Raw genomic sequence first — 72,089 nt, forward strand, 5'->3', positions numbered from 1 at the left:
CACCACATGTTGGTCCCTCAGTGTTGCACCTCGTGGTATTGCCGCGGCCATCTTTTTTTCCAGCCACGCTGCCCCTCGCTGCAGTAGGGATACCATCTTGCCTCTGTCCTCGAGGTCGACTGCCTTGATCCCTTCTCTCCCGCGATTCTGCCACAAAAGCTGGAAGCGTGCCTGTGAATTCGATCTTCCTCCCCAGGAGTCCTGCCACTGGAGCCGGGAAGGTACTTTTAGGTCACTCCGGTCGGATCATTGCCACGCAGTCGTGATGGACGGTCTGTGCCTCAGGTGCTGTGCTGGTCTGTTCTCTGGCGAAGGTGAGGTTTTGCTCTGCCCCTGAGCACGGGGTCATCTATTGCTGGAGTGAAGAGGTCTTCCCATTTCCACTGGATCTTCCCCATCCACCTTCTTCCGAGTAGCATTGGACCATTGTCTGCAACAATCCACAGAGGTAACTTGTGCAGCACACCATTATGGATTACACTTACATCTGCACTACCAAGGACTGGGATCAGGTGTAGGTGCGCAACTTTCCCTGTACTGGAACCAGCTTGGGTCGTTTTGCTTTCCATAGCCTCTCAAAGGCATCCTGGCTCATCACTGACTGGCTCGCTCCCGTGTCCACTTCCATGAAGACTGGAACGCCGTTTATCTCGACTTCCATCTTCACTGGAGGACAATCGGTGGTGCAGGTATACACTCCATACACTTCTTCTTGGGGCTGAGCTGCCTCTCTGGCCAAATCATCATACTCCCTGCTGGATTCAAAGTCATCTACCGACTCCTTTGCTAGTGTTTCTTTTACACATACGCTGGAGGTGGCCCTTCGTGTTACAGACTTTGCATACGTACTCAGCAAACCGACACTGGTGAGCCCTATGGTTTCCTCCGCAACGCCAGCATGGTGCTACTCGATTAGCACCCCTCGGCGGACTCTGAGTTCTGGAACCCTGAGGTCTGTGCTCTCTGCCCTGGGCAGAGCCATGTTCTACAGTCTTGCCTGTGAAAGGCACCATTCTGTGTACAGTCCTTGCCGGGTTTGAGTCCACAGGATGAATAATTTACTTAGTGCTGCAGGTCGAGGTCATGAACGCCCGACTGATGCTGATGGCCTTCTGCAGGTTGACTGTGGTGTTGGCAGATAATACCCTGTGAAGGAGGCCCCCGTGGCCAATTCCCATAACGAAGATGTCTTGCAATGCTTCGTTGAGGTGCATGCCAAAATCACACGGTGCCGCAAGTCTCCTGAGGTCGGTGGCATATTTTGCAATCTCCTGGCCCTCAGGTCTGCGGTGAGTGTAGAATCTGTGCCTGGCCGTGAGGATGCTCTCTTTTGGTTTTAGTTGGTCACGAATTAGTTCAGTCAGCTCATCGTATGTCTTATCCTTGGCCTTCGTGGGTCAAGTCCCTAACGAGGCGGTAGACCTCGGACTCACAACTAGTCAGCAGTATAGCCTTGCGCTTCTCCGCCAATGTGTCCATCTCCTCTGCCAGGTCGTTTGCCACGAAATATTGCTCGAGCCTTTCCGTGAAGGCATCCCAATCATCACCCTCTGTGAAGTCTTTTAACGAGCCAAAGGTAGCCATGATCGCGTGAAAGTTCGTATTCTCGTCACCAGTTGTTATGTCGGTAGTGCACTTACGAATGACTCCACGAGGCAATGTGTTGTACTCAAACTGTAGTGACCTTGGTCCTTTATTCGTAACTCCAGAGTGAGGCACAAGCATGGTGGGCAGCCTTTTATACTGGGCCTTGCACACCTATGCAGTGGACTCTCAGGTCTCCCACCGCAGTGCCCTCTGGTGGACAGCCTCTGCCACAGGGCCAGGAGACCCCGGTCTCCACCAGTTGCACCCTCCAGTGGTGCCAGTATAGTATATACACAGTGTAAACCTTATTGATAGTACATCAGGTAACAAGTCGCCATCTTATGCAACTATACAATGATTACACAGAGAGTATATTTATAGTCTGCATATGTAACAGTTTTCTTTGGAACAGAGGAGGCTGAAGGGAGACCTGATTGAGGTGTATAAAATTATGAGGGGCCTGGATAGAGTGGATAGGAAAGACCTGTTTCCCTTGGCAGATATAAATACAAGTTGTTGTTCTGGTTGGCTCTGGTTTTTTTCAATGTTCCTGTGCCGCTCCCAGGAGATTAAATGGCTGTGGGGTTGGGGGGGGGAGGGGATGGGAGGAGGCAGAGGGGCGAGGGTGGGGAGGTGGGAGGAGGCAGAGGAGCGAGGGAGGGGAGGCAGGAGGAGGCAGAGGGGCGAGGGTGGGGAGGTGGGAGGTGGCAGAGGGGCGGGGGTGGGGAGGCAGGAGGAGGCAGAGGGGCGGAGGAGGGTGAGAGGATGGGAGGAGGCAGAGGAGCGAGGGAGGGTGAGGGGGGGGAAGAGGCAGAGGGGCGAGGGTGAGGGGGTGGGAGGAGGCAGATGGGCGGGGTTGGGGAGCTTAGGTCGGGGAGATGTGTTGAGGTGTGGGGCAGGCTTGATGGGCCAGGTGCTCTTTTCCTGTCCAGCAATTTTGTATGTTTGTATGTTCAATTTTGTGTGTTAATTCGTGATCCTATTGTAGCCCACCAGCTTTGCACATTAGAAAGGTTAAAATCATGACATAGAAACATAGAAACATAGAAACATAGAAAATAGGTGCAGGAGTAGACCATTCGGCTCTTCGAGCCTGCACCGCCATTCAATAAGATCATGGCTGATCATTCCCTCAGTACCCCTTTTCTGTTTTCTCTCCATATCCCTTGATCCCCTTAGCCGTAAGGGCCATATCTAACTCCCTCTTGAATATATCCAATGAACTGGCACCAACAACTCTCTGCGGCAGGGGATTCATAGGTTAACAACTCTCTGAGTGAAGAAGTTTCTCCTCATCTCAGTCCTAAATGGCCTACACCTTATCCTAAGACTATGTCCCCTGCTTCTGGATTTCCCCAATATCGGGAACATTCTTCCTGCATCTAATCTGTCCAGTCCCGTTAGAATCTTATACGTTTCTATGAGATCCCCTCTCATCCTTCTTTACTCCAGTGAATAAAGGCCCAGTTGATCCAGTCTCTCCTCATATGACAATCCAGCCATCCCGGGAATCAGTCTGGTGAACCTTCGCTGCACTCCCTCAATAGCAAGAATGTCCTTCCTTAGATTAGGAGACCAAAACTGAACACAATATTCCAGGGGAAGCATCACTAAGGCCCTTTAGGGAGTGGGTGATGCCCTCCTTATTCATGACCCTCAACCTCTCTGCAGCCATTAGCACAGTTGACCATACCATCCTCCTCCAACGATTAAAGGCTCAAGTCTTTGGAGCGGGACTCAGACCCACAACCTTCTGACTTAATGATAAAAGTGCTGCCCACTGAGCCAAGGCTGACAACTTGACATTCCCTGCAAACTCCGTTCCCTCACCACTGATTCCAACCCCTTCCCCGGCCACTGTCTCAGCCTAAATCAGACTGTTCACCACCTTAGTGTCTTATTTGAGCCCGAGCTGAGCCTCTGACCCCATCTCCTCTCCATCCCGAAGACTGCCTACTTCCACCTCTGTACCATCGACCACTTCTGCCCCCGCCTCAGCCCAAATGCTGCTGAACTCCGCCCCCCCACCCCCCAACCTCAGTCTCGACTATTCCAATGCTCTGTTAAAGGTCCTGGGAGAGGAAGGACAAGCGATCAGAGGGAGGGCGCGATTAGGATAGAAGGGGGGGGGGGGTGGGTTGGGAAACAATTGTGAGGGAGGGAGGGGATCGGGAGAGGGGGTGAGCGATTGGGAGGAGGTAAGAGATTGGGAGGGAGTGGGGCGATGGGGAGAGGGGGGAAGCGATCGAGGGAGGGGAGGTGATCAGGAGCGGGCCGAGTGGGATTCGGCAACGATTTTTAGTAGGCGGCATCTAGTGATAAGGACCCCTATTTGCATACGGTGCGGAATGAATACGCGCCCCGTCCGCCATATTGGATCTGTAGGTTCTCGTTTCTCGCACCTGAAATACATTCTCGGCAACAATTTTTACGCTTAATGGCTTTATTACAACAGTACACCAGTGACTACACTCCAAAAGTACTTCATTGGCTGTAAAACACTTTGAGGGGCCCAGTGATCGAGAAAGGCGCTATATAAATGCAAGTCTTCTTTCTTTTATGACTTTCCCTCTCTGTCTTCGCGACCAGTGTCCGGGAAATTAATCTTCAATTCCTGGGCACTCCCGGACAATCCTGGCGGATTGGGAACTCTAATCCGTGTCCGAGTCGAGAGCCATTCTGGATGATTCCCGCCGAAAATGGGATTACGTCAAAACAACTGTTTCTTTTATCGGCTTTTATTTCCCGCTCTTGTACATTTGCACCCTAAACAGTTTCTGTTCATGCGCAAAACACACACAAACACACACACACACGTCACTAAATTAGCTGGCAAAACGCACAAAAACATTCAACGGTAAAAATATATGAATAAATCAGGAAGTTATTTGGTGGACGGTTTACGCTGGCAGCGTGACACTTTGTGGGTGAACTCCCACTGAAGAATCTCTCTCTTGTTGAGGGCTTATATCTGACTCCCAAGTTTGACTTCACTGAGGAAGTATCGCCTCGAGCAGCGGGTTACAAGATCAACAGGAAGCCACAGCTCTATTGAGCCTGTTTAAATACCAGGGTGCTACTCCCTCTGGGCTGATTATACTCTGCATCAAAGCAGCGCAGGGTGAAACATCTCGCTGAAAAGATTCTGTCAGAATGGTGGCAATTCAGGGAAAATGCATCAAATGTTGTCTCATCATACTCAATCTGTTATTCTCAGTAAGTCAGATTTTCCGTTTGTGTGCCCATTGTTTTGTGTGCGTGTCTGTTAAATTGTTTTTTTTAAACTATTTCAACAACTTCTGATCTGAGTATTGGCCACAATAAGGTCATTGTCGACCCCGGGTTGTATTCTAATTCGTTGGGGTTTATTTTTGGTTTTGTTCGTTGTACGGTTAATAAAGTGCCAATATCTTATTGCTTTATCAAGCTTCATTCCAACTGGAGTATTTTGTCCAATTCTGGGCACTGTACTTTAGGAAGGAGTAAAGGTCTTAGAGAGGGTGAAGAAAATATTTATGAGAATGGTTCCAGGGATGAGGGACTTCAGTTACGGGGATAGACTGGAGAAGCTGGGGTTGTTCTCCATAGAGCAGAGAAAGTTGAGAGGAGATTTGATCGAGGCGTTCAAAATTATGAGGGGTCGAGACAGAGTAGAGAGAGAGAAACTGTTGGCGGAAGGATCAAGAACCAGAGGACACAGATTTAAGGTGATTGGCAGAAGAACCAAAGGCGACATGAGGAAAAACGTTTTTACGCAGTGAGGGGTTAGGATCTGGAATGCACGGCCTGAGAGGGCGGTAGAGGCAGACGCAATCGTGTCTTTCAAAAGGGAATTGGATAAGTACCTGAAGAAATACATTTTGCCGGGCTACGGGGAAAGAGCGAGGGAGTGGGACTGGCTGAGGTGCTCTTGCAGAGAGCCGGCACGGGCTCGACGGGCCGAATGGCCTCCTGTGCTGTAACCGTTCTGTGATTCTATGATTTTGAAATAATCTAAACTGATCCTGCAAAAAGGATGTTTCTTAATGGCAATTTTTTTGTGTCTTAAAATGAAGATAAAAACAATGTGATTGCACTAGAGAGGGTACAGAGGAGATTTACGAGGATGCTGCCTGGACTGGAGAATTTTAGCTATGAGGAAAGATTGGATAGGTTGAGATTGTTTTATTTGGAACAGAGGAGGCTGAGGGGAGACGTAATTGAGGTGTATAAAATTATGAGGGGCCTAGATAGTGGATAGGAAGAACCTATTTCAGTGAGCAGAGAGGTCAATAACCAGGGGGCATTGATTTAAAGTAATTGGTTGAAGGCTTAGAGGGGATTTGAGGAGAACCTTTTTCACCCAGAGGGTGATGGGGATCTGGAACTCACTGCCTGAAAGGGTGGTAGAGGCAGAAACCCTCATCACATTTAAAAAGATACTTGGATGTGCACTTGAAGTGCCGTAACCTACAGAACTACGGACCGAGAGCTGGAAAGTGGGATTAGGCTGGATAGCTCTTTGTCGGCTGGCACGGATATGATGGGCTGAATGGCCTCCTTCTGTGCCCTAAATCTCTATGATTCTATCATTCTAATACAAAATAAGATGTAACAGAGAGAGAGAGAGAGTCAGATAGTCTAATCTCCGGAGGTTCCCTGGATGTGTTTCTGCATCAAAATACAGATATAAAGAAAGTCTCGCATTAATGTAGTACCTTTCACAACGTCCCAAAAGCCAATGAAGTACTTGGTGAAGTGTGGTCACATTTCTAACGTAGAAAATGTGCCAGCCAATTTGCACACAGCAAGATCCATCAAACAGCAATCTGATATTGACCAGATCATCTGTATATTAATGACATTGGTGGAGGGATAAATATTGGCCCCAGGACACTGGGGATAACTCCCCTGCTCTTCCTCAAAATAGTGCCGTGGGATATTTTACATCCACCTGAGAGGGCAAACGGGGCCTCGGTTTAAGGTGATTGGCAAAAAAAACAGAAGATGGGAGAAGAAGAGAACTTTTTAAGCTCCTTTTGTGTGAAGAAAGGTTTCCTGACATCACCTCTGGCTCTAAATTTAAGATTATGCCCCCTTGTTCTGCACCAGAGGAACTAGTTTCTCTCTGTCTACCAAATCAATTCCTTTAATCATCATAAACACCTCAATCAGGTCACCCTTTAATCTTCTGTGTACAAGCCTGGTCGGTGCTACCTGTCCTCATAATTTAACCCTTTTAGCCCCGGTATCATTCTGGTGAATGTGCGCTGCGCCCCCTCCGAGGCCGATATATCCTCCCTGAGGGGAGGGGCCCAGAGCTGGACGCAGTTACTCCGGAGCTTTATATAACTATCGCACAACTTCCTCATTTTTGTATTCCAGCCCCGAGATACAGACCAACATTATGTAACATCTTTTTAGATCATCATCTGCTTGATTGCACTATTCCTATCTAGATGTCCCGCTATTTCTTCCTTAATGATAGTTTCAAGCATTTTCCCCAATACAGATGTTAAACTAACCAACCTATAGTTACCTGCCTTTTGTCTGCCCCCTTTTTTTAAAACAGAGGCATTACATTAGCCGCTTTCCAATCCGCTGGTACCTCCCCAGAGTCCAGAGAATTTTGGTAGATTATAACGAATGCATCTGCTATAACTTCCGCCATCTCTTTTAATACCCTGGGATGCATTTCATCAGGACCAGGGGACTTGTCTACCTTGAGTCCCATTAGCCTGTCCAGCACTACCCGCCTAGTGATAGTAATTGTCTCAAGGTCCTCCCTTCCCACATTCCCGTGACCAGCAATTTTTGGCAGGGTTTTTGTGTCTTCCACTGTGAAGACCGAAGCAAAATAATTGTTTAAGGTCTCAGCCATTTCCACATTTCCCATTATTAAATCCCCCTTCTCATCTTCTAAGGGACCAACATTTACTTTAGTCACTCTTTTCCGTTTTATAAATCGGTAAAAGCTTTTACTATAGTTTACTTTTGTAATCTATCTTTCCTTTCTTTATTGCTTTCTTAGTCATTCTTTGCTGTCGTTTAAAATTTTCCCAATCTTCTAGTTTCCCACTAACCTTGGCCACCTTATATGCATTGGTCTTTGATTTGATACTCTCCTTTATTTCCTTGGTTATCCACGGCTGGTTATCCCTTCTTTTTCACTGGAATATATTTTTGTTGCGCACTATGAAAGAACTCCTTAAAAGTCCTCCACTGTTTCTCAATTGTGCCACCATTTAGTCTATGTTTCCAGTCTACTTTAGCCAACTCTGCCCTCATCCCACTGTAGTCCCCTTTGTTTAAGCATAGTACGCTCGTTTCTGACACAACTTCCTCATCCTCAATCTGTATTACAAATTCAACCATACTGTGATCACTCATTTTCCTGTCTCATTACACAGGACCAGATCTAAGATAGCTTGCTCCCTTGTAGGTTCTGTTACATACTGTTCTAAGAAACAATCCCGTATGCATTCTATGAATTCCTCCTCCAAGCTACCCCGTGCGATTTGAGTTGACCAATCGATATGTAGGTTAAAATCCCCCATGACTACTGACATTTCTTTTTCACATGCCTCCATTATTCCCTTGATTATTGCCCGCCCCACCGTTAAGTTATTATTTGGGGGCCTATAAACTCCGCCCACCAGTGACTTTTTCCCCTTACTATCTCTAATCTCCACCCACAATGATTCAACATTTTGTTCATTAGAGCCAATATCGTCTCTCACAACTGCCCTGATATCATCCTTTATTAACAGAGCTACCCCACCTCATTTCCCTTCTTGTCTATCTTTCCGAATTGTCAGATACCCCTGTATGTTTAATTCCCAGTCTTGGCCACCCTGCAACTATGTTTCTGTAATGGGCACCAAATCATACTCATTTGTAATGATTTGTGCCGTCAATTCATTTACTTTATTTCGAATGCTGCATACATTTAGGTTGAGTGTTTTAATCCTAGTTTTTAAACCATGATTTTTAGTTTTGACCCCTCCTGCAGCCCCTTTATATTCAGTGGCCCTTTTTGTTCTTTGCCTTGGGTTTCACTGCCCTCCACTTTTACTCATCTCCTTTCTGTCTTTTGCTTTTGTCTCCTTTTTGTTTCCCTCTGTCTCCCTGCATTGGTTCCCATCCCCCTGCCATATTAGTTTAACTCCTCCCCAACAGCACGAGCAAACACTCCCCCTAGGACATTGATTCCGGTCCTGCGCAGGTGCAGACCGTCTGGTTTGTACTGGTCCCACCTCCCCCAGAACCGGTTCCAATGCCCCAGGAATTTGAATCCCTCCCTGCTGCACCACTGCTCAAGCCACGTATTCATATGTGCTATCCTGCGATTCCTACTCTGACTAGCACGTGGCACTGGTAGCAATCCCGAGATTACTACTTTTGAGGTCCTACTTTTTAATTTAGCTCCTAGCTCCTTAAATTCGTCTCGTAGGACCTCATCCCTTTTTTTACCTATGTCGTTGGTACCAATGTGCACCACGACAACTGGCTGTTCTCCCTCCCTTTTCAGATTGTCCTGCACCCGCCCCGAGACATCCTTGACCCTTGCACCAGGGAGGCAACATACCATCCTGGAGTCTCGGTTGCGGCCGCAGAAACGCTTATCTATTCCCCTTACAATTGAATCCCCTATCACTATCGCTCTCCCACTCTTTTTCCTGCCCTCCTGTGCAACAGAGTCAGCCACGGTGCCATGAACTTGGCTGCTGCTGCCCTCCCCTGATGAGTCATCCCCCTCAACTGTACTCAAAGCAGTGTATCTGTTTTGCAGGGGGATGACCGCAGGGGACCCCTGCACTACCTTCCTTGCACTGCTCTTCCTGCTGGTCTTCCATTCCTAGCTGGCTGTGGACCCTTCACCTGCGATAAGACCAACTCGCTACACGTGCTACTCACGTCATTCTCAGCATCGTGGATGCTCCAGAGTGAATCCATCCTCAGCTCCAATTCCACAACGCGGTCTGTCATGAGCTGGAGGTGGATACACTTCCCGCACACGTAGTCGTCAGGGATACTGGAAGTGTCCCTGAGTTCCCACATGGTACAGGAGGAGCATATCACATGACCGAGCTCTCCTGCCATGACTTAACCCTTAGATACCCTTAACTTGACAACAACAATGTTAACAGGTTACTTACTGATATAAAAAAAGAAAAAGAAAAGCTACTCACCAATCACCAGCCAATCACTTACCCCCTTGGCTGTGACGTACAGAAGGGATTTACTAGAATGATACCAGGGATGAAAGACTTGAGTTATGTGGAGAGACTGGAGAAGCTGGGGTTGTTGTCCTTAGAGCAGAGAAGATTAAAGGGAGATTTAATAGGGGTGTTCAAAATTATAAATGCTTTTGATTGAGTAAAGAAGGAGAAACTGTTTCCACTGCCAGGAGGGTCGGTAACCAGAGGACACAAATTTAAGGTGATTGGCAAAAGGACCAGGGGAGATGAGAATTTTTTTTATGCAGCGAGTTGTGATCGGGAACATGCTGCCTGAAAGGGTGGTGGGAGCAGATTTAATCGTAACTTTCAAAAGGCAATTGGATAAATACTTGGAGGAAAATTTTGCATGGTTGCGGGGAAAGAGCAGGGGGGGTGGGATTAATTTGACAGCGCTACCAAAGAAACATAGAAACATAGAAACATGGGAAATAGGTGCAGGAGTAGGCCATTCGGCCCTTCGAGCCTGCACCACCATTCAATAAGATCATGGCTCATCATTCCCTCAGTACTACTTTCCTGCTTTCTCGCCCTTGATCGCTTTATCTAACTCCCTCTTGAATATATCCAATGAACTGGCATCAACAATTCTCTGCGGCAGGGAATTCCACAGGTTAACAACTCTCTGAGTGAAGAAGTTTCTCCTCATCTCGGTTCTAAATGGCCTACCCCTTATCCTAAGACTATGTCCCCTGTTTCTGGACTTCCCCAACATCGGGAACATTCTTCCCGCATTTAACCTGTCCAATCCCGTCAGAATCTTATATGTTTCTATGAGATCCCCTCTCATCCTTCTAAAGTCCAGTGACTAAAGGCCCAGTTGATCCAGTCTCTCCTCATATGTCAGTCCAGCCATCCCTGGAATCAGTCTGGTGAACCTTCGCTGCACTCCCTCAATAGCAAGAACATCCTTCCTCAGATTAGGAGACCAAAACTGAACAAAATATTCCAGGTGAGGTCTCACCAAGGCCCTGTACAACTGCAGTAAGACCTCCCTGCTCCTATATTCAAATCCCCTAGCTATGAAGGCCAACATATCATTTGCCTTCTTCACCGCCTGCTGAAACTGCATGCCAACTTTCAATGACTGATGAACCAAGACACCCAGGTCTCGTTGCACCTCCCCTTTTCCTAATCTGCCGCCATTCAGATAATATTCTGCCTTTGTGTTTTTGCCCCCAAAATGGATAACCTCACATTTATCCACATTATACTGCATCTGCCATGCATTTGCCCACTCACCTAACCTGTCCAAATCACCCTGCAGCCTCTTAGCGTCCTCCTCACAGCTCACACCACCACCCAGTTTAGTGTCATCTGCAAACTTGGAGATATTAACCTCAATTCCTTCATCTAAAGCATTAATGTATATTGTAAAGAGCTGGGGTCCCAGCACTGAGCCCTGCGGCACTCCACTAGTCACTGCCTGCCATTCCGAAAAGGACCCGTTTATCCCGACTCTCTGCTTCCTGTCTGCTAACCAGTTCTCTATCCACATCAGTACATTACCCCCAGTACCATGTGCTTTGATTTTGCACACCAATCTCTTGTGTAGGACCTTGTCAAAAGCCTTTTGAAAGTCCTAATACACCACATCCACTGGTTCTCCCTTGTCCACTCTGCTAGTTACATCCTCAAAAAATTCCAGAAGATTCGTCAAGCATGATTTCCCTTTCATAAATCCATGCTGACTTGGACCGATCCTGTCTCTGCTTTCCAAATGCGCTGCTATTTCATCCTTAATGATTGATTCCAACATTTTCCCCACTACTGATGACAGGCTAACCGGTCTATAATTGCCCGTTTTCTCTCTCCCTCCTTTTTAAAAAGCGGTGTTACATTAGCTACCCTCCAGTCCATAGGAACTGATCCAGAGTCCCTCCTTACTATTGCATTAATTTCCTCTTTAACCAGCAACGCCACCCTGCCTCCTTTTCCTCTCTGTCTATCCTTCCTAAATGTTGAATACCCCTGGATGTTGGTCACCCTGGAGCCATGTCTCCGTGATGCCGGCACAGGTGTGATAGGTCGAATGGCCTCCCTCTGTGCTGTATGATTCTATTCCATTCGGCTTTTGAATTATTTATTGTACCTATCCACCAGCTTTTGGTGAATTCTATACTTGCATTCCCATATCTCTCGGCTCCTCCAATTCCTAACAGCTCTCCAATTATAAAATGTTAATATGACCATTATTATTGTAACAATGCATATCTAAATGCTACATAAAGATGAAATGGCAGGGGTGGGGTGACGGGGGGTGGGGAGGCGCAGCGGGGGCAGGGAAGGGGAGGGTGAAGATTCACAAAGTTCCCCTGAACCTGCTGGCCTACATCCTTGGGTTCTAAAAGAAGTGGCTGCAGAGATAGTGGATGCATTGATTCATTGGCTGTGGGGAAGTGTGAAGTTATCCACTTTGGTCGGAAAAACAAAAAAGCAGAATATTGTTTGAATGGTGAGAGATTGGGAAATGTGGTGTTCAGGGACCTGGATGTCCTTGTACATGAATCACAGAAAGTTAATATGCAGGTACAGCAAGCAATTAGGAAAGCAAATGGTATGTTAGCTTTTGTTACAAAGGGATTAGAGTAAAGACATCTTACTACAATTATATAGGGCATTGGTGAGGCCACACCTGGAGTGCTGTGCACAGTTCTGGTCTCCTTACATAAGGAAAAACATACTTGCCTTCGAGGGAGTGCAACGAAGGTTCACTGAACTGAGGAGATTGCTCTATGAGGAGAGATTGAGTAGACTAAGCCTATGTTCCCTAGAGTTTAGAAGAATGAGAGGTGATCTAATTGAAACACATACAATTCTTAAGGGGCTTGAGAAGGTTAATGCTGAGAAAATGTTTCCCCTGGCTGGGGAATCTAGAACACAGGGTCACAGTCTCAGAATAAGGGGTCGGCCATTTAGGACTCAGGCGAGGAGAAATTTCTTGACTCAAAGGGTTGTAATCTTTGGTATTCTCTACCCCAGAGAGCTGTGGATGCTCAGTCGTTTAGTATATTCATAGATTAATAGAATGGTTACATCACAGAAGGAGGCCATTTGGCCCGTCGAGCCCGTGCCAGGTCTCTGCAAGAGCACCTCAGCCAGTCCCACTCCCCTGCCCTTCCCCCGTATCCCTGCAATTTTTTTTCCTTCAGGTACTTATCCAATTTGCTTTTGAAAGCCATGATTGAGTCTGCCTCCACCGCCCTCTCAGGGTGCATTCCAGATCCTAACCACTCGCTGCGTAAAAAAGGTTTTTCCTCATGTTGCCTTTGGTTCTTCTGCCAATCGCCTTAAATCTGTGTCCTCTGGTTCTCGACCCATCCGCCAATGGGAACAGTTTCTCTCTCTCTACTCTGTTCAGACCCCTCATGATTTTGAACACCTCTATCAAATCTCCTTTCAACCTTCTCTGCTCCAAGTAGAACAACCCCAGCTTCTCCAGTCTATCAATGTAAGGCCTTGACATCCTTCCTAAAGTGCCGTGCCCAGAATTGGACACAATACTCCAGTTAAGGCCGAACCAGTTTTTTTAATAAAGGTTCATCATAACTTCCTTGCTTTTGTACTCTATGCCTCTATTTATGAAGCCCAGGATCCCAAATGCTTTTTTAACCGCTTTCTCAAACTGCCCTGCCACCTTCAACGTGTTGTGCACATATACCCCCAGGTCTCTCTGTTCATGCACCCTCTTTAGAATTGTACTCTTTAGTTTACATATCTCAACTACTTCCTCTTTCACTATGACTCTTCTTCCTTGGTGAAGACAGATGTAAAGTACTCATTTAGTCCCTCTGCCTCATTTGGTCGGTAATTGGCCCCACTCGTCATCTTACTACCCATTTACTATTTATATGCCAAAAGAAGACTTTTGGATTCACTTTTATGTTAGCTGCCAATCTATTCTCATACTCACTCTTTGTTCCTCTTATTTCCTTTTTCATTTCCCCTCTGAACATTCTATATTCAAGACAGAGGCTAATAGGGCTCCTTGTGCATGCATCACTGAAAGTTAACATGCAGCTACAGCAAGCAATTAGGAAAGCAAATGGTATGTTGGTCTTCATTGCAAAAGGGTTGGAGTATAAGAGTAAAGACATCTTACTACAATTATACAGGGCTCTGGTGAGACCACACCTGAAGTACTGTGCACCGTTTTGGTCTCCTTACCTAAGGAAAGACATATTTGCTTTAGAGGGAGTGCAACAAAGGTTCACCAGACTGATTCCTGGAGTAGGGGGATTGTTCTATGATGAGAGATTGAGTAGACTAGTCCTATATCCTCTGGCAGAAGAGTCTAGAATATGGATATTCAGTCTTTGAGTATATTCAGGGCTGAGATCGATAGATTTTTGAACTCTAGGGGCATCAAGGGATATGGTGATCGGGCGGGAAAGTGGAGTTTAGGTCGAAGATCAGCCATGATCTTATTGAATGGCGGAGCATGCTGGAGAGTCCAAATGACCGACTCCTGCTTCTAACTCTTATGTTCTTGTGTCTTCAGTATGTTGTGTATGTATAATATAAGTATATACCCTGTGCACTCAATGTATAGTTACATAAGACCACTGAATGCATTTTCACACTGATACACTATGCCTGTACTACCAGAGGGTGCAACTGGTGGAGACCTAGGGGTCACCTGCACACCGCAGGTAACCAGGTATAAAAGGGAGCTCATCATGTTGTACCCTCACTCAGGAGCTGCAATAAATGGACTAAGGTCATCACAGTTCAAGTGCAATATCTTACCTGGTGGAGTCATTACTAGAGTGCTTACAGACACAATACAGTAACTTTGGGCAAGAATTATGGCAGCACTGAATGAACAGCGTATATGAACACGCGCCATTTTTCTGAGTTGTCCATAGCTCGTCCTCTGAATTTCTGGCTGACGATCAGAAGAACTGACGTGGAAACTCACGGCCAAAATTAATTTTCTTAGTGTCTTTTTCCTTTTCCTTGTTGTCTCTTTGTGTTTCCTTGATGATCTATTTTACCCTGTACTTTCTTGTTTACTTGGCTCTAAACGTACCCGTTTCCCACTGCTTTGGTCAACCTACCAATCACGTCGCTTAACGTGCACCTCTGATTGGCTCAAAACAAGCCTCATAGTCAATGTTTTCAGCCAAAGAGGAGACTGATTAGTACAGTCTGACATGAGCACGGCAACAGACAGCTTAGCCGACTGCAGGGCGTAAGGGATCGAAATTCAGTCCCATCGTTTTTGAGGTGGTAAAACCGCCTGAAGCATGATTTTACCACTTCAAGAAGTCAAATTCAGCTTTTCCGGCCATAGATGAGTGAGCAGCGCTAAAAGTGGAATTGCACACTCACCCTTGGGCACCAACAGAGCGGGAGCTCAGGAGCCAACGCAATTTCCCCACGAGAGACTGCCGGCGAGTTGAAAATAACGACAAAAAAAAAGTTTCCGAAAATTTCTCCGACTCACACGCACACTTCCTCACTGGTGCCATTAATGCTGAAAAGAATTAAAGTCACCAACTTACGTTGACCCCTGGATGCTCCCGCCCCGGGATCCCCGATGTCCCGCCACCTTTCCCAGGCTGTACAGATGCCTGCCGGTAAGGCCACTGTATTCACCAAATCTCGCGGCGGCAAAGGGGCATTGCACGCTCGATGATGTCACCGCGTAGGTGGCGGTAGAGCGTGCAGCGAGACCTCTTGGCGCTGCCCCCACCGCCCAACTACATTTCTCCGGAGGCCAGGAACCCGCTCCACGCCTACGGCCAGTCCTTTGCTTCCCGTTAGTCACCCCTCTCCGGAGCACTGTCGGAGGGTCAGTACTGAGGGAGCGCTGCACTGTTGGAGGGTAGTACTGAGGGAGTGCCGCAGTGTCAGAGGGGCAGTACTGAGGGAGTGCCGCAGTGTTGGAGGGTAGTACTGAGGGAGTGCCGCAGTGTCAGAGGGGCAGTACTGAGGGAGTGCCGCAGTGTCGGAGGGGAAGTACTGAGCGAACGCCGCACTGTCAGAGGGGCAGTACTGAGGGAGTGCTGCACTGTCGGAGGGGCAGTACTGAGGGAGCGCTGCACTGTCGAGGGGCAGTACTGAGGGAAAGTTGCACTGTCAGGGGGGCAGTACTGAGGGAGTACTGAACTGTCGGAGGGCAGTACTGAGGGAGTGCTGTACAGAGGGAGCGCCGCACTGTCGGAGGATCAGTACTGAGGGAGTGCTGCACTATCGGAGGGGCATTACAGAGGGTTAGCGGCACTGTCAGAGGGGCAGTACTGAGGGACTGCTGCACTGTCGGAGGAGCAGTACTGAGGGAGTGCTGCACTGTTGGAGGTGCCATCTTTTAGATGAGAGCTTATACCATGGTCCTATGATACTATTTTGAAGAAGAGATGGGGAACTCTCCCTGGTGTCCTGGGGCCAATATTTATCCCTCAACCAACATCGTTAAAAACAGATTATCTGGTTATTATCCCATTGCTGTTTGTGGGAGCTTGCTGTGTGCAAATTGGCTGCCACGTTTCTTACATTACAGCAGTGAAACTACACTTTAAAGCTACTTCATTGGCTGTGTAATGCTTTGGGGCGTCCTGAGATCATGAAAGGCGCTATATAAATGCAAGGTAGTTAGTTCTTGCTTTCTTGCTTCCTTCCTTCCTTCCTTCCTCCCTCCCTCCCTTCCTTCCTTCCTTCCTTCCTTCCCTCCCTCCCTCCCTCCCTCCCTTCCATCCCTCCATCCATCCCTGAGCAGGTAATTGAGCCTACACCTTGTGATGAAGATGCTCCCACAAATGGTGTTTGATAGGAAATACCACAATATTGACCCACTGATGATGAAGCAGAGGATAATTCATCTGTCAGAATAGCTTGGCCCATCATCGACTGTGGTTTAATAATTGTATTAATATCTGTCACTGCATCCCATAAAACGTTCAATGTTGACAATGTTGTGACCTCAACAATCATCCCTTTAATTGTTGCTTTCCAGTTGCTGGGGCTCATGATTTTGCTGCTGGCATTTTGGTTTCGTTTTGACCAGAGGACAAGGAGCCTTTTTGAAGTTGCTGAGCAAGCGGATAGTTTAAATTTAGGTGAGTTATCGAAGAGACGTTCTATGTTGTGAGCGGCAATTAAAGTCTGAACTCTGGTTACTTAAAACCTTTGTTTCTCCCAAACTTTATCTCTGCTCCCTGCTCAATCTCGGATCCCTCACTTCTATAATCCAAAACTCTGTTGCTCGTGTCCTAGCTCGCACCAAGTCCCACTCACTTTGTTATTGAATCCCTCCATGGCCCTCGCCCCTCCCTATCTCTGTAATCTCCTCCAGCCCCACAACCCTCCGAGATCTCTGCACTCCAATTCTGGCCTCTTGCGCATCCCCCATTTTAATCACTCCACCATTGGCAGCCGTGCCTTCCCTGGGCCTTAATTTCTGAAATTCCCTCCCTAAACCTCTCTGCCTCTCTCCCTCATCCTTTAAGATGCTCCTTAAAACTCTTCCACCAAGCTTTTGGCCAACTGTCCTAATGTCTCCTATTGTGGCTCGGTGTCAAATGTTATTTGATAATCGCTCCTGAAGCGCCTTGGGACATTTTACTACGTTAAAGGCGCTATATAAATGCAAGTTGTTGTTGTTATACACCTTTCCCCAGACAGGTAGACCCTGTCACCATGGGCCATTCATTGTCCATACCCGTACTTAAAGACAACAGACCACTTGAGTTGGCATGTGTGTGGGGAGGAGGGGGAAGATCAGGAGCTGTGCATAGGAAGGAATGTGTTATATATGCAGACTATAGATACACTCTCTGTGTAGCCACTGTATAGTTGCATAAGAGGGAGACTTGTTACCTGATGTACTGTCAATAAGATTTACACTGTGCATATACTATGCTGGCACCACTAGAGGGTGCAACTGGTGGAGACCAGGATTTCCTGCCCCTGTGGCAGAGGCTGTCCACCAGAGGGCGCTGCGGTGGGAGACCTGAGGGTCACCTGCATAGATGTGCAGGGCCCAGTATAAAAGGCTGCCCACCATGCGTGTGCCTCACTCTGGAGTTACGAATAAAGGACCAAGGTCACTACAGTTTGAGTACAACACATTGCCTCGTGGAGTCGTTCATAAGTGCATTACAGACATAAAGAATGTGTGAGGGTAGAATTGAATTTCCCATCCTCGCTGTCAGGAAGGACCTTTTCTCCACTTGGAATTTAATCCAATAGAATGATACAACTCAGATTCGGCCAATCGTGTCAGTGCCGGCTCTTTGAAAGAGCGATCCAATTAGTCCCACTCCCCCTGCTCTTTCCCCATAGCCCTGCAAATAACACCTTTTCAAATATTTATTCCATTCTCTTTTGAAAGTTATTATTGAATCTATTTCTGTAATCTCCTTCAGCTCCACAACTCCCCCGAGATGTCTGTGCTCCTCTAATTCTGCCCTCCTGAGCATCCCTGATTATAATCGCTCCACCATCGGTGGCCGTGCCTTCTGTTGCCTGGGCCCCAAGCTCTGGAACTCCCTCCCTAAACCTCTCCACCTCTCTACCTCGTTTTCCTCCTTCAAGACGCTTCTTAAAAACCTCCCACTTTCACCAAGCTTTTGGTCACCTGCGCTAATTCCTACTTACGAGGCTCGGTGTCAAATCTTTAGCGCATGAAGTTCCTGTGAAGCGCCTTGGGAAGTTTTAGTGCGTTAAAGGCGCTATATAAATAGAATTTGTTGTTGTTGTTGTTGTTGCTTCCACCGTCCTTTCAGGCAGAACATTCTAGATGACAACAACTCGCTGCGTAAAAAGATTTCTCCTCATCTCCCCCTCTGGTTCTTTTGCCAAAGATCTTAAATCGGAGCCCTCTGGCTACCGACCCTCCTGCCACTGGAGACAGTTTCTCCTTTTTGACTCGATCAAAGCCCCTCATGACTGACTCATGATGTGGACTTTATTGTGCAGGGAAATGGGCTAAAGCCATATGCGGTATAAGGTGCATAATATAACTATAAAAATAATTATCTGTATGTTAAATAACCACTGCACCATTTTTGTAGAATGCTAACAATATTTTTTATATACAGAATACCTCTGCATTTTTTTTGCATTTCTTTGCATCTGTCCCAGTCACACTTGGCTGACTGAATGAAGATGATGAAGCAGGTGGTAAGTTAGGATTCCTAAAACAGACAAGTTTCATTCTATTCAGGGCTGTCCTGCATCCTTTGTGAGTTTAATGAGCGTGACTGCTTAGTTTACCCGGACTTCAAGGGTTAAGTTACGAGGGGAGATTACATAGAAACATAGAAAATAGGTGCAGGAGTAGGCCATTCGGCCCTTCGAGCCTGCACCGCCATTCAATATGATCATGGCTGATCATTTTTGCAACTTCAGTACCCCGTTCCTGCTTTCTCTCCATACTCCTTGATCCCTTTAGCCGTAAGGGCCACATCTAACTCCCTCTTGAATATATCTAACGAACTGGCCTCAACAACTTTCTGTGGTAGGGAATTCCACAGGTTCACAATTCTCTGCGTGAAGAAGTTTCTCATCATCTAGGTCCTAAATGGCTTGCCCCTTATCCTTAGACTGTGACCCCTGGCTCTGGACTTCCCCAACATCGGGAACATTCTTCCTGCATCTAACCTGTCCAGCCCCGTCAGAATTTTATATGTTTCTATGAGATCCCCTCTCATTCTTCTAAATTACACAAAGTAGGGTTGTATTCCCTAGAATTTAGACAGTTAAAGGGCAATCTGATTGAGGAAATTAAGGGAAACAGATAGTGTAGCTAGAGAGAAACTATTTCTGCTGGTTGGGGATTCTAGGACTAGGGGGCAAAGTCTGAAAATTAGAGCCAGACCTTTCAGGAATGAAATTAGAAAACCAGCAAAGAGTGGTAGAAGTTTGGAACTCTCTTCTGCTAACGGCAATTGATGCTGGATCAATTGTTAATTTTAAATCGGAGATTGATAGATTTTTGTTAACCAAAGGTATTGAGGGATATGGGCCAAAGGCGGGTATATGGAGTTAGGTCGCAGATCAGCCATGATCACATTGAATGGCAGAACAGGCTCGAGGGGCTGAATGGCCTCTTTATGTTCCTATGTCCCAGAGGGGGGGGGGGACCACAAAACACTCTGAGGCCTAGAACGTCATTGACATGGAGCCTGTTTTAAAGGCCTATAACCAGGGTAAAGCGCCCAGCGTGGTGTCAGCGCACGCACATGCTGAACTGCAAATGTGGCACCAGCCATATTGGTATCCACATTGGGCTGCCCTGCACACTGCCTGTGCGGGGTTGCTCCATTCAGGAAAACCAGGACTATCTACCGCCTTACCAGGGGTCCTTACAGGAACCGCTACAGGCGGCCACCACAATGGTATGTTTTATATCAAATACTGACCTGTGTGTGGGATCGGGACGTGCAGCTCACACCCCTCCCGATTACCTCCTCCTCCTCCTTCCCCCTTCACTGGCCCCTCTCCCATTCCCGATCTCTGCCTCTCCCCTCTCTTCCTCTCTACGATTCCCCTCCCCCTCCTCCTCCAACCACTGCCTCCCTCCCCATCACTGGCTCCTTGCTCATTCCTGATCTCTGCCCCTCCCTTCTGCCCCTCCCTACCATCCCCCCTCCTCTTCCTCCAACCACTGCCTCCCCCCCAATCACTGGCTCCTCCAATCCCCGGTCACTGCCTTTTGAATGATCTCTGCCCCCTCGCTCTTTCTCCCCCTCCGACCCCCCCCAAATCACTTCCCCCTCCCCATTCCCTCCCTCCCTCTTCCTTCTCCCCCTCCAACTCCCCTTCCCCCGATTACTGCCCCCTCCCCATTCCCTCCCTCCCTCTTCCTTCTCCCCCTCCGACCTCCCCCCCCCAATCACTGCCCCCTTCCCATTCCCTCCCTCCCTCTTCCTTCCCGGTCACTGGTCCTTCCCTCTCCCGATCACTGCCTCCTCCCCTTCCGAGACCTAGCTGAGGGTGACTGACAGAGATGCAATGACCTGAAATTGAAATGCCCTTGCCGAGTGTTTGATGTAAATGAGGATGGAGGCCTGGTATTGCGTGTGCCTCAGACTGGCGCAGGGAAAGCTCTCTGAGCCCAGTTTGCCCTCGGCCGGTCCGTGCAAAGAAATTTCTGGCCTACGATTGCATTTTACAATTGGCAGTAAAACTGGCCATTTACACAGCTGGCCAGGACCTGCTGCTTATTGTCTCATCCACACGCTCCTTACATCAGTCAGGGAGCCGCTGTTAAGGCAGGTAAACATCCTAAAACTAACTGTGAATTTCTTTTTGATATTTTTATAAAAATGTAAAACATGAACTTTGAACTCTACCCAAGGCACTGTGATTAAAAAAATGGTACCAGTCCAGAAATTACGGCCGGAGGCCTCCGACCTGAAATATTTCTATGAATTTACCTGGTGGTCTGGGAGGCTCAGAGATTTGTGGTCCACGTAACCCAGGGGTGCAGGCGATTCGCACACATCCCTGGGATCAGGTGGGCCAGCCCAACCAATGAGAGTAGAGAGATTCCCATTCATACTTGTGGTGAGTTCCACACTACAATTATGAATGGGAATACCCCAAAAACACACAAACACATAAAAATAAATTTAAAAAACATCGCACATATTTAAAACTAAACAAAATGGAATTTAATTAATCATTCAAAATTAATAAAAAATTTTGAGAAATACATTTACAAATTTTAAAGGGTCTAAAAATAAACTTACCAGATTTATTAGAATTTTAAATGTTTAAATTATTGGAAAATAAATGTTTTTAATCTGTCCTTTAAAAGCCTTACTCCTGCTTTTATCAGTCATAAGCAATTCAAGGGTATTCGTTGGGCAAATAGCCCAACTCTCCTCCCGCAGAGGCACTTTACTTCCAGATGCCTGCAATCTGTCAAGAAGATTCTTGACCGATCTCAAGTTCTGGGTTTAGATGCATGCGCTTCGCGTACCTAAACCTGGAACTTGCGGGCCCCTATGGGTGTGTGCGCACCTCATCTGCACCCGAAGGTGCCGCGAATTCAGGGCCAATGTCACTAACCAACAACAACTTGTATTTATATAGCACCTTTAACAACAGTGAGTACACTCCAAAAGTACTTCACTGGCTGTGAAGGGCTTTGAGGCGTCCGGCTGTCATGAAAGGCACTATATAAATGCAAGTTGATCTTTTTTTTTAACGTAGTAAAATGTCTCAAGGCGCTTCACAGGAGCGTTATCAAAGAAGGTTTGGCACCAAGCCACATAAGGAGATATTAGGGCAGGTGATCAAAAGCTTGGTCAAAGAGGTAGGTTTTAAGGAGTGTCTTAAACAAGGAGGGTGAGGTAGAGAGGCAGAGAGGTTTAGGGAGGGAATCCCAGAACTTAGGACCCAGGCAGCCGAAGGCACGGCCGCCAATGGTTGAGCGATTATAATCAGGGATGCTCAAGAGGGCGGAATTAGAGGAGTGCAGACATCTCGGAGGGTTGAGGGGCTGGAGGGGATTACAGAGATAGGGAGGGGGTGGGGGGGGGGGGGCGAGGCCATGGAGGGATTTGTAAACAAAGATGAGAATTTTTAAATCGAGGCGTTGCTTAACTGGAAGCCAATGTAGGTCTGCGAGCACAGGGGAATGATGGGTGAGCGGGACTTGGTGCGAGTTAGGACACGGGCTAATGTCCTGGATGGAGTTAAGATACAGATCAGCCATGGTCTAATTGAATGACGGAACAGGCTCAAGAATCCCATGTGTGAGATTTACATTAGGACCTGACCCTGGGGCACAACACAAAGGACTCCCTGTGCGTTTACATTCAAAGGTGATTTTTCTAGCGATTACCCTAGAATATATACCAGTTACACACGTGAAATGTACAGAAAATGCTGCAGTTCAGACTCACGGGAGTCCTGATGGATCAGGTCAGGCTGGGACTTCCCGAGCAGGAGACAAGCAAGGCAACAGGATAGGGCCACATCCCCTTCTTCCTGCCTAAATCAGTCACTGATTGCTTTTCAACAATTAAAGGACCTGCGGAGCTGATACATCCAACCGTGCCCTTCCTTCACAAGATTAGCTCTCGTTATGATTGAAATTCACAGCTCAATCTTCAAATTAGCCTTGGAGGGGTGAGCGCAGATTTACCAGAATAATAGAGGTTAATAGGGTTAAATTATGAGGAAACCTGGCTTGGAATCCCTTGTGTTTAGAAGATTGAGGACTGATCTAATCGAGGTGTTTAAAAATGTTAAAATTTGTTCCTGGGATGTGGGCGTCGCTGGCAAGGCTGGCATTTATTGCCCATCCCTAATCACCCTCGAGAAACATAGAAACATAGAAACATAGAAAATAGGTGCAGGAGTAGGCCATTCGGCCCTTCGAGCCTGCACCGCCATTCAATGAGTTCATGGCTGAACATGCAACCTCAGTACCCCATTCCTGCTTTCTTGCCATACCCCTTGATCCCCCTAGTAGTAAGGACTATATCTAACTCCTTTTTGAATATATTTAGTGAATTGGCCTCAACAACTTTCTGTGGTAGAGAATTCCACAGGTTCACCACTCTCTGGGTGAAGAAGTTTCTCCTCATCTCAGTCCTAAATGGCTTACCCCTTATCCTTAGACTGTGACCCCTGGTTCTGGAAGGTGGTGATGAGCCGCCTTCTTGAAACGCTGCAGTCCGTGTGGTGAAGGTGCTCCCACAGTGCTGTTAGGGAGGGAGTTCCAGGATTTTGATCCAGCAACAATGAAGGAATGGCGATTTATTTCCAAGTCAGGATGGTGTGTGAATTGGAGGGGAATTTGGAGGTGATGGTGTTCCCATGCACCTGCTGCTCTTGTCCTTCTAGGTGGTAGAGGTCGTGGGTTTGCCAAAGAAGCCTTGGCGAGTTGCTGCAGTGCATCTTGTAGATGGTACACACTGCAGCCACGGTACACCGGTGGTGGAGGGAGTGAATGTTTAAGGTGGTGGATGGGGTGCCAATCAAGCGGGCTGCTTTGTCCTGGATGGTGTCGAGCTTCTTGAGTGTTGTTGGAGCTGCATTCATCCAGGTAAGTAGAGAATATTCCATCACACTCCTGACTTGTGCCTTGTAGTTGGTGGGAAGGTTTGGGGAGTCAGGAGGTGAGACACTCACCACAGAATACCCAGCCTCTGACCCGCTCTTGTTACCACACTATTTATGTGGCTGGTCCAGTTAACTTTCTGGTCAATGGTGACCCCCAGGATGTTGACGGTGGGAGATTTGGCAATGGTAATGCCGTTGAACGTCAGCAGCAATGGTTAGACTCTCACTTAGACGCTCCTCCCAGAGTTACCATCACTGATTCCCCCACCATCAACATCCTGGGGGTCACCATTGACCAGAAACTTAACTGGACCAGCCACATAAATACTGTGGCAACAAGAGCAGGTCAGAAGCTGGGTATTCTGCAGCAAGTGTCTCACCTCCTGACTCTCCAAAGCCTTTCCACCATCGACAAGGCAAAAGTCAGGAGTGTGATGGAATACTCTCCACTTGCCTGGGTGAGTGCAGCTCCAACAACACTGAAGAAGCTCAACACCATCCAGGACAAAGCAGCCCGATTGATTGGCACCCCATCCACCACCTTCAACACTCACTCCCTCCACCACCGGCGCACCGTGGCTGCAGTGTGTGCCATCTACAAGAAGCACTGCAGCAACTCGCCAAGGCTTCTTCGGCAGCACCTCCCAAACCCACGACCTCTACCACCTAGAAGGACAAGGGCAGCAAGCGCATAGGAACACCACCACCTCCACGTTCCCTTCCAAGTCAGACACCATCCTGACCTGGAAATATATCGGCCGTTCCTTCATCGTCGCCTGGTCAAAATCCTGGAACTCCCTCCCTAACAGCACTGTGGGAGCACCTTCACCACACGGACTGCAGCGGTTCAAGGAGACGGCTCAACACCACCTTCTCAAGGGCAATTTGGGATGGGCAATAAATGCTGGCGTTGCCCACATCCCATGAATGAATAAAAAAAAACACCCCATGGTGCGAGCCCCAGAAGGTGTGGCGGATTGCGACTGTTTCGGTGAGGTGCGATGGGTTGGAATTTGAACAGGTGAGTTGAGCATGGGATGGGGAGGCAGTGACATGCTGAAGGGGAAGGGATTGGAGTAATGATGAAGCCAAATGAAGACAATGATCGTGCATTTGACCGTGTCTGATTTCCCTCTAGGTATTTATGCCATGTGGGCAGCAGGGGCCATGTTGCTGGTCTCTGGATTCACAGGATACTTTGGAGCGACTCGTGATTCGAAGTGTCTGCTTTGGGTTGTAAGTACACACTGGTTACACTGTCACCCCTGTACACGCGACTTGGAAATGTTATCAGTACTGGTGCGGGTATATCAATGAGACTGTACTAAAACGAAGTTATTCCAGTGAATGTGTAGTCTGCTGTATGTGCATGTTATCTGCGTGTTTCTTTCTACCTATTCTATCAATTCCGTTCAAAATCCTAAAAAGCTCAATCAGTTAACACATTAACCTTCTATAACCAGAGAATGCAGTTTATGTAATCTCGCCTTATAATCGAACCCTTGGAGCGCTGGTAACATTCTGCTGAATCTGTGCTGTACTCCTTCCAAGGCCAATATATCCTTGCTAAGGTGCGGTGCCCAGAACTGTACATAGTGCTCCAGGTGTGGTTGAACCAGGGCTTTGTATGGCTATAGCAAAATGCTCCACTTTTATATTCTAGCCCTCTCATTACAAAGGTTAACATTTCATTAGCCTTTGGGACATTTTTTGTAACTGACTATTACATTTTAGCGATCTGTGTGCATGGACCCCTCAATCTCTTTGGATATCCGTTGTTCCTAGCTTTTCACCATTTAAATAATAATCAGATCGATCCTTTCTCAGTCCAAAGTGGATGATCTCTCACTTACATCCATCTGCCACAGTTTTGCCCACTCACTCAATCTATCAATGTCTCTGTGTCATTCTATTTACTACTTACTGTGACACCAACCTTTGTGTCATCGGCAAATTTAGATATGTGGCTCTCTATTGTATTATCTAAGTCATCAATAAATGCAGTGAATAGTTGAGGCCCCAGCACAGATCCCTGGGGGACATCATTAGTCACTTCCCTCCAATTCGAGTAAATACCCATCATCCCTACTCTCCGTCATCTACCGTTCAACCAATCACCTAACCTAGCCAATAATCTGGCTTCAATTCCACGAGCTTTAATTTTAGCTAATACTCTCTCATGTGGAACCTTCTCAAATGCCTTCTGGAAGTCCATATAAACTACATCCATAGACATTCCCTGGTCTGCTACTTTCGTTACTTCCTCAAAAAATTCATTAAGTTCGTTAGACATGACCTCCCCTTTACAAATCCATGTTGGCTCTCTCTAATCAGCTCAAATTTCTCTCTGTGCTCAGTCACTCTGTCCTTAATTATAGATTCCAATAACTTCTCCACAATAGATGTTAGATTAACAGGTTTATAATGTCCTGGTTTCTCTCTCACACCTTGTTTAACTAATGGAGTCACATTTGTAATTTTCCAATCTAAAGGGATAATTTCTGAATCGAGACAGCTTTGGAAGATTATGGCTAAAGCATCTGCTATTTCCTCACTGACTTCCTTTAAAACCCTGGGATGGAAACCATCAGGTCCTGGGCATTTAGAATCATCATAGAATCATAGAATAGTTACAGCACGGAAGAAGGCCATTCAGCCCACCGAGCCCGTGCTGACTCTCAGCTAGTTCCATTCCCCCCGCCCTTTCTCCATAGCCCTCCAAATTTTTATCCTTCAGATATTTATCCAATTCCCCTTTGATAGATACGATTGAGTCTGCCTTCACCACCCTTTCAGGCCATGCATTCCAGATCCTAACCACTCGCTGCGTAGAAAGTGTTTTCTTGGTTCTTCTGTCAGTCATCCACCAATGGGAACAGTTTCTCTCTACTCTGTCCAGACCCCTCATGATTTTGAACACCTCGATCAGATCTCCTCTCAATCTTCTCTGCTCCAAGGAGAACAACCCCAGCTTCTCCAGTCCATCAACGTAACTGAAGTCCCTCATCCCTGGAACCATTCTCGTAAATCTTTCCCGCACCCTCTCTAAGGCCTTCACATCTTTCCTAATGTGCGGTGCCCAGAATTGGACACAATCCTCCAGTTGGGGCTGAACCAGTGTTTTATACAGGTTCATCATAATATCCCCGCTTTTGTACTCTTTGTCTCTATTTATGAAGCCCAGGATCCTGTAAGCCTTTTTAACCGCTTTCTCAATCTGCCCTGTCACCTTCAACGATCTGTGCACATATACCCCCAGGTCTCTCTGTTCATGTACCCTCTTTAGGATTGTACCCTTTAATTTATATTTCCTCTCATCATTCTTTCTATCAAAATGCATCACTTCACACTTTTCTGCGTTAAATTTCATCCGCCCATTTCGTCGATGTCTTCCTGAAGTGTATCCCTCTCCTCCTCACTGTTCACTATATTACCAAGTTCTGTGTCATCTGCAAATTTTGAAATCGTGCCCTGTACACCCACATCCAAGTCATTTAATATATATCAAGAAAAGCAGGGGTCCCAGTACCGACCCCTGGGGAATACCTTCCTCCAGTCCGAAAGACAACCGTTCACCACTACTCTCTGTTTCCTGTCACTGAGCCAGTTCCTTATCCATGCTGCCCCTGTCCCTTTTATTCCATGGGCCTCAACTTTGCCGGTAAGCCTATTATGTGGCACTTTATCAAATGCCTTTTGGAAGTCCAAGTACACCATGTCAACTGCATCGCCCTTATCAACCCTCTCTGTTACCTCATCAAAAAACTCTATCAAGTTGGTTAAACACAATTTGCCTTTAATAAATCCGTGCTGGCTTTCCTTAATTAATCCACACTTGTCCAAGTGACTGTTAATTTTGTCCCTAATTACTGTTTCTAAAAGCTTCCGCACTACCGACTGACTGGCTGGGTTTATCCTTACACCCTTTGTGAACAAGGGTGTAACATTTGCAATTCTCCAGTCCTCTGGCACCTCCCCCCGTATCTATGGAGGATTGGAAGATTATGGCCAGTACCTCCGCGATTTCTGCCCTCAATTCTCTCAGCATCCTTGGATGTATCCCATCTGCTCCTGGTGATTTATCTACTTTAAGTACAGCCAGCCTTTCTAATACCTCCTATTTATCAATTTATATCCTATCCAGTATCTCCACTACCTCCTCCTTCACTGTGTCTTTGGCAGCATCCTCTTCCTTGTTGAAGATAGATGCAACGTACTCATTTAGTACCTCAGCCACACCCTCTGTCTCCATGCATAGGTCTCCTTTTTGGCCCCTAATTGTCCCAAACCCCTCCCCTTACTACCCGTTTACTATTTATATGCCTATAGAAAACTTTTGGATTCCTTTTTATGTTGGCCGCCATTCTATTCTCATACCCTCTCGTTGAGCCTTATTTTCTTTTTCACTTCCCCTCTGACCTTTCTATATATAGCCTGATTCTCAGATGTATTTGCAGCCTGACATCTGTCATTAGCCAGAAACCTACAGCACTGAAGGAGGCCATTCGGCCCATCGTGACGGCACTGGCTCTCTGAAAGCGCATTTGTGATTAGTTCTGCCGCCACCCCCCTCCTCCCCACCCCACTTTTATTACTCCTTAATGCTATTATTTTTTCTAATACTGTTCTAAGAACATAAGAACATAAGAATTGGAACAGGCGTAGGCCATCTAGCCCCTCGAGCCTGCTCCGCCATTCAAAAAGATCATGGCTGATCTGGCCGTGGACTCAGCTCCACTTACCCGCCCACTCCCCGTAACCCTTAATTCCCTTATTGGTTAAAAATCAGTCTATCTGTGATTTGAATACATTCAATGAGCTAGCCTCAACTTCTTCCTTGAGCAGAGAATTCCACAGATTCACAACCCTCTGGGAGAAGAAATTCCTTCTCAGCTCGGTTTTAAATTGGCTCCCACATATTTTGAGGCTGTGCCCCCTAGTTCTAGTCTCCTCGACCAGTGGAAACAACCTCTCTGCCTCTATCTTGTCTGTCCCTTTCATTATTTTGAATGTTTCTATACGATCACCACTCATCCTTTTGAACTCCAATGAGTAAAGACCCAGTCTACTCAATCTATCATCATAAGGTAACCCCCTCATCTCCGGAATCAGCCTAGTGAATCGTCTCTGTACCCCCTCCAAGGCTAGTATATCTTTCCTTACGTAAGGTGCTCAAAACTGCACTCCAGGTGCGGCCTCACCAATACCCTGTACAGTTGCAGCAGGACCTCCCTGCTTTTGTACTCCATCCCTCTCGCAAGGAAGGCTAACATTCCATTTGACTTCCTGATTACCTGCTGCACCTGCAAACTAACTTTTTGGGATTCATGCACAAGGACCCCCAGGTCCCTCTGCACCGCAGCATGTTGTAATTTCTTCCCATTCAAATAATATTCCCTTTTACTGGGTTTTTTTTCCAAGGTGGATGACCTCACATTTTCCGACATTGTATTCCATCTGCCAAACCTTAGCCCATTCGCTTAATCTATCTAAATCCCTTTGCAGTCTCTCTGTGTCCTCTACACAACCCGCTTTCCCACTAATCTTTGTGTCATCTGCAAATTTTATTACACTATACTCTGTCCCCTCTTCCAGGTCATCTATGTATATTGTAAACAGTTGTGGTCCCAGCACCAATCCCTGTGGCACACCACTAACCACCGATTTCCAACCCGAAAAGGACCCATTTATCCCGACTCTCTGCTTTCTGTTAGCCAGCCAATTCTCGATCCATGGCAATACATTTCCTCTGACTCCGTGTACCTTTATCTTTTGCAGTAACATTTTGTGTGGCACCTTATCGAATGTCTTTTGGAAATCTAAATACACTACATTCATCGGTACACCTTTATCCACCATGCTCGTTACATCCTCAAAGAATTCCAGTAAATAAGTTAAACATGATTTCCCCTTCATGAATCCATGTTGCGTCTGCTTGATTGCACTATTCCTATGTAGATGTCCCGCTATTTCTTCCTTAATGAAGAAATAGCTTCAAGCATTTTCCCCACTACAGATGTTAAACTAACCGGCCTACAGTTACCTGCCTTTTGTCTGCCCCCTTTTTTAAACAGAGGCGTTACATTAGCTGCTTTCCAATCCGCTGGTACCTGCCCAGAGTCCAGAGAATTTTGGTAGATTATAACGAATGCATCTGCTATAACTTCTGCCATCTCTTTTAATACCCTGGGATGCATTTCATCAGGACCAGGGGACTTGTCTACCTTGAGTCCCATTAGCCTGTCCAGCACTACCTCCCTAGTGATAGTGATTGTCTCAAGGTCCTCCCTTCCCACATTCCCGTGACCAGCAATTTTTGGCATGGTTTTTGTGTCTTCCACTGTGAAGACGGAAGCAAAATAATTGTTTAAGGTCTTAGCCATTTCCACATTTCCCATTATTAAATCCCCCTTCTCATGTTCTAAGGGACCAACATTTACTTTGGTCACTCTTTTCCGTTTTATATATCGGTAAAAGCTTTTGCTATAGTTTACTTTCGTAATCTATCTTTCCTTTCTTTATTGCTTTCTTAGTCATTCTTTGCTGTCGTTTAAAATTTTCCCAAACTTCTAGTTTCCCACTAACCTTGGCCACCTTATATGCATTGGTTTTTAATTTGATACTCTCCTTTATTTCCTTGGTTATCCACGGCTGGTTATCCCTTCTCTTACCGCCCTTCTTTTTCACTGCAATATATTTTTGTTGAGCACTATGAAAGAACTCCTTAAAAGTCCTCCACTGTTCCTCAATTGTGCCACCGTTTAGTCTGTGTTCCCAGTCTACTTTAGCCAACTCTGCCCTCATCCCACTGTAGTCCCCTTTGTTTAAGCATAGTACGCTCATTTGAGACACTACTTCCTCACCCTCAATCTGTATTACAAATTTAACCATACTGTAATCATTCATTCCGAGAGGATCTTTTACTAGGAGATCGTTTATTTTTCCTGTCTCATTACACAGGATCAGATCTAAGATGGCTTGCTCCCTTGTAGGATCTGTAACATACTGTTCTAAGAAACAATCCCGTATGCATTCTATGAATTCCTCCTCCAGGCTACCCCGTGTGATTTGATTTGACCAATCGATATGTAGGTTAAAATTCCCCATGATTACTGCCGTTCTTTTTTCACATGCCTCCATTATTCCCTTGATTATTGTCCGGCCCACCGTGAAGTTATTATTTGGGGGCCTATAAATTACGCCCACCAGTGACTTTTTCCCTTTACTATCTTTAATCTCCACCCACAATGATTCAACATTTTGTTCATTAGAGCCAATATCATCTCTCACAACTGCCCTGATATCATCCTTTATTAACTGAGCTACCCCACCTCATTTCCCTTCTTGTCTATCTTTCCGAATTGTCAGATACCCCTGTATGTTTAATTCCCAGTCTTGGCCACCCTGCAACCACGTTTCTGTAATGATTTGTGCCGTCAACTCATTTACTTTATTTCGAATGCTGCGTGCGTTTAGGTAGAGTGTTTTAATACTAGTTCTTAGACCATGATTTTTAGTTTTGACCCCTCCTGCAGCCCCTTTATATTCATACATATTGTCCCTTCCTATCACCTTGTGGTTTACACTTACCCCAGTGCTACTCTGCTCTGTTGCCTCCTGCCTTTTGCATTCTTTCTTGGGGTCCTGTTCATTTGCGTTCTCACCCACTCTAACTAGCTCAGAGCCCTTTCCTGGGTTCCGAATACTCCTCGCCTTGAGGCATCGAGCTTTCAGGCTTGCCTTTTTATTACACTTTGACCTTTAGAATTTTGCTGTACAGTGGCCCTTTTTGTTTTTTGCCTTGGGTTTCTCTGCCCTCCACTTTTACTCATCTCCCTTATGTCTTTTGCTTCTGTCTCCATTTTGTCTCCCTCTGTCTCCCTGCATTGGTTCCCATCCCCCTGCCATATTAGTTTAACTCCTCCCCAACAGCACTAGCAAACACTCCCCCGAGGACATTGGTTCCGGTCCTGCCTAGGTGCAGACCGTCCGGTTTGTACTGGTCCCACCTCCCCCAGAACCGGTTCCAATGCCCCAGGAATTTGAATCCCTCCCTGCTGCACCACTGCTCAAGCCACGTATTCATCTGCGCTATCCTGCGATTCCTACTCTGACTATCACGTGGCAATCCCGAGATTACTACTTTTGAGGTCCTACTTTTTAATTTAGCTCCTAGCTCCTTAAATTCGTCTCGTAGGACCTCATCCCTTTTTTTTACCTATATCGTTGGTACCAATGTGCACCACGACAACTGACTGTCACCCTCCCTTTTCAGAATGTCCTGCACCCACTCCGAGACATCTCTTGCTTACGTTAACTGTAGCGAGTCCCAGCCCTAGATTGCTTATTCATTTCTCTGGAAGACTGACACAAGTAATTATTCAGCAAGTCTGTCAGTTCCTTATTATCATTTGCAATATTACCCGCAACTGTTGTTAAAGGGCACACATTATCCTTGACTCCCCTTTTTCCTTTAATATAATTGTTGTGTTAGTCTTTATATCCCTTGCACGTTTCGTTTCATATTCCTTTTTTGCAGCTCTCACAATCTTTTTTTGACGTCCTCTGCTGCTCTTTACATCGCTCCCACTTCTCAGAGTTGGGCCGGATGGCCTCTTTCTGTGCTGTATCATAATTTAAGCCTCCCTTCCCCTGTCCAGGGTTGTGTGTATTGTACCATGCTGAACACCCCATCATTTCCTGTACAGCTGTCTGACCGACTCGGGGAATTTATAGAAATGTGACAAATCTTACACAGAAGAGCAATTTGTTTAAACATAGAGCCAGTCAAAGTTTCCTCTCAACAAACACCAACATGTGACAGAAACAGGCTTTAGTCTGTGGCTCTGTTATAATCCGATGCTCTGTGATTCTCCCTTGAGGAGCCACAGCTGCAGAATGCTTTATTATCTTCCGTGACGATTGTTAAAACATTTTGGACTTATGAGCTAAAGGTGCCAACATAAGGAACGATAAAACTGAATGAGTAATGACCCCACTCCTAACTCATCTATTAGCCGTGTCTACATGATATAATTACGGCACATTACACTGGCTGTACACAGCTGCAATGCTGAGTAATCTCAACCTGCAGCCACAAACTAGAGAAACTAGTAAACTATGTAAAACTGTGCCAAACTATGTAAAACTGTGCTAAACTATGTTAAAATGTGCTAAACCAAGTTAAACTATGTCAAATTATGTTAAACTGTGCTAAACCATGTTAAACTGTATCAAATTATGTTAAACTGCACTAAACTAAGTTAAAATGTGTCAAACTATTTTAAACTGTGCTAAATCATGTTTAGCTGTGCTAAACTAAGTTAAACTGTGCTAATCTATGTTAAATGGTGTCAAACTAAATTAAACTGTGTCAAAGTAAGTTAAACTGTGCTAAGCTGTGTTAAATTGTGCTAAACTATGTTAAACTGTGCTAAACTAAGTTAAATGGTGCTAAACTATGTTAAATTGTGCTAAACTAAGTTAACCTGTGCCAAAGTATGTTAAACTGCGTTAATCTAAGTTAATGCTGTTTCAAGCTACGGTCCCAAAACTCCTGGAGGCCCACGCTGGTCCTCGCCCCAGGCCGGAGAATCTGAACCACACCCCAGGGAGGGGTCATTTCATGGTGTGCTCCCCAGTGCAGGGGTGCATCAGCAATGCCTGCCACAGTCCAATCAGATCCATCCACCTAGAGCTGGGTTGTCACCTAGAAACCATTGACTATCCACAGGTGGGGCTAGGGTGACCACGTTTTAACCACACGCACTGACTTCAATAGAAAACACCTCACACACACGATCCAGGTAAATATTCTTCACACGCGTGTATTTACTGAACAAACATCTCCCACCGTTCGGTAACCAAGGAAGTAAAACACTCAACGATCCAAGAACACTAGCACTCTCTGCTTTCCGGCTCCCCATTTTACCAACAAACAATAATAAGGTTAAAGTTCACACGCCATGCCAATACGGGTATTGAGATCACATGACCAGCGACAGTGTCTATTACTAATTTTTTAATTTACTAATCCGCCACATTTGTCCGGCCAATGAGCCACGTGTGGCTCGTGGCTAACGTATGGAACACTGGTATAGGCGAGTGGTATCTAGCCATTCCAACGGAGGGTCTTCCGCCCCCCCCCCCCCGCCCCCCGCCTCCCGAGGCTAGACTCCAGGTCCCACCGCAATCAGTGCGATGCCAGAGAAGGTCATTGATCCCCTCTACCATTGATTACCTTAGTCTAGTAAAGGATCGGCGATGACATGAGTTCCACTGAGGCCTTTCAAGAGGATTAAGGGAGTAATTCCCAAGGAGATCCTGGAAACTCCCTCGCACTCTACACCCCAACCATACTCCCAGCGTTGCTGGGATAGAAGATCTGCTCCCTGAGTCTTCCCCGTCCGGAATGTAAAGATCCGGTTTAAGTGGGAGTGGAATCCCAGCAGACTTGACTATCCCCGAGCGAAACCTAAAAGGGTTAAATTACAAGGACAGGTTGCACAAACTAGGTTTTTAGTTCCTGCAATATAGAAGATTAAGGGGTGAACTCATTGGGGCGTTTAAGACGATTAAAGGATTTGATAGGGTAGAGAGAGAGAGAGAAACTATTCCCTTTGGTGCGGGAAGTCTAGAACAAGGAGGCAGAACCTTAAAATTAGAACCAAGCCGTTCAGGAATGATAAGAAATAGGAACAGGAAGAGGCCATTCAGCCCCTCGAGCCAGTTCCGCCATTCAATGAGATCACAGCTGATCTTCTGCCTTAACTCCACTTTCCTGCAATATTCCTTAGTTCCCAAAAACCTTTCGACCCTCTGTCTCGAATATACTCAACGACTGAGCCTCCACAGCTCTCTGGGGTGGAGAATTCCAAAGATTCACCACCCTCTGAGTGAAGATATTTCTCCTCAACTCAGTCCTAAATGGCCGACCCCTTATTCTGAGACTGTGACCCCTGGCTCTAGACTCCCCAGCCAGGGGGAAACATTCTCTCAGCATTAACCCTGTCAAGCCCTCTAAGAATTGTATAGGTTTTAATGTGATCGCCTCTCATTCTTCTAAACTCTAGAAAATTTGGGCCTCGTCTACTCAATCTCTCCTCATAGGGCAATCCCCCCATCCCAGGAATCAGTCTAGGGTGATGTCAGGAAACACTTCTTCACACAAAGGGTTGTGGAAATCTGGAATTCTCTCCCCCAAAAAGCTGTTGAGGCCGCGGGGGTGGGTGGGGATGCGGGTGGGGTCAAGTGGAGCTTTCAAAACCAGATTTTTGTTGGGTAAGGGTAGTAAGGGTTACCGAACCGAGGTGGGTAAATGGGGTTAAGATACAGATTAGTTATGGTTTGATTGAATGGCGGAATAGGCTCAAGGGGATAAGAACATAAGAAATAGGAACAGGAGTAGGCTATACGGCCCCTTGAGCCTGCTCCGCCATTCAATAAGATCATGGCTGATCTGATCATGGGCTCAGCTCCACTTCCCCACCCGCTCCCCATAACCCATTATCCTCTTATCGTTTAAGAAACTGTCTATTTCTGTCTTAAATTTATTCAATGTCCCAGCTTCCACAGCTCTCTGAGGCAGCGAATTCCACAGATTTACGACCCTCTGAGAGAAGAAACTTTTCCTCATCGCTGTTATAAATGGGTGGCCCCTTATTCTAAGATCATGCCCTCTAGTTCTAGTCTCCCCCATCAGTGGAAACATCCTCTCTGCATGCACCTTATCAAGCCCCCTCATAATCTTACACGTTTCGATAAGATCACCTCTCATTCTTCTGAATTCCAATGAGTAGAGGCCAAACCTACTCAACCTTTCCTCATAAGTCAAACCCCTCATCTCCGGAATCAACCTAGTGAACCTTCTCTGAACTGCCTCCAAAGCAAGCATATCCTTTCGTAAATATGGAAACCAAAACTGCACGCAGTATTCCAGGTGTGGCCTCACCAACACCTTATATAGCTGCAGCAAGACTTCCCTGCTTTTATACTCCATCCCCTTTGCAATAAAGGCCAAGATATCATTGGCCTTCCTTGCTGTATCTGCATACTATCCTTTTGTGTTTCATGTAGAAGTACCCCCAGATCCTGCTGTACTGCGGCACTTTGCAATCTTTCTCCATTTAAATAATAATTTTCTCTTTGATTGGATGAATGGCCTCCTCCTGTTCCTATATTTCAAACCAGGAATTTCAGAGATGTTGGACTGCTTTCTTGCTTTTTTTCGTTTAGTTGCTTTAAACGTCAGATTACACATGCACTCGGTTGTAGTAATAAAACAGAAAGTGCGGGAAATATCAGCGGGTCAGGCAGCATCTGTGGAGGGGAAGCAGAGTTAACCTTTCGGGTCGATGACCCTACGTCAGAACTGGAGAGTGTTCGCAAAGAACAGATTCTTAACAAGCACTGAAAGAGGGAGGGGAGGAAAGAACAAAAGGGAAGGTCTGTGATAGGGTGGAAGGCAGGAGAGATTAGAGCGACCAAAGGGATGATAGGCCAAATTCAAATGGTAATGACAGGAGTTAGAAAAACATTATTCAAGATAGGGTGTGAATGGCAGGATAATGACCAGCTGCCATTAAATACAAGGAGAGAAAAAAGAAACAGGCTCGGGGGGAGGGAGCCAAAGATTGGCAGGGGTTACGCTCTGAAATTGTTGAACTCGATGTTGAGTCCAGAAGGCTGTAAAGTGCCTAAACGAAAGCTGAGGTGCTGTTCCTCGAGCTTGCGTTGAGCTTCGTCGTTGGAATAGTGTAGGAGACCGAGGACAGAGAGGTCGGAGTGGGAATGGAGAATCTGTTCTTTCCGAACACTCTCCAGTTCTGAAGAAGGGTCATCGACCCGAAACGTTAACTCTGTTTCTCTCTCCACAGATGCTGCCTGACCCGCTGAGATGCCCAGCATTTTCTGTTTTTATTCCAGATTCCAGCACCCGCAGTATTTTGCTTTTGTGTTACAGCTGTAGTAATGGCAGGATCGGATCTTTATTAAAAGTTCATAACTACACAAAAACTAGTATGAAAGTTACTGAGACACACACTTCACAAAACCAGTGCATGCTCCCTGCTTGCGAGACGCACACGCTCTGTTTTCTAGTGTCTGCTAAAACAGAGTTCACTAACATCTCTTATACAAAATCAGGTCTTTGATCTCTATATTCCATGCATACTATCAACAAATCATGGTACATCAAAAGTACACAAAAGACTAGCAGAATGACAATGTAAACTGAACAACCAACTACTCAATGTCCTGAAATTGGTTTATTGCTGCAATCACCTCTTACCATGCATTGTATTACTATAACACACAGGTGACCAAATTGACACATTCAAATGGCTTTCCCTGTGGAGCCCTCCTTTTCTTTGATCTAAACTTCAATTTACAATCTATGGTGATCTGAAAAGCTGCTTGAATTTTTAACCCAGCGTGTGTCATCTCGGACTGCGGCGAAAGCGAGGTATTCGGGAAATAAGGACTTTCGGTCCCACAAAGAGCCTGTGGGGCCGAAATTGATGGCGTTACCGCCCACTGCCGCCGACTGCCGCTCACTGCCACTGACATTCCTTCTTGAGTTGCGTCCAGTGCCAGTTTTGATTTGGCGTGGAGCGGGCAGGAGGGGGGCAACCTCCGGGAACCGCCCGCTGACGTCAGCGGGCGGCCGAGTGGTGCTATTGACCTCCCGCCCGCCGAGATGCCAGATTGGCGCGGGCGGGAGCCGGCGTCAGAACGGGGGGTGGACCGCTGCGAGGAGGCTGGTCTATCCCGGACCGTGAGTATGAAGAGCTGGAAAAAAAAAAGGTTAGTAAGCAATTTTAATATTTTTTCTTTACAGTGACTTGCATCGATGGGTTCGCCTGAGGTCTTCCGATGTTTTTTTTTTTAATGCTTTTTATTTGCAGGTCTTTGACCCTCCGTGGGCCTGACTCCATCCTCGGTGGCACTTGGAAGGCAAGTACCTTTGCCACCGAGAATGGGAGCTCCCGCCCGCTGCCACCCAGATTGACAGCGTAAGTCCCTCTTTTGCCGTCGGCTGCCCTTTCAAGGACCTTTCTGCCGAAAACTCCGCCCAGAGTACCGTCAGGTATCTCGGCGGCTATCGGTGGTCCTTTGGTCGGCCCTTCGGCAGCCCTTGCCCTTCACCAATTTCGGCCCCGGTTTCTTTACTACAATAAAACAAGGTCAAATCAGACAAGTTATTGTGCGAGTTCTGATTGTCTGTGTTTCTCTCACTGTCACCTTTTTCTTTCAGTACCTTGCCCTTCTGATTGTCTTGGCTCTGGTGGAAATGGGAGTTGCGATCTGGGCCTTTGTACAAAAGGACAAGGTATGTTTATTGCGTGTTTGACGCAACACGCATTTATTTCTGATTTTCCTGCTGCTAGTGTCAGCTATCTGCAGGGCAGGAATTTATTTTGCTCAGATTTATTTGTTGAAAATCGCACCAAAAATTCATTCCTCCAATCTGCGTCCCTGAACCTTGTCACAGGATAGATGAAATGTTGGAATTTGATCCAGTTATTAACAGCAACGCATTAAGCTGAAGATGTCACCATCAAATGTGAAATTTATTGAACTAAATTGCACTTACACGGGTATCTTTGGCACTGTTAGTTTATCATCATAGACAGTCCCTCGAAGCAAGGATGATTTGCTTTCACGCCAAAAAGGTATGAGTTCACAGGTGTTTCAATGTTCCAGATCCTGAACTAATATTCCAGATCGCGAACAGCATCTTGAAGGATGGAAGATGCCTGTGCGTGGATTTTTTTAACGTATGGTGGCCGTTGCACACCAGCCACCACACGGGCTTGACAGAGCTAGGTCTTGGTCTAGTGGCAAGGATTAACCAAGACAACTGGAGACCAGCTCTGCTGCACGGACCTAGTGCGCACACATATCGCAGTGCAGATGTAATGGAGGTGCCAAACTGCAAGTCAGAGTTTCTCACCCATCACCCTGCTCCTCACTCTCACTTCCCCCAACACCTCAAATTTAAAATTCTCATCCTCGAGTTTAAATCCCTCCATGGCCTCACCCCTCCCAATCTCTGAAACCTCCTCCAGCCCCACAATCCTCACAAAATCTCCATTCCTCCAATTCTGGGGCTCCTGTGCAACCCCCTTCCCTCTGCCCCACCTTTGGCAGCTGAGCCTTCAGCCACCTCGGCCCCACACTCTGAAATCCCATCTCTCAACCAACAGAAATGAGATAAATGACCAGATAATCTGTTTTAGTTGGTGGTTGAGGGATATAATATAAATATAGATTGCAACCTATATTAATGACTTGGAAGAAGGGACTGAGTGTAACATAGCCAAGTTTGCTGACGATAGAAAGTTGGGAGGAAAAGCAATATGTGAGGAGGACATAAAAAATCTGCAAAAGGGCACAAACAGGCTAAGTGAGTGGGCAAAAAATTGGCAGATGGAGTATAATGTTGGAAAGTGCGAGGTCATGCACTTTGGCAGAAAAATAATCAAAGCGCAAGTTAATGGAGAAAGATTGCAAAGTGTTGCAGTACAGCAGGACCTGGGGGTCCTTGTGCATGAAACAGAAAAGGATAGTATGCAGGTACAGCAAGTGATCAGGAAAGCCAATGGAATCTTGGCCTTTATTGCAAAGGGGATGGAGTATAAAAGCAGGGAAGTCTTGCTACAGCTATACAGGGTATTGGTGAGGCCACACCTGGAATACTGCGTGCAGTTTTGATTTCCATATTTACGAAAGGATATACTTATTTTGGAGGCAGTTCAGAGAAGGTTCACTAGGTTGATTCCGGAGATGAGGGGTTTGACTTATGAGAAAACGTTGAGTAGGTTGGGCCTCTACTCATTGGAATTCAGAAGAATGAGAGGTGATCTTATCGAAACGTATAAGATTATGAGGGGGCTTGACAAGGTGGATGCAGAGAGAATGTTTCCACTGATGGGGGTGACTAGAACTAGAGGACATGACCTTAGACTATGGGGCCGCCCATTTAAAACTGAGATAAGGAGAAATTTCTTCTCTCAGAGGGTTGTAAATCTGTGGTATTCACTGCCTCAGAGAGCTGTGGAAGCTGGGACATTGAATAAATTTAAGACAGAAATAGACAGTTCCTTAATGGAATAATGGGAAATGTGGAAATGGCTGAGACCTTAAACAATTATTTTGCTTCGGTCTTCACAGTGGAAGACACAAAAACCATGCCAAAAATTGCTGGTCACGGGAATGTGGGAAGGGAGGACCTTGAGATGATCACTATCACTAGGTGGGTAGTGCTGGACAGGCTAATGGGACTCAAGGTAGACAAGTCCCCTGGTCCTGATGAAATGCATCCCAGGGTATTAAAAGAGATGGCGGAAGTTATAGCAGATGCATTCGTTATAATCTACCAAAATTTTCTGGACTCTGGGGAGGTACCAGCGGATTGGAAAGCAGCTAATGTGACGCTTTTGTTTAAAAAAGGGGACAGACAAAAGGCAGGTAACTATCGGCCGGTTAGTTTAACATCTGTAGTGGGGAAAATGCTTGAAACTATCATTAAGGAAGAAATAGCAGGACATCTAGATAGGAATAGTGCAATCAGGCAGACGCAGCATGGATTCATGAAGGGGAAATCATGTTTAACTAATTTACTAGAATTCTTTGAGGATATAACGAGCATGGTAGATAGAGGTGTACCGATGGATGTGGTGTATTTAGATTTCCAAAAGGCATTCGATAAGGTGCCACACAAAAGGTTACTGCAGAAGATAGAGGTACGCGGAGTCAGAGGAAATGTATTAGCATGGATAGAGAATTGGCTGGCTAACAGAAAGCAGAGAGTCGGGATAAATGGGTCCTTTTCGGGTTGGAAATCGGTAGTTAGTGGTGTGCCACAGGGATCGGTGCTGGGACCACAACTGTTTACAATATACATAGATGACCTGGAAGAGGGGACAGAGTGTAGTGTAACAAAATTTGCAGATGACACAAAGATTAGTGGGAAAGCGGGTTGTGTAGAGGACACAGAGAGGCTGCAAAGAGATTTGGATAGGTTAAGCGAATGGGCTAAGGTTTGGCAGATGGAATACAATGTCGGAAAATGTGAGGTCATCCACCTTGGGGAAAAAAACAGTAAAAGGGAATATTATTTGAATGGGGAGAAATTACAACATGCTGCAGTGCAGAGGGACCTGGGGGTCCTTGTGCATGAATCCCAAAAAGTTAGTTTGCAGGTGCAGCAGGTAATCAGGAAGGCGAATGGAATGTTGGCCTTCATTGCGAGAGGGATGGAGTACAAAAGCAGGGAGGTCCTGCTGCAACTGTATAGGGCATTGGTAAGGCCGCACCTGGAGTACTGCGTGCAGTTTTGGTCACCTTACTTGAGGAAGGATATACTAGCTTTGGAAGGGGTACAGAGACGATTCACTAGGCTGATTCGAGAAATGAGGGAGTTACCTTATGATGATAGATTGAGTAGACTGGGTCTTTACTCCTTGGAGTTCTGAAGGATGAGAGGTGATCTTATAGAAACATTTAAAATCATGAAAGGGACAGACAAGATAGAGGCAGAGAGGTTGTTTCCACTGGTCGGGGAGACTAGAACTAGGGGGCACAGCCTCAAAATACGGGGGAGCCAATTTAAAACCAAGTTGAGAAGGAATTTCTTCTCCCAGAGGGTTGTGAATCTGTGGAATTCTCTGCCCAAGGAAGCAGTTGAGGCTAGCTCATTGAATGTATTCAAATCACAGATAGACAGATTTTTCACCAATAAGGGAATTAAGGGTTATGGGGAGCGGGTGGGTAAGTGGAGCTGAGTCCACGGCCAGATCAGCCATGATCTTTTTGAATGGCGGAGCAGGCTCGAGAGGCTAGATGGCTTACTCCTGTTCCTAATTCTTATGTTCTTATGTTAAACGATAAGGGGATAAGGGGTTATGGGGAATGGGCAGGGAGGTGGAGCTGAGTCCATGATCAGATCAGCCATGATCGTATTAAATGGCGGAGCAGGCTCGAGGGGCCATATGGCCTACTCCTGTTCCTATTTCTTATGTTCTTATATATAGGTCAGGACACTGGGGAGAACTCCCCTGCTCTTCTTCGAAATAGTGCCCTGGGATCTTTTACGCCCACCTGAGAGAACAGACGGGGCCTCGGTTTAATGTCTCATCTGAATGATGACACCTCCGACAGTGCAGCACTCCCTCAGCATTGCACTGGAGTGTAGCCTAGATTTTTGTGCTCATGTCCCTGGAGTGAGACTTGAACGCACAACCTCAGAGGCGAGAGAAAGTGCTGCCCACTGAGCCATGGCTGACAAACCAGAGCAGAAGCATCAGTGGCCCTCCAGGCGATACAAAACGTACCGCCTGTTTAATGCAAACAGGACCCGAGGCCAAATTTCGATCGAGCCTCGACCCACCTTTGCTGGCTTGCTGCCTGTAATGTATGCATATGTGAGTATGTTCACGAGCTTGTGGAGTGTTCTCTACATGAGAGTCCTCCCTTTATTTATTGGGTCTGGTCCCCTTGATCTGGAGGGTATTGCACCGGGCATTCCCGTGCAATCGGTTTTTAAGTCGGTTCACGGACTCCTATGCCGCCTGCAATTTCTGCGGTCTGGAAGAGTCCGTGTTCCATGTCTATGTTGTATGTGTGAGGCTGCAGCCCCTCTTCCACTACTTGAAGGGGCTGCTCCTCAAATTCTGGTTGCACTTCAGTCCCACGCTCCTGATCTTTGGGCATCCTGTGCGGAGGGGAGTGGGCAGGTCGGAAGGCCTCCTCGTAGGACTGCTCCTGGGCACTATTTAAAAAAGGAGGGAGAGAGAAAACAGGGAACTACAGACCGGTTAGTCTGACATTCGTAATAGGGGAAATGCTAGAGTCTGTCTGACGGGGTTAGACAGGTTAGATGCAGGAAGAATGTTCCCAATGTTGGGGAAGTCCAGAACCAGGGGACACAGTCTAAGGATAAGGGGGAAGCCATTTAGGACCGAGATGAGGAGGAATTTCTTCACCCAGAGAGTGGTGAACCTGTGGAATTCTCTACCACAGAAAGTTGTTGAGGCCAATTCACTAAATATATTCAAAAAGGAGTTAGATGAAGTCCTTACTACTAGGGGAATCAAGGGGTATGGTGAGAAAGCAGGAATGGGGTACTGAAGTTGCATGTTCAGCCATGAACTCATTGAATGGCGGTGCAGGCTAGAAGGGCCGAATGGCCTACTCCTGCACCTATTTTCTATGTTTCTATGTTTCTATGTATTATAAAGGATGTGATAACGGCACACTTAGATAATATCAACGGGATTAAACAAAGTCAACATGGATTTATGAAAGGAAAATCATGTTTGACAAACCTATTGGAGGATTGAGGATGTAACTGATAGAATAGATAAGGGAGAACCAGTGGATGTAGTGTATTTGGATTTTAAGAGGGCCTTTGATAAATTCCACATAAGAGGTAGTATGTAAAATTAAAGCATATAGGATTGGGGGCTAATGTATTGGCATGGATTGAAAATTGGTTAAATTGACAGGAAACAGAGAGTAGGAATAAATGGGTCTTTTTCAGGGTGGCGGGCAGTGACTAGAGGGGTACCACAGGGATCAGTGCTTGGGCCCCAGCTATTCACCATAGATATAAATGGTTTGGATGAGGGAACCCAATGTAATATTTCCAAGTTTGCTGACAACACAAAACTAGGTGGCATTGTGAGTTGTGAGGAGGATGCAAAGGCGCTGCAAGGGGATGTAGATAGGTTGAGTGAGTGGGCAAACACATGGCAGATGCAGTATAATGTGGATAAATGTGAAGTTATCCACTTTGGTAGGAAAAACATAAGGACAAAGTATTATTTAAATGGTGATGGCTTGGGAAGTGTCGATGTACAGAGGGACCTGGGTGTCCTTGTACACCAGTCATTGAAAACAAACATGCAGGTGCAGCAAGCAGTTAGGAAGACAAATGGTATGTTGACCTTCATATCAAAAGGATTTGAGTACAGAAGCAAGGATGTCTTACTACAGTTATACAAGGCCTGGTGAGACCGCACCTGGAGTACTGTGTGCCGTTTTGGTCTCCTTACCTAAGGAAGGATATACTTGCCATAGACGGAGTGCAGCGAAAGTTCACCAGACTGATTCCTGGGCTGGCAGGACTGTCGTATGAGGAGAGATTGGGTCGACTAGGCCTGTATTCACTCGAGTGTCGAAGAATGAGAGGGGATCTCATTCTGACTGGGTTGGATAGACTGGATGTGGGGAGGATGTTTCCCCTGGCTGGGAAGTCTAGAACAAGGGGTCACAGTCTCAGGATACGGGGTAGGAAATTTAGGACTAAGGTGAGAAGAAATGTTTTCATTCAAAGGGTGGTGAACCTGTGGAATTCTCTACCATAGAAGGCTGTGGAGGCCAAATCACTAAATATATTTAAGAGGGAGATAGATAGATTTCTAGAAACAAAAGGCATCAAGGGGTATGGGGAAAAAGCGGGAATATGGTGTTGAGATAGAGGATCAGCCATGATCATATTGAATGGCGGTGCAGACTCGAAGGGCCGAATAGCCTACTACCGTTCCTATTTTCTATTTTTCTATGTTTCTATCAACCAGTCCAGGCAGCGGGCAGTCGAGTGGGTCGTTCAGCCTGACTGCCTGCTTCTCTTCCACGGTTACATTTGAACCAGGGTGTCCATGGAGATGAAGCACGTGGTGTCCACCGGTACGCTCGCGGCCTTCCGCGAGAGGTGGGCGGCAGAGGGACTGGAGTGTGCATCATCACCCCCGGAAACCATATTTTAATTTGATTTGTTTAACGTCCAAAGTTTAATTTGTGAATTTGTCCGTTTTAGTGCCCCCTTTTAAAGGGGGCACTTGATTTATAGTTTTACTTAAAATAGTTGTAGAGCTGTTGCATTGTGAGTGGCTTAGCCAGTCACGTGATGTTCACAAGGCTCAATAAAACCCCAGCCAGTTGGGTTCGGGGGACCCACAATGAGGCAGGTGGTTGTGAGCCTGGTGGATGAACTGGTAATGTGCAGTGTGATTGTTCAAACTTTGTTAATAAACCAACTAGTTCTTAATAGCAATGTGTTGCCATGAATTCTGAAGCAAATCATCATAGGCAGTCTCTCTGAATCGAGGAAGACTTGCTTCCACTCTAAAAATGAGTCCTTAGGTGGTTTAACAGTCCAATACGAGAACCACAGTCCCTGTCACAGGTGGGACAGACAGTCGTTGAGGGAAGGGGTGGATGGGACAGGTTTGCCGCACGCTCTTTCCGCTGCATGCTCTCGGCGACGAGACTCGAGGTGCTCAGCAACCTCCCGGATGCACTTCCTCCACTTAGGGCGGTCTTTGGCCAGGGACTCCCAGGTGTCGGTGGGGACGTTGCACTTTTTCAGGGAGGCTTTGAAGGTGTCCTTGAAACGTTTCCTCTGCCCATCTTTGGCGCGTTTGCCGTGAAGGAGTTCCGAGTAGAGCGCTTGGTTTGGGAGTCGAAGAACCCATGAAATAAATGCCGGTTTTGGGCGCAGGCCCAGCCACCTTTCCACAGTGGCTGCACGATGTGAAAGGAAAGCTTTGCACCAACAGACCAGCAAACTGAGATTGTCTTTTCCTCGTTCCTATCCAGGTCATTCAACAGTTGAAGGATGCCTATACTGGGACCATCGACGTGAACAGTAAAGATGATGTTAATTTTCAGTGCTTGATCAACACGCTGCACAAAACTGTAGGTTGGATATATGCTCGGATATACAACTCAGTGCATGGGGTGGGGCAGTGCTGTGGCTCTGTTGCTGAACTGGTGATCCAGAGCCCGGGCTAATAACCCAGTGAAAGAGAGTTTGGCCTCCTGCACATCCTTACTCACACTAACATACCTTGCACCTCCACCCATCCCTCTCTCTCTATCTACATGATCACATCTCCATCTCACTCGAACCATTCATTGTCACTGCATTTAGCAGATGGAGCCTTGGTTTACCGTCTCATCGGAAAGACGGCATTTCCGACAGTGCAGCCCTACCTCATTACTGCCCCTCTGAGGGTGCAACACTCCCTCAGTACTGCCCCTCCGATAGTGCAGCGCTCCCTCAGTACTGCCCCTCCGATAGTGCAGCGCTCCCTCAGTACTGCCCCTCCGACAGTGCAGCGCTCCCTCAGTACTGCCCCTCCGATAGTGCAGCGCTTCCTCAGTACTGCCCCTTCCGACAGTGCAGCCCTCCCTCAGTACTGCCCCTCCGACAGTGCAGCGCTCCATCAGTACTGCCCCTCCAACAGTGCAGCCCTCTCTCATTACTGCCCCTCCGACAGTGCAGCGCTTCCTCGGTACTGCTCCTCCAACATTGCAGCACTCCCTCTGTATTGCCTCTCTGACAGTACAGCTCTCCCTCAGTACTGCCCCCCGACTGTACAACGCTCCTGCAGCACTGCCCCTCTGACAGAGCAGCACTTCCTCAGTACTGCCCTTCCGACAGTGCGGCACTCCCTCAGTACTGCCCCTCCGACAATGCGGCACTCCCTCAGTATTGCCCCTCCGACAGTGCGGCACTCCCTCAGTACTGCCCCTCTGACAGTGCAGCGCTCCCTCAGCACCGCACTGAGATTGTCCACCTAGATTTTTGTGCTCAGGTCTCTGGAGTGGGGCTTGAATCCACAACCTCCTGACTCGGCGGCAAGAGTGTGACTCACTGAGCCACGGCTGACACTAACCTTGCAGAAGCTCTTACAATCTGCTTTTATATTTCTTTATCGTTAAATCCCATATTCTCACTTGTTATCAATTTTTTGGTCATCCAATTTTTTGGTTTCCAGAGCTCTCCCAATCCTCAGGCTTACTACTCTTCTTGGTCACATTATAAACCTCTTCTTTTAATCTAATACTATCCTTAATATTTTTAATTAGCCATCGATGGATCACTTTTCCCATGAATGTTCTTATTTCTCAATAGAATGTATATTGTTTCATCCCTCCTGCAGTCAGTGACTCCTGCCCCAATCTTAAGAGTTTACCTTGTGAATTGGGTCTGTATCTGTGACCGCTATTTGATTACAGAGGCAACGGCGCTCAGGGGTCAATGGATTGACAACAGGTTAACCTCGAGTTAGCAGAATCAGTGGCCGAGCCTCCTCAGTAGATGTCATGTATGGAGACCATGTCTACAAACTGTATCGTCACATAAAGTGTGCCACCAGAGGGCACTGCGGTGGGAGACCCGAGGGTCACCTGTATAGGTTGTGCAGGGCCCAGTATAAAAGGCTGCCCACCGTGCTTGTGCCTCACTCTGGAGTTACAATAAATGGGACTAAGGTCACAACAGCTCCAGTACAACACTAGACCTCGTAGAGTCATTCATAAGAGTATTGAAGACATAACTGTGGATTCTATCAGGGAGCAACAAGTTGAAATATTAAACTGCAAACTGAGTATTTAATTTGCCAACTGTTGCTGGGATTTCTATTTGTGATATTTTCTTCTTTGCCGCTAACTAACAGAACTATTTCTCTGCTGCAGTTGGACTGTTGTGGCTACACAGATACATCAGGGAGAGCAAAGGGATGTACCAATGGTAACCAACATAAAGTAAGCTTCTAACCGTCAATTTGTCTTTACAGGAGCTGAGATTGGTGTTTATTGGAATAAGCCTGCTTTCTCACCTTTACAGCTTTGGTTGATCATAGAATCATAGAAAGGTACAGCTCAGAAGGAGGCCATTCGGCCCATCAAATCTGCGCCAGCTCTTTCAAAGAGCAATCCAGTTAGTCCCACTGCCCCGCTCTTTCCCCATATCCCTGCAATTTTTGCTCCTTCGAGTATGTAATCCAGTTCCCTTTTGAATCTGTTTCCACCGCCCTATCAGGCAGCACATCCCAAATCCTGATCCCTCGCTGCGTAAAAAAGTTTTTCCTTATGTTCTTTTGCCAATCACCTTAAATCTGTGTCCTCTGGTTATTGACTCTTCGATACAGTTTATCTTTATTTACTCTATCTAAATGCCTCATGATTTTGAACACCTCTATCAAATCTCCTCTTAGCTTTCTCTGCTCCAAGGAGAACAACCCCAGCTTCTCCAGTCTCTCCTCGTAACTGAAGTCCCTCATCCCTGGAACCATTCTCGTCAATCTCCCCTGTCCCCTCTCTAAGGCCTTCACGCCCTTTGTACAGTACAGAGCGGGAAGGCCAAACAATAATGGGAAAAAAAAAACATTTAATTGGATAAACTTGCTCATTTGAAGTCTTTGCTGTGATGTTTATGTTAAAAGTGTTCAATGTTAAAGTGTTCCTGTATGTGAAGGTCCAATTTTAACTTGGTCGTGTGGGGTGGAGTGGGGGGACAATCGGGCGACCAAAGCAGATAGCGAACTGTCTGCACCCCCCCACCTCCCCGAGCGGGAATCTGCCTCACAAAAGCAAAATACTGCGGATGCTGGAATCTGAAATAAAAACAAAAACTGCTGGAAATACTCAGCGGGTCAGGCAGCATCTGTGGGGAGAGAAACCGAGTTAACGTTTCAGGTCTGTGACCCTTCCATCAGAACTGGTGAGTGTTCGAGATGAACAGATTCTCAAGCAGCTCTGAAAGGGGTGGGGGGGTGGGGAGGGGGTGGGGAAGAACAAAAGGGAAGGTCTGTGATAGGGTGGAAGACAGGAGAGATTAGAGGGACAAAAGGGGCTACCTTTGCTGGGTGGGTTGTGGTCAGGTTGCTGAGGAACCACGGAAACGCTCCCGACAAATTAAGTAGGGATCGGAGAGGGAAGGGGGGGGGGGGTGGGTGCGTCAGCGGAGAGGCCTAAGTTATCCTTGAGGGGGCTCAGCCCTCCTGCCCCTCCTGGCCTGGAGCCGTGCCTTATTCTGACGGGCTGTAGTCGGGCCCCCAGTTAGAAAAGCGTGAGAGTCTCGATGACGTCATCGGCACACGACACTGCCATTTACATTAAGCCCCCGCTCCCGCTCCTCTGGGTTAGTGTGGCCTTCCCGTGCCTGAAGAGAGGCAAGTAAACGCCCCACCCACACTGTTCCTGATGGGCACCTAAAGGTGGGGGGGGGGGGGGGGGGGCGGCGGGGGCTGGTGGCAGGTGGGGGAATAGCATCGGCCCTTAAATATTTACCACTTTTATCATTAATGCCGGCAGATTTGTGTGGTATGTCTGAAAATCGCACTTGAATAGATTTGCGGGATGTCTGTTTGCAAAGTTGGAATCCTGAAGGACTTTGAAGTTAGGGGAGCAAAGTTTGTGCTCATTATTCCGGACAATTTGTGGGGTTTGATCTCGAATGGCGCTCGATAGAAAAGCACAACACAGTACGGCACTCAGAATATTGGTATTGCTAAAGAAAGAGAGACTTGGCATTTATATAGTGCCTTTCACACCTCAAAGCGCTTTACAGCCAATGAAGTACTTTTTTGAAGTGTAGTCACTGTTGTAATGTGGGAAACGCAGCAGCCAATTTGTGCACAGCAAGTTCCCACAAACAGCAATGAGATAATGACCAGTTGATCTGTTTTTAGTCGTTTTTAGATGCTGAGAGGTTGTTTCCCCGGGCTAGAGAGTCTTGAACTGGGGGGGTCACAGTCTCAGGATAAGGGGTCGGCCATTTAGGACTGAGATGAGGAGGAATTTCTTCACTCAGAGGGTTGTGAATCTTTGGAATTCTCTACCCCAGAGGGCTGTGGATGCTCAGTCGTTGAGTATATTCAAGGCTGAGATCGATAGATTTTTGGACTCTCGGGGAATCGAGGGATATGGGGATCGGGCGGGAAAGTGGAGTTGAGGTCGAAGATCAGCCTTGATCTTATTGAGTGGCGGAGCAGGCTCGAGGGGCCGTGTGGCTTATGTTCTTATTTCTTATGTTCTTATGTGTTGGTTGAGGGATAAACATTGTCGCAGGACACCGGGGATGATTCCCCCCTGGGTTAGATCGTGAGGTCTCCGGCCTGGTGGAAATGGGATGGTAACGACCCAAAAATGGTGGGGAATGGCTTACCGCTACAGCTGTGGCCGCGGCAATCCTACCCCAGACCTGCCGCTGTGCAGCCAGAGCTCAGCTCTTGTCACATATGAGCCAGGGTCACGTGACGTCAAGAGGACCCTGCCTGCCATTGTCGGACAGGGTCGGGTGGAGCGAGCGCGCTGTCAGTCCGTCCGAGAGCAGCTCACAGTCTGTCTTTATTATTCTGGGTCCGGGAGACCTCTCACCCTCACTCACTTAAAGTGGGCCCCTCAAATCCCCGCTCCCGATAATCCTTTGCAGTGACAAGCACTTTTGGGTTGAGTGTGGAGATGAAAGGGAAATGTTCTGGTCTTGAGTCACCTCATTTCTTTCACCATCCAGGAGATCATGACCCAGGCTTTCTCCAAAAGAAAGACTCTTTTAATGTGGACAGACCATTGGCCCGAACGGGTGGTGCGTGGGGTGGGGTGGGGGGGGATGGGGGTGTGGGGGATGCAGGGGTGGGGGGGCGAGTGGATGCGGGGGAGTGGGGATGGGGGGCGGGGGTGGGTGTGTGGGGGTGGGTGCAGGGGGGTTGGGGGTGGGTGGGGGGTGAGGTGGAGTGGGGGCAGTTGGCTGAGGTTATGGGGGGGGTTCGTCACTCAACTCCCATCAGATTCGTGGACCCCACTGGATGACAACCCAGCATTGCAAGGACCAGAATTCTCAGCTCCTGCTCGGTGGGACTGTCTGGAGTGGGGCTTGAACACAGCGTCAGCGATGTTACCACTGAGCCAAGGCTCACTCACTGCTCAGTGATCTATTGAAGTGAAGACATCCAGGAACTATGTCAACGAATGTAATCTTTCGCTCCTGATCACGAGCTAACTCTGGCTTTTGACGTTCCGTTGCAGGATTGTCTAAAAGCCATCGAAGAAATCATCAACTCCAAGCTTCACATCTTTGCAGCAATTGCCTTCAGCATTGCCCTGGTCACAGTAAGGAAATCCCGTGATGCTTTGATTCAGGTCTTTGTCTCAAATCTCCTGCATGGTGCTGATGCCTGTTTATTATATTTCAGGCATTTGGGATAATCCTCACCATCCTGTTGCAGCGAATCATCAAATCATCCAACATTGTCTAACCAATGCAATATCAAACTCCAGGAACATCAAACAGCCATTTTAAAACTAAATATGTTTCTTTCTTATAACAAAATGCTTTAAAAAAAAAAAATGAGCCAGTAACACTGAATTTCCATTTTCCTTTTACTAACTGTGGTTACCTTTGGCTCATTGTATCGAACAAAAGTTTTGGGGGCTTTTCTGTCTGTTAATTTTGCTGAGAGTGTGTTACCGATGTTTGCAATCAGCAAATGACTGGCCTGTGGCTGTAGGTTATTAATGTTTAAAGCACCAGTGGGAAATGAGCACTTTTGGGGTTAAAGATCAAGGAACGTGGCCGCTGAAAATGGGGCAAAATCAAAGCAGTAGAGGCCTACCCTACATTCCCACCCGGAGCTAAATTACCCTCCCATTGCTGGGGTCTCCACTGGCTAAACCTTCCCCGCCTGTATCCGATCCCAGAGCGACCCTGCTTCCAAATGATTTGAGGTTGGGCGACAGTGATTTAACTTTATTCAGCACAAGCAGGACTTAATACATTACTGTATTCGAGCAGCAGTTTACAGAGAATAATTCAGACTTGCATTACCCCATTATCCGCTGGGTAGAAGTTGCAACTGTGAATAAGCTGCACCCTGTGTCTCTCGTCTCGCTTTATCTCTCAGTGTCTCCTTGATTGTTCCTGAAATCTCCTGCTCCTGAAATCTCCTGCTCCTGAAATCTCCTGCTCCTGAAATCTCCTGCTCCTGAAATCCTCTTCTCCTGAAATCTCCTGCTCCTGAAATCCATTTCTCCTGAAATCTCCTGCTCCTGAAATCCATTTCTCCTGAAATCTCCTGCTCCTGAAATCCTCTTTTCCTGAAATCTTCTACACCTTGTGGCTCTTAAGACCCCCCTTCTTATACCCTTACTCTCATTCAAAACTTATGGAGTCCTCCTGAACCAATCGTTGGCTGACACCCAAAAACCCAATCATAAAGTTGCCATGTCCACAGCACCTTGGCTTACGCAGGCCCTGGTCTTATGACCCCCCTGACATCATCCGTTTTTGACCATCAAGATTCAAATCTGGGGTAGTTATAGCAACACAAACGGAACATGTCTCCATAATGTCCTTGCTCTTTGCTGTGCGGCGCTTATGTTTTTAGTTCACTGCAGATATCATAACATTCCAAGACAGTAGCAGCTCCGCCTGATCTTGGTTCCTCGCTGACTTTCCGACTGTAGCAGTCCGCTTCCTCATCCCAGGCTGTCCGGTTATAGCTTACTCACAGGCTTTTAATTATAAGCACAAAGGGTTAGATGTCATATATAATTCCAGTTTATCGTCGCAGATTACAAACTTCTATATTTAATTCTTACACATGATTATAAATCCATTACTGTTTATTATAAAATACTGATGATTATCAGATATTAAAACAAGTATTCTAAAAACCAAAGAATCCATCTTACACCTGCCAGGTGGGAATGTCAGCGAGGAGAGTGGGTTGGGGAATGTTTTCTTGTCCCATTTATCTCCTGTCCAGTGATTGGTTCTCTGCCTGCACTTCCTTTTTCAACCACAACTTGCATTTATATAGCACCTTTAACGTAAAACGTCCCATAGTGCTTCACAGGGGCGTAGATCAGACAATATTTGACAGCGAGCCAAAGGAGATATGAGGACGGGTGATCAAAAGCTTGATCAAAGAAGTAGATCTTAAGGATCGTCTTAAAGGAGGAGAGAGAGAGGGGGAAATAAGTTGAGAAGTTTAGGGAGGGAGTTCCAGAGCTTGAGGCCTCGGCAGCAGAAGGCACAGCCGCCAATGGTGGAGCGATTATAATCAGGGATGGTCAAGAGGCCAGAATTGGAGGGATGCAGTGATCGCAGAAGATGCTCCCTATCTCTGTTACCTTCTCCAACACTCCAACCCTCCCAGAACTCTGCACTTCTCCCAGTCTGGCCTCTTGTGCATCTCGCCTTTTGCCCCCATTGGAGGCCGTGCCTTCAGCCATTCAGACCCCACCCTCTAGAATCCATTCCCTAATCCCCTATGCCCCTCCACTTCCCTCTCCTCCTTTAAGACCCTCATTAAGACCCTTCTCTTTGACCGAGCTTTTGGGCGTCCTTCCTACTGTCTCCTCCTTTGGCTTGGTGTCCACTTTAGTCTCTCTGCAGGGCTAGAGATGGCCGATATGTTACCGAGGTGGGCGATATGTTACCGAGGTGGGTGATATGTTACCGAGGTGGGTGATATGTTACCGAGATGGGCGATATGTTACCGAGGTGGGCGATATGTTACCGAGGTGCGCGATATGTTACCGAGGTGGGTGATATGTTACCGAGGTGGGTGATATGTTACCGAGGTGGGTGATATGTTACCGAGATGGCCGATGTGTTACCGAGGTGGGCGATATGTTACCGAGGTGGGCGATATGTTACCGAGGTGGGTGATATGTTACCGAGGTGGGTGATATGTTACCGAGATGGGCGATATGTTACCGAGGTGGGCGATATGTTACCGAGGTGCGCGATATGTTACCGAGGTGGGCGATATGTTACCGAGGTGCGCGATATGTTACCGAGGTGCGCGATATGTTACCGAGGTGGGCGATATGTTACCGAGGTGCGCGATATGTTACCGAGGTGCGCGATATGTTACCGAGGTGGGCGATATGTTACCGAGGTACGCGATATGTTACCGCGGTACGCGATATGTTACCGAGGTGCGCGATATGTTACCGAGGTGCGCGATATGTTACCGAGGTGCGCGATATGTTACCGAGGTGCGCGATATGTTACCGAGGTGGGCGATATGTTACCGAGGTGGGCGATATGTTACCGAGGTGGGCGATATGTTACCGAGGTACGCGATATGTTACCGAGGTGCGCGATATGTTACCGAGGTGCGCGATATGTTACCGAGGTACGCGATATGTTACCGAGGTACGCGATATGTTACCGAGGTGCGCGATATGTTACCGAGGTGCGCGATATGTTACCGAGGTGGGCGATATGTTACCGAGGTACGCGATATGTTACCGAGGTGGGCGATATGTTACCGAGGTACGCGATATGTTACCGAGGTGGGCGATATGTTACCGAGGTACGCGATATGTTACCGAGGTGAGCGATATGTTACCGAGGTACGCGATATGTTACCGAGGTGGGCGATATGTTACCGAGGTGGGTGATATGTTACCGAGGTGGGCGATATATTACCGAGGTGGGCGATATGTTACCGAGGTGGGTGATATGTTACCGAGGTGGGCGATATATTACCGAGGTGAGCGATATGTTACCGAGATGGGCGATATGTTACCGAGGTGGGCGATATGTTACCGAGGTGGGCGATATATTACCGAGGTGAGCGATATGTTACTGAGGTGGGTGATATGTTACCTAGATGGGCGATGTGTTACCGAGGTGGGCGATATGTTACCGAGGTGGGTGATATGTTACCGAGGTGGTCTCTCTGCCTCTGCGAAGCGCTTTGGGATGTTTTTTTCTAGTTAAAGGCACTATGCAAATGCAACCTGGTGTTGGTGCAAACGGGTTGACTGTTGAGTTTCGCCCAGGTGCACAGGCCGAGGTGAAAGACCTCACTCCCGGAACGGGACCCGCCTGATTTCCCAATACTCACGGCTAACCGACATTGCAAGGAAGCAGGCCCATGAAAATCTATCCCAACAAATCAAAGTCTGTTGTAATTGCAGCTGATGTTTGTGGCGATGTTTGGAGATCTCCCTCCGTAATTCCATCCTATTTGTTGTGAAGACCATCCGGGCTGATGAAGCAGGAGATCGCTGGGCAATTATAAAATAGGTTGAGCTTAACAGGATTAATATCTTTGAATCCAACCTCGGCTATAATACTTATGTTGCTGGAGATAAAATGCAGCTTTTCTTTGACATGACTTTCTGTACGATAGCGATTAATGCTTTCAAAAATATAAAATAAATGTACATGCTAATTATAAAAAAAATGTCAATAAAGATATTCTTTTGCTTGTTACAAAGAATTACGTAGAATGTACAGCACAGAAACAGGCCATTCGGCCTATCGGGTCCGTGCCGGTGTTTATGCTCCACTCGAGCCTCCTCCCACCCCTCTTCATCTCACCCCATCAACATATCCTTCTATTCCTTTCTCCCTCGTGTGTTTATCCAGCTTCCCCTTTAAATGCATCAATATTATTCAGCTCAGCCACTCCCTGTGGCAGCGAGTTCCACATTCTCACCACTCTCTGTGTGAACGGAAGTTGCCACAAAACGCTGGTGTTTGTTCTCCTGGTTGAAGGACGTGTGAAAGGCTGCAGGGAATCAGTGCTGGTGCCACACAGCGGAGGAAATGTTCATCTTCGGCCCAGAACAGGCGCAATCCCGCCCAATTCCCGGTTCAACTGAGACAGCAACAGCAACTTGTATTTATGTAACAGTAGATTAAAATGTCCCAAGGCGCTTCACAGGAGCGATTATCGAACAGTATTTGACACCGAGCCACACAAGTAAATATTAGGAGGTGAGCGAAAACTTGGCCAAAGAGGTAGGTTTTAAGGAGCGCCTTAAAGGAGGAGAGAGAGGATTAAGGAGGGAGTTCCCTTCAAAAGAGCAGGTTGTTGATAAGCCCAAAGAAACAGGAGTGGACCAGGGTTTGCACGTAGCCCTGAGTGTGTGGTCGAGAGAGTTAAGTTGAAAGAGAAAAGGAAAGGGAGGTGCCCACATGCCGCTCTGTGCCTGTCCAGCACCCAGCCTTTCTCTGGTGCTGCATGCCCTCTCTCTCCACTCATGTCCCACACCTCCATCCTTTCTCTTTTCCCAGGTGCCCAGGAGCTGCGCGTGTACCAAGTGCACTGGTCATGGTCATGCACCAAACTCATGGTCTGCAGGGCTGTAGTAATACCCGCCCTTCTGTATGGCCGAGAGACGTGGACCATGTACAGTAGACACTTCCAATCATTGGAGAAATACCACCAACGGTGTCTCCGCAAGATCCTGTAAATCCTCTGGGAGGACAGGCACACCAACTTCAGCGTCCTCAACCAGGCTAACATCCCCAGCATCGAGGCGCTGACCACACTCGGTCAGCTCCGCTGGGCAAGCTACATTGTTCGCATGCCTGACACGAGACTCCCAAAGCAAGCGCTCTACTCAGAACTCCTTCACGGCAAACGAGCCAAAGGTGGGCAGAGGAAACGTTTCAAGGACACCCTCAAAGCCTCCCTGATAAAGTGCAACATCCCCACCGACACCTGGGAGTCCCTGGCCAAAGACCATCGTAAGTGGAGGAAGTGTATCCGGGAGGGCGCTGAGCACCTCGAGTCTCATCGCCGAGAGCATGCAGAAACCAAGCGCAAATCTGTCCCACCCACCCTTTCCTTACCCTCAACGACTATCTGTCCCACCTGTGACAGGGACTGCGGCTCTCATATTGGACTGTTCAGCCACCTAAGAACTCATGTTAAGAGCGGAAGCAAGTCATCCTCGATTCCGAGGGACTGCCTATGATGATGATGATGATGATGATGGTCAGGAACATTGTCAGCAAATACACTTTTGTGTCACGTGGAGATGATCTCCACAAATCAACCATCAGATCTCCTTCTAACTTTTTTTCAAGAAATAAGTTCGCTGGTCAGTTGCCTCGTTCGTTCCTCCCTGTGACAGGAGTTGGGAATTCTCACTGTGACTCGCTCTCCCCCTTCCCTTTAGTCAGTCTCTGCTAGAGGATCACTTACCTTTAACTTTCCAATCCTGACGAAGGTACACGTCCCAAATATAAAACCCGCAGTTTCTCTTCTCTGAGACCGATGGAGGTGCTGTGTACTTACAGCATTTGTTGCTAATAATTCTGGCTAAGGGACAGAATGCAGAGAGTAGTGGTGAACGGTTGTTTTTCAGATTGAGGGAGGGCTACAGTGCTGTTTCGCAGGGGTCGATATTAGGACCACTGTTTTTTTTAATATATATTAATGACCTGGACTTGGGTATACAGGGTAGAATTTCAGAGTTTGCAGATGATACAAAACTCGGAAATGTAGTAAAAAATGAGGAAAATAGTAACAGACTTCAGGAGGACATAAACCGAGTGAAATGGGCAGACACATGGCAGATGAAGTTTAACGCAGAGAAGTGTTCAGTGATGCCTATTGGTAGGAAGAACGAGGAGGGTCACTATAAACTAAAGGGGGTGCCGGAACAGAGAGACCTGGGGATATATGCATACAAATCATTGAAGGTGGCAGGGCAGGTTGAGAAAGCGGTTAAAAAAGCTTACGGGATCCTGGGCATCATAAATAGCGGCATAGAGTACAAAAGCAAGGAAGTGGGATTATCATAGAGTCACAGAATCATAGAAATTTACAGCACGGAAGGAGGCCATTTCGGCCCATCGTGTCCGTGCCGGCCGACCAAGAGCTATCCAGCCTAATCCCACTTTCCTGCTCTCGGTCCATAGCCCTGTAGGTTACGGCACTTCAAGTACACATCCAAGTACTTTTTAAATGTGGTGAGGGTTCCTGCCTCTACCACCTTTTCAGGCAGTGAGTTCCAGACCCCCACCACCCTCTGGGTGAAAACATTTCCCCTCAAATCCCCGCTAACCCTCCTACCAATTACTTTAAATCTATGCTCCCTGGTTATTGAACCCTCTGCTAAGGGAAATAGATCATTCCTATCCACTCTATCTAGGCTCCCTCATAATTTTATACACCTCAATAAGGTCTGCCTTCAGCCACCTCTGTTCCAAAGAAAGCAAACCCAGCCTATCCAATCTTTCCTCATAGCTAAACTTCTCGTCCAGACAACATCCTCGTAAATCTCCTCTGTACCCTCTCGAGTGCAATCACATCCTCCCTGTAATGTGGTGACCAGAACTGTACGCAGTACTCCAGCTGTGGCCTAACCAGTGTTTTATACAGTTGAAGCATAACCTCACTGCTCATATATTCTATGCCTCAGCTAATAAAGGCAAGCATTCCATATGCCTTCTTAACCACCTTATCTACCTGGCCTGCTACTTTCAGGGATCTGTGGACATGCACTCCAAGGCTCCTTTGTTCCTCTACACTTCTCAGTATCCTACCATTTAATGTGTATTCCCTTTCCTTGTTAGCCCTCCCCAAATGCATTACCTCACACTTTTCTGGATTGAATTCCATTTGCCACAGTGGAAACATCCTCTCTGCATCCACCTTGTCAAACCCCCTCATAATCTTATACATTTCGATAAGAACACCTCTCATTCTTCTGAATTATAATGAGTGGAGGCCCAACCTACTCAATCTTTCCTCTTAAGTCAGCCCCCTCATCTCCGGAATCAACCTTGTGAACCTTCTCTGAACTGTCTCCAAAGCAAGTATATCCTTTCGTAAATATGGAAACCAAAACTCAACGCAGTATTCCAGATGTGGCCTCACTAATACCCTGTACAACTGTAGCAAGACTTCCCTGCTTTTATACTCCATCCCCTTTGCAATAAAGGCCAAGGTTCCATTGGCCTTCCTGATCGTATGCTGTACCTGCACACTAAACTTTTGTGTTTCATGCACAAGTATTAAAACACTCTATCTAAACGCGCGCAGCATTCGAAATAAAGTCAATGAGTTGGCGGCACAAACCATTACAAATGGGTATGATTTGGTGGCCATTACAGAAACGTGGTTGCAGGGTGGCCAAGACTGGGAATTAAACATACAGGGGTATCTGACAATTCGGAAAGATAGACAAGAAGGGAAAGTAGGTGGGGTAGCTCTATTAATAAAGGATGATATCAGGGCAGTTGTGAGAGACGATATTGGCTCTAATGAACAAAATGTTGAATCATTGTGGGTGAAGATTAGAGATAGTAAGGGGAAAAAGTCACTGGTGGGCGTAGTTTATAAGCCTCCAAATAATAACTTCACGGTGGGGCGGACAATAATCAAGGGAACAATAGAGGCATGTGAAAAAGGAACGGCAGTAAACATGGGGGATTTTAACCTACATATCGATTGGTCAAATCAAATCGCACGGGGTAGCCTTGAGGAGGAATTCATAGAATGCATACGGGATTGTTTCTTAGAACAGTATGTTACAGAACCTACAAGGGAGCAAGCTATCTTAGATCTGATCCTGTGTAATGAGACAGGAATAATAAACGATCTCCCAGTAAAAGATCCTCTCGGAATGAATGATCACAGTATGGTTGAATTTGTAATACAGATTGAGGGTGAGGAAGTAGAGTCTCAAACGAGCGTACTATGCTTAAACAAAGTGGACTACAGTGGGATGAGGGAAGAGTTGGCTAAAGTAGACTGGGAACACAGACTAAACGGTGGCACAATTGAGGAACAGTGGAGGACTTTTAAGGAGCTCTTACATCGTGCTCAACAAAAATATGTTCCAGTGAAAAAGAAGGGCGGTAAGAGAAGGGATAACCGACCGTGGATAACCAAGGAAATAAAGGAGAGTATCAAATTAAAAACCAATGCATATAAGATGGCCAAGGTTAGTGGGAAACTAGAAGATTGGGAACATTTTAAACGACAGCAAAGAATGACTAAGAAAGCAATAAAGAAAGGAAAGATAGATTACGAAAGTAAACATGCGCAAAACATAAAAACAGATAGGAAAAGCTTTTACCGCTATATAAAACGGAAAAGAGTGACTAAAGTAAATGTTGGTCCCTTAGAAGATAAGAAGGGGGATTTAATAATGGGAAATGTGGAAATGGCTGAGTCCTTAAACAATTATTTTGCTTCAGTCTTCACAGTGGAAGACACAAAAACCATGCCAAAAATTGCTGGTCACGGGAATGTGGGAAGGGAGGGCCTTGAGATAATCACTGTCACTAGGGGGGTAGTGCTGGACAGGCTAATGGGACTCAAGGTAGACAAGTCCCCTGGTCCTGATGAAATGCATCCCAGGGTATTAAAAGAGATGGTGGAAGTTACAGCAAATGCATTCGTTATAATCTACCAAAATTCTCTGGACTCTGGGGAGGTACCAGCGGATTGGAAAGCAGCTAATGTAATGCCTCTGTTTAAAAAAGGGGGCAGACAAAAGGCAGGTAACTATAGGCCAGTTAGTTTAACATCTGTAGTGGGGAAAATGCTTGAAGCTATCATTAAGGAAGAAATAGCAGGACATCTAGATAGGAATAGTGCAATCAAGCAGACGCAACATGGATTCATGAAGGGGAAATCATGTTTAACTAATTTACTGGAATTCTTTGAGGATATAACGAGCATGGTGGATAAAGGTGTACCGATGGATGTGGTGTATTTAGATTTCCAAAAAGCATTCGATAAGGTGCCACACAAAAGGTTACTGCAGAAGATAAAGGTACACGGAGTCAGAGGAAATGTATTAGCATGGATCGAGAATTGGCTGGCTAACAGAAAGCAGAGAGTTGGGATAAATGGGTCCCTTTCGGGTTGGAAATCGGTGGTTAGTGGTGTGCCACAGGGATCGGTGCTGGGACTACAACTGTTTACAATATACATAGATGACCTGGAAGAGGGGACAGAGTGTAGTGTAACAAAATTTGCAGATGACACAAAGATTAGTGGGAAAGCGGGTTGTGTAGAGGACACAGAGAGGCTGCAAAGAGATTTGGATAGGTTAAGCGAATGGGCTAAGGTTTGGCAGATGGAATACAATGTCGGAAAATGTGAGGTCATCCACCTTGGAAAAAAAAACAGTAAAAGGGAATATTATTTGAATGGGGAGAAATTACAACATGCTGTGGTGCAGAGGGACCTGGGGGTCCTTGTGCATGAATCCCAAAAAGTTAGTTTGCAGGTGCAGCAGGTAATCAGGAAGGCGAATGGAATGTTGGCCTTCATTGCGAGAGGGATGGAGTACAAAAGCAGGGAGGTCCTGCTGCAACTGTACAGGGTATTGGTGAGGCCACACCTGGAGTACTGTGTGCAGTTTTGGTCACCTTACTTAAAGAATCTTTGGAGGGGGTACAGAGATGATTCACTAGGCTGATTCCGGAGATGAGGAGGTTACCTTATGATGATAGATTGAGTAGACTGGGTCTTTACTCGTTGGAGTTCAGAAGGATGAGGGGTGATCTTATAGAAACATTTAAAATAATGAAAGGGATAGACAAGATAGAGGCAGAAAGGTTGTTTCCACTGGTCGGGGAGACTAGAACTAGGGGGCACAGCCTCAAAATGCGGGGGTCCCAATTTAAAACCGAGTTGAGGAGGAATTTTTTCTCCCAGAGGGTTGTGAATCTGTGGAATTCTTTGCCCAAGGAAGCAGTTGAGGCTAGCTCATTGAATGTATTCAAGTCACAGCTAGATAGATTTTTAACCAATAAGGGAATTAAGGGTTATGGGGAGCGGGCGGGTAAGTGGAGCTGAGTCCACGGCCAGATCAGCCATGATCTTGTTGAATGGCGGAGCAGGCTCGAGGGGCTAGATGGCCTACTCCTGTTCCTAATTCTTATGTTCTTATGTAAGTATCCAGGTCCCACTGTACTGCAGCACTTTGCAATCTTTCTCTATTTAAATAATAACTTGCTCTTTGATTTTTTTTCTGCCAAAGTGCATGACCTCACACTTTCGAACATTATACGCCATCTGCCAAAATTTTGCCCACTCATTTAACCTTTCTATGTACTTTTGCAGATTTTTTGTGTCTTCGTTACATATTGCTTTTCCTCCCACCTTTGTATCGTCAGCAAACTTGGCTATGTTACACTCGGTCCCTTCCTCCAAGTCATTAATATAGATTGTAAATAGTTAGGGTCCCACCACTGATCCCTGCGGCACCCCACTAGTTACTGATTGCCAACCCGAGAATGAACCATTCATCCCGACTCTCTGTTTTCTGTTCGTTAGCCAATCCTCTATCCATGTTAATATATTATTCCCAACTCTGTGAACTTTTATCCTGTGCAGTAACCTTTTATGTGGCACCTTGTCAAATGCCTTCTGGAAGTCCAAATACACCACATCCACTGGTTCCCCTTTATCCACCCTGTTCGTTACATCCTCAAAGAATTCTAGCAAATTTGTCAAACATGACTTCCCCTTCATAAAGCCATGCTGACTCTGCCTGACCGAATTTTGCTTTTCCAAATGTCCTGCTACTGCTTCTTTAATAAAGGACTCCAACATTTTCCTAACCACAGATGTTAGACTAACTGGTCTATAGTTTCCTGCTTTTTGTCAGCCTCCTTTTTTAAGTAGGGGCGTTACATTTGCTGTTTTCCAATCTGCTGGGACCTCCCCAGAATCCAGGGAATTTTGGTAAATTACAACCAATGCATCCACAATCCCTGTCGCTACTTCTCTTAAGACCCTAGAATACAACCATCAGGTCCAGGGGATTTATCTGCCTTTAAGTCCCATTATCTTACTGAGTACCACCTCCTTAGTGATTGTGATTGTGTTAAATTCCTCCCTCCCTATAGACCCTTGACTATCCACTGTTGGAATATTGTTAGTGTCCTCTACCATAAAGAATGATAAAAATATTTGTTCAGAGTTTCTGCCATCTCCATGTTCCCCTTTACTAATTCCCTGGTCTCATCCCCTAAGGGACCAACATTTACTCTAGCCGCTCTTTTCCTTTTTATATACCTATAGAAACTCTTGCTATCTGTTTTTATATTTCGTGCTAGTTTACTTTCATAGTCTATCTTGCCTTTCTTCATCATTGTTTTAGTCATTCTTTGTTGGCTTTTAAAAGCTTCCCAATCTTCTGCCCTCCCACTAGTTTTGGCCACACTGTATGCCCTTGTTTTTATTTGGATAACATCCTTTATTTCTTTAGTTAGCCACGGATGGCTATCTTTTCTCTTACGCCCTTTCATCCTCACTGGAATATATTTCTCTTGAGAGTTATGAAATATTTCCTTAAATGTACACCACTGTTCATCAACCGTCCTACACTTTAATCTATTTTCCCAGTCCACTTTAGCCAACTCTGCCTTCATACCTTCATAGTCTCCTTTATTTAAGCTTAGTACGCTGGTTAGAGATCCAACTTTCTCACCCTCCATCTGAATTTGAAATTCAATCATGCTAAGGGGATCCTTTACTAGGAGATTGTTTATTAATCCTGTCTCATTACACAGGACCAGGTCCAAGATAGCCTGCCCCCTGGTTGGTTTCATTACATACTGCTCAAGGAACCTGTCCCTTATGCACTCTATGAACTCTTCCTCAAGGCTACCCTGACCAATTTGATTTGTCCAATCAATATAGAGGTTAAAATTATCCATGATTATTGCTGTTCCCTTTTTATAAGCCCCCACTATTTCCTGGTTTATGCTCCGACCAACAGAGTTGCTACTGTTAGGGGGCCTATAGACTCCGCCCACCAGTGACTTTTTCCCTTTATTATTCCTTATCTCCACCCAAACTGTTTCAACATCCTGATCATTTGCGCCAATATCATTTCTCACTATTGCAGTGATTCTATCCTTTATCAGTAGAGCTACCCCACCTCCTTTTCCTTTCTGTCTGTCCTTCCAGATTGGCAAATACCCCTGAACATTTAATTCCCAGTCCTGGTCACCTTGCAACCACGTCTCTGTAATGGCTATCAGATCATACCCATTTGTCTCAATTTGTGCCGTCAACTCATTTATTTTGTTACAAATGCTACGTGCATTAAGACAAAGTGCCTTTAAATTTTTTTTTTACCCTTTTTTCCTACTTGTTTCCTCTCTCCTTCAAACTCACTTTTTAAATTTTTGCTTTCTAATCCAGCTTTACTCCCCTCCCAACTGAATCTACTCTCAGGTTCCCATTCCCCTGCCAAGCTAGTTTAAACCCTCCCCAACAGCACTAGCAACCCCACCCCCCGCAAGGATATTGGTCCCGGCGCTGTTGAGGTGCAACCCATCCGGTTTGTACAGGTCCCACCTCCCCTAGAAGCATTCCCAATGCCTCAGGAAACTAAAGCCATCTCGCCTGCACCAACTCTCCAGCCACGTATTCATCAGCTCGATCCTCCTATTTCTGTACTCACTAGCTCGTGGCACTGGGAATAATCCGGAGATTACTACCTTTGAGGTCCTGCTTTTTAATCTCTCTCCTAGCTCCCTAAACTCTGCTGCAGGACCTCATCCCTCTTCCTACTTATGTCATTGGTACCGATATGGACCACGACCTCTGGCTGTTCACCTTCTCCCCCCAGAATGCCTTGCTACCGCTCAGTGACATCCTTGACCCTGGCACCAGGGAGGCAACATACCATCCTGGAGTCACGTTGGCAGCTGCAGAAATGCCTGTCTGCTCCCCTGACTATCGAATCCCCTACCACTATAGCTCTTCCATTCTTCTTCCTCCCCCCACCATGCAGCTGAGCCACACGTGGTGCAATGGATTTGGCTCTGGCTGCTCTCCCCAGAGCCACCATCGCTCTCACCGGTACTCAGAAGATAATAGGTGGCTGAACAGTCCAATACGAGAACCATAGTCCCTGCCACAGTGGGACAGATAGTTGTTGAGGGTAAGGGAGGTGGGACTGGTTTGCCGCACGCTCTTTCCGCTGCCTGCGCTTGATTTCTGCATGCTCTCGGCGATGAGACTCAAAGTGCTCAGCACCCTCCCGGATGCACTTCCTCCACTTAGGGCGGTCTTGGGCCAGGGACTCCCAGGTGTCAGTGGGGATGTTGCACTTTATCAGGGAGGCTTCGAGGGTGTCCTTGTAACGTTTCCTCTGCCCACCTTTGGCTTGTTTGCCGTGAAGCAGTTCAGAGTAGAGCGCTTGCTTTGGGAGTCTCGTGTCTGGCATGCGGACTATATGGCCTGCCCAGCGGAGCTGATCAAGTGTGGTCAGTGCTTCAATGCTGGGGATGTTGGCCTGGTCGAGGACGCTAATGTTGGTGCATCTGTCCTCCCAGGGGATTTGCAGGAACCCTGCGGAACCCCACTGGAAACAGCCTTCCAGTCACCAAAACACCCATCGATCATTACCCTTTGCTTCCTGCCTCTGAGCCAATTTTGGATTAATTGGATAGCTGTTTCAACGAGCCGATGCAGGCACGACGGGCCAAATGGCCTCCTTCTGTGCTGTATCAGTCTATGATTCTATAAGAGTTGTGCACTATTTGAAACGAGTGAGAGACTGTGGGAAGGAGCAGTCATAGGACTTTGGGTTGCAGTCGAGGGATGGGGTTATGATTAAGAAGTTTGCAGATGATACAAAAATCAGCTGTGTGGTTGATAATGAAGAAGAAAGCTGTAGACTGCAGGAAGATAGCAATCAACTGGTCAGGTGGGCAGAACAGTGGCAAATGGAATTTAATCCAGAGAAGTGTGAGGTCATGCATTTGAGGAGCGCTAACAAGGAAAAGGGAATACACATCAAATGGTAGGACATTGAGAAGCGTAGAGGAACAAAGGAACCTTGGAGTTCATGTCCACAGATCCCTGAAGGTAGCAGGCCAGGTGGATAAGGTGGTTAAGAAGGCATACGGAATGCATGCCTTTATTAGCTGAGGCATAGAATATAAAAGCAGTTGGGTTATGCTTGAACTGTGTAAAACACTGGTTAGGCCACAGCTGGAATATTGCATGCAGTTCTGGTCACCACATTACAGGAAGGACGTGATTGCACTGGAGAGGGTACAGAGGAGATTTACGAGGATGTTGCCAGGATTGCAGAATCTTAGCTATGAGGACAGATTGGATAGGCTGGGTTTGTTTTCCTTGGAACAGAGGAGACTGAGAGGAGACCTCATTGAGGTGTATAAAAGTATGAGGGGCCTAGATAGAGTGGATGGAGTGGATTAACAGAGGGGTCAACAACCAGGGGGCATAAATTTAAAGTACTTGATAGAAGGATTAGAGGGCATTTGAGGGAAAATGTCTTCACCCAGAGGGTGGTGGGGGTCTGGAACTCACTGCCTAAAAGAGTGGTAGAGGCAGAAACCCTCATCACATATAAAATGTACTTGGATGTGCACTTGAAGTGCCGTAACCTACAGGGCCAAGGACCTAGAGCTGGAAAATGGGATAAGGCTGGATAGCCTCTTGTTGGCCGACGCGGATACAATGGACTGAAATGGCTTTCTTCCATGCTGTAAACTTCTATGATTCTATGATTCTATGAGAAGGCATTAATTGTATAACAGCAACCTTTCCAGATCTAATTTGGTAGAAAGCACATCCTGTTTCTCTGAATTTCACAATTGACGGAACAAGTTCCTTGAATCAGCTTTTTTGAAGGATGAATACGCTGAGATTAAATATTGAAGATTTCTCAGAAAATTGGGAAAGGTCCAGTTATGGGAAATTGCAGTGTATTCTGTGAAGGGAATCTCCTTGCACTCATTTACACACTCGCAGAAACAGCTAAAAGAGGAACTAAGTTCTCATTCCTTGACTGACCTTACGAGCCACGGGCAAGTTAGAAGTTTACGAGGGAGCGATACGTTACAGGAACAGCGAGGCTGGCGGAGAACTAATCAGTCAAGTAACTAATTATCGATGAGATGGAATTAAATCCTGAATTTGACAAGGATTTGTTCCACAATCCAGAGATGAGGAAGATTCCGTGTCACTAACAAGCTGAGAATATTGGAAGGTTATTGTTATATATGCAGACCATAGATATACTCTCTGTGTAGTCACTGTATAGTTGCATAAGCTGGAGACTTGTTACCTGATGTACTGTCAATAAGGTTTACACCGTGTATATACTATGCTGGCACCACTAGGGGGTGCAACTGGTGGAGACCGGGGTTTCCTGTCCCTGTGGCAGAGACTGTCCACCAGAGCGCACTGCGGTGGGAGACCTGCATAGGTGTTCAGGGCCCAGTATAAAAGGCTGCCCACCATGCTTGTGCCTTACTCTGAAGTTACGAATAAAGGACCAAGGTCTCTACAGTTTGAGTACAACACATTGCCTCGTGGAGTCATTCATAAGTGCATTACATACATAACAGTTATTATTGTAAATTAAAACCATTGTGGCTTCATGGATGACTCCTGCAGAAAAGACTGGCATTTCACGACCTCAGGATGCCCCAAAGTGCTTCACAGCCAATGAAGTACTTTTTGGAGTGTAGTCACTGTTGTAATGTAGGAAACGCGGCAGCCAACTTGCGCACAGCAAGCTCCCACAAATAGCAACGAGGCAATGATTTGGTCCCTGTTTGATAAGATAATGAGGGGGCTCGACAAGGTAGATGCAGAGAGAATGTTTCCACTCATGGGGGAATCTAGAACTAGGGGGCATGGTTTTAGAATAAGGGACCGCACCATTTAAAACTGAGATGAGGGGGAATTTCTTCTCTCAGAGGATTGTAAATCTATGGAATTTTCTGTCCCAGAGAGCTGTGGGGGCTGGGTCATTGAATATATTTAAGGCGGAGATAGACAGATGTTTGAGCAATGAGGGAGTAATTGGTTATGGGGAGCGGGTGGGGAAGTGGAGCTGAGTCCAGGATCAGATCAGCCATGATCGTATTGAATGGCGGAACAGGCTCGAGGGGCCGTATGGCCGATTCCTGCTATTTCTTATGTTCTTATGTTTAGTGATGTTGATTGAGGAATAAATATTGGCCAGAACCCCCCCTGCTCTTCTTCCAATAGTGGCCATGGGATCTTTCACATCCTCCTGAGAGGGCAGACGGGGCCTTGATTTAACGTTTCATCCGAAAGATTGTGAATCTCAAGTGTCACCCTTGGCACACCGGCAGCTCGAGGGTTGGAGTTTAACATCTCGTCCGACATAAGAACATAAGAACATAAGAATTAGGAACAGGAGTAGGCCATCTAGCCCCTTGAGCCTGCTCCGCCATTCAACAAGATCATGGCTGATCTGGCCGTGGACTCAGCTCCACTTACCTGCCCGCTCCCCGTAACCCTTAATTCCCTTATTGGTTAAAAATCTATCTATCTGTGACATGAATGCATTCAATGAACCAGCCTCAACTACTTCCTTGGGCAGAGAATTCCACAGATTCACAACCCTCTGGGAGAAGAAATTCCTTCTCAACTCGGTTTTAAATTGGCTCCCCTGTATTTTGAGGCTGTGCCCCCTAGTTCTAGTCTCCCCGACCAGTGGAAACAACCTCTCTGCCTCTATCTTGTCGATCCCTTTCATTATTTTAAATGTTTCTATAAGATCACTCCTCATCCTTCTGAACTCCAACGAGTAAAGACCCAGTCTACTCAATCTATCATCATAAGGTAACCCCTTATGTTCTCATCTCCGGAATCAGCCTTGTGAATCGTCTCTGTACCCCCTCCAAAGCTAGTATATCCTTCTTTAAATAAGGTGACCAAAACGGCATGCAGTATTCCAGGTGCGGCCTCACCAATACCCTATACAGTTGCAGAAGGACCTCCCTGCTTTTGTACTCCATCCCTCTCGCAATGAAGGCCAACATTCCATTCGCTTTCCTGATTACCTGCTGCACCTGCAAACTAACTTTTTGGGATTCATGCACAAGGACCCCCAGGTCCCTCTGCACCGCAGCATGTTGTAATTTCTCCCCATTCAAATAATATTCCCTTTTACTGTTTTTTTCCCCCAAGGTGGATGACCTCACACTTTCCGACATTGTATTCCATCTGCCAAACCTTAGCCCATTCGCTTAACCTATCCAAATCTCCTTGCAGCCTCTCTGTGTCCTCTACACAACCCGCTTTCCCACTAATCTTTGTGTCATCCACAAATTTTGTTACACTACACTCTGTCCCCTCTTCCAGGACAGCACAGCGCTCCCTCAGTACTGCACTGAGGTGCCAGCCTGAATGATGTGCTCAAGTCTCTGGAGTGGGCCTTAAACCTTCTGGCCCAGAGGCGAGAGTGCTACCCACTGAGCCACAGCTGACGCCTGGAATAGTGCTCCGTGTACAGGAGCACAAGAGTCAGCTGGGACCCAAATTGGCCCTTTCCTTGAGGCCTGTTAACCCCAGAAATCGGCGACCACGCCGCGGAGTGCGATGGCCGCCGACTTTTCGTGTCATGGCCGCCATGATCAAAATTCCGCTCCTGTGGTATCCCGGCGGTGCCCCACCTCCCCCCCCCCCCCCCCCCCCGCCACACCGCTCCGCTGCTGCCAATCAGTCATAAGTGCGTCATCACTGTGTGCACCGCCGATCTACCACCCCCACGGCAAATTCCGCCGTGAAAATCTTTGGCCCGCCCGGGCAGTGCCAAAACCGGCTTTTCTGCAATGGTCCAGTGAGGCTGCGGCCTTCTGCAGCGACGATGCGGCTTCCCTTAAAGGGGAGGCCCCACTGCCGCTGCCGCCATGTTCTTTGTTTGGCCGACTGCCTTGTCGGGCCGGCAATTGTGCCCCCGGGTTCGAAACCCTCGCTGGTGGCCCAGCGGGCCGAAGTTTTAAGATTGCGGAGGCTCTCCACTTTAAGTGAAGGCGGGAGCCGTGATGACATCATCGTGGCGGTCACTCCGCACCACCATGTAGCCGCCCCTCGCATGTTGCCTCCGCCCCGTATCTGCCCCTCTCGTGTAGTCACCGCCCCGTATCCGCCCCTCTCGTGTAGTCACCGCCCCATATCCGCCCCTCTCGTGTAGTCACCGCCCTGTATCCGCCCCTCTCGTGTAGTCACCGCCCCGTATCCGCCCCTCTCGTGTAGTCACTGCCCCATATTCGCCCCTCTCGTGTAGTCACCGCCCCATATCCGCCCCTCTCGAGTTCCCTCCGCCCCGTATCCGCCCCTCTCGTGTAGTCACCGCCCCATATCTGCCCCTCTCGTGTAGTCACCGCCCCATATCCGCCCCTCTCGAGTTCCCTCCGCCCCGTATCCGCCCCTCTCGTGTAGTCACCGCCCCATATCTGCCCCTCTCGTGTAGTCACCGCCCCATATCCGCCCCTCTCGAGTTCCCTCCGCCCCGTATCCGCCCCTCTCGTGTAGTCACCGCCCCATATCCGCCCCTCTCGAGTTCCCTCCGCCCCGTATCCGCCCCTCTCGTGTAGTCACCGCCCCGTATCCGCCCCTCTTGTGTAGTCACCGCCCCATATCCGCCCCTCTCGTGTAGTCACCGTCCCGTATCCGCCCCTCTCATGTAGTCACTGGCCTGTATTCGCCCCTCTCGAGTTGCCTCCACCCAGTATCCGCCCCTCTCGTGTAGTCACCGCCCCATATTCGCCCCTCTCGTGTAGTCACCGCCCCATATCTGCCCCTCTCGTGTAGTCACCGCCCCATATCCGCCCCTCTCGAGTTCCCTCCGCCCCGTATCTGCCCCTCTCGTGTAGTCACCGCCCCATATCTGCCCCTCTCGTGTAGTCACCGCCCCATATCCGCCCCTCTCGAGTTCCCTCCGCCCCGTATCCGCCCCTCTCGTGTAGTCACCGCCCCATATCCGCCCCTCTCGAGTTCCCTCCGCCCCGTATCCGCCCCTCTCGTGTAGTCACCGCCCCGTATCCGCCCCTCTTGTGTAGTCACCGCCCCATATCCGCCCCTCTCGTGTAGTCACCGTCCCGTATCCGCCCCTCTCATGTAGTCACTGGCCTGTATTCGCCCCTCTCGAGTTGCCTCCACCCAGTATCCGCCCCTCTCATGTAGTCACCGCCCCATATCTGCCCCTCTTGTGTAGTCACCGCCCCGTATCCGCCCCTCTCGTGTAGTCACCGCCCCATATCCGCCCCTCTCGAGTTCCCTCCGCCCCATATCCGCCCCTCTCGTGTAGTCACCGCCCCATATCCGCCCCTCTCGTGTAGTCACCGCCCCATATCCGCCCCTCTCGAGTTCCCTCCGCCCCATATCCGCCCCTCTCGTGTAGTCACCGCCCCGTATCTGCCCCTCTCTTGTAGCCACCGCCCCGTATCCGCCCCTCTCGTGTAGTCACTGGCCTGTATCTGCCCCTCTCGTGTAGTCACTGGCCTGTATTCGCCCCTCTCGAGTTGCCTCCGCCCAGTATCCGCCCCTCTCGTGTAGCCACCGCCCTGTATCTGCCCCTCTCGTGTAGTCACTGGCCTGTATTCGCCCCTCTCGAGTTGCCTCCGCCCAGTATCCGCCCCTCTCGTGTAGCCACCGCCCTGTATCTGCCCCTCTCGTGTTGTCACCGCCCCCGTTAAGAGCGACGTCCGGATCCAAGTGAAAAAAACAAACAGAGAGCAGAATGTCGCTCAAGAGGCGACCTCAACCACCGCAGCGATAAAACACACAAAACAGGATGGGAGCGCCCCATGTTCGCGCGGGGGGGGGGGGGCAATTTCGGCCCCAGAGAGCGGAATCCCCACACGGTTCAATAATAGGCCACAAACCTCCTCACCTATATTCCCGAAGTCCAGAGTTCCATGCTGGGGGAGCGAATTTGTAAAATCAACACTCCTGAAATTCCGGTCGTCACTTCCTTCGAACGAACGTCTCCGACCAGAGAATTTTTACGAATTTACCTGGTGGTCCGGGAGGAGCGTGGGATTCTGGTGGGAAGGTCCTTCTCTTCCTGCGCTGCAGAGCGCGCTCCCATCCCCCAGGTCCCACGCAGAAGGTGCAGTCATGTGTGACTGCTCAGCCAATCAGGTACAGTATTCTCAATTAATAGCAATGGGAACTCCCTGTCCACGTGTTCTCATTGCTATTAATAAGATAAAAAACAAACACACTAAACACAACATAAAAAATTAAAAAAAACACCTCACATATTTAACATTAATTGAAATTAAAGGTCATTAAATGTTTTGGAGAAAAACATTTGATTTTAATTTTTTTTAAGTGTTTTAGTTAGGGTTTAAAATAAACTTACCTTAGTGGACAGGGTTTTTAACGTAAAATTGTGTTTTTAAATTTTATTTTTAATACGTTTTTTTATGTTTTAATACTCTTACGCTGGTAAAATAGGCTATGCGCCTGCTTTTACCAGGCGCAAGAGTTTGAAGGACATTCGCTGGGCAAGAGATGGGCAAATAGCCCAATCTCGCCCATGGGAAGGTCCTTCTCCTGAAGGTGTGGAGGATCTGTCAAGCCAGAACTTGACAGATCGGAAAAGTCGGTTTTCAGCGCATGCGCATTGTGCCCCGAAAACCGGCTTCTGCGATACCTCCCCGGGTCCGTACACACTCCGTACATAATCCGTACACACCCTGTACACACTCTGTACATACTCTGTACACACTCCCTATGCACTCCGTACGGACCTGGGGAGGCTGCGATTTTAGGACCATTATCATTTTTTGATGGGGTAAGTTTCCCATCTTGTGATCTGTTTGATCATGTTGTAAAAGAAAGAAATATTTGCATTTCTGTAGCATCTTTCATGACCACCGGATGTCTCAAAGCGCTTCAGCCATTGAAGTACTTTTGGAGTGGAGTCACT

The 72,089-nt window shown here is 47.1% G+C and overlaps 1 protein-coding gene across 1 annotated transcript; it reads left to right on the forward strand.

Moving 5' to 3' along the window:
• Window positions 1-4,672: 4,672 nt before the first annotated feature.
• LOC139281398 (CD9 antigen-like) lies at window positions 4,673-51,928 on the forward strand. Its single transcript, XM_070901556.1, has 8 exons — window positions 4,673-4,803; window positions 16,765-16,867; window positions 24,970-25,067; window positions 38,086-38,160; window positions 45,435-45,533; window positions 47,319-47,387; window positions 50,652-50,735; window positions 50,819-51,928. The coding sequence occupies exons 1-8, from the start codon at window positions 4,741-4,743 to the stop codon at window positions 50,879-50,881; spliced, it is 654 nt and encodes a 217-aa protein (XP_070757657.1). The 5' UTR covers window positions 4,673-4,740; the 3' UTR covers window positions 50,882-51,928.
• The last annotated feature ends 20,161 nt before the right edge of the window (window positions 51,929-72,089 follow it).

This window comes from Pristiophorus japonicus, chromosome 15 (assembly GCF_044704955.1).
Source record: "Pristiophorus japonicus isolate sPriJap1 chromosome 15, sPriJap1.hap1, whole genome shotgun sequence".
In the NCBI taxonomy this organism is placed as follows: Eukaryota; Metazoa; Chordata; class Chondrichthyes; family Pristiophoridae; genus Pristiophorus; species Pristiophorus japonicus.

What these genes read in the sequence shown, in the direction of transcription:
- LOC139281398 (XM_070901556.1), top strand. Translation starts at nt 4,741, where the DNA reads ATGGTGGCAATTCAGGGAAAATGCATCAAATGTTGTCTCATCATACTC. An exon ending in CCTTTGTACAAAAGGACAAG is followed by an intron (nt 38,161 to 45,434) that starts GTATGTTTATTG and finishes GTTCCTATCCAG; the next exon opens with GTCATTCAACAGTTGAAGGA. An exon ending in TCAGCATTGCCCTGGTCACA is followed by an intron (nt 50,736 to 50,818) that starts GTAAGGAAATCC and finishes ATTATATTTCAG; the next exon opens with GCATTTGGGATAATCCTCAC.